The sequence below is a fragment of the Nycticebus coucang genome, chromosome 6, assembly GCF_027406575.1.
Source record: "Nycticebus coucang isolate mNycCou1 chromosome 6, mNycCou1.pri, whole genome shotgun sequence".
In the NCBI taxonomy this organism is placed as follows: Eukaryota; Metazoa; Chordata; class Mammalia; order Primates; family Lorisidae; genus Nycticebus; species Nycticebus coucang.
This window is the reverse complement of record NC_069785.1, coordinates 63,569,992-63,642,080: the sequence shown is the minus strand read 5'-3', so window position 1 is coordinate 63,642,080 and position 72,089 is coordinate 63,569,992. Positions and strand designations below refer to the sequence as shown.

General features: G+C 41.3%; 1 pseudogene; it reads left to right on the top strand.

The window, feature by feature from the left end:
• The first annotated feature begins 35,586 nt into the window (after nucleotides 1-35,586).
• On the top strand, nucleotides 35,587-36,673 carry LOC128588699 (succinate--CoA ligase [ADP-forming] subunit beta, mitochondrial-like; annotated as a pseudogene).
• The last annotated feature ends 35,416 nt before the right edge of the window (nucleotides 36,674-72,089 follow it).

The following is a 72,089-nucleotide window of genomic DNA, read 5'->3' as shown; positions in this document are numbered from 1 at the left end:
AGTTAAGAATAATCAAAAACTCAGAATGTTTATTCTTCCTTCCACTCATCAATCCATCCATCCTTTCATTATAGAATAAATACTGGGTGAGCGTGCTGTATTTTGATGTAAAGTACTGAGGTTAGAGCACAGAAAAAAATAGAAATAGCTTTTGCCTACACAAAGCTTGTCATTAGACAACAGGAAGCAGATGGAAAAGTACTCAATTATATAATACATAAGTCCATCAATTACATAAATTAAATTGTGGTAAATATTCTAGAGAAAGAATGCAGGGAGGGAATAATGAGAGAAATTTTATTTAGATAGAATGCTCAGACAAAGCCCCACTGGAGAAGCAATATATAAACAGATCTAAAGGGTAAGTAGGCTTTAGGGGTTGGGAGGAAGAAAGAGGGAGAGAAACAATGTGTGAGCAAGAGAGAGGGAGAGAGAGAAAGAAGGTAGCTTTTAGATGAATCATGATGTCCAAAGCACTTGAGATGGAAAAGATCTTAACAGGTTTCAGAAGCCGAAAAATCACCAGTCTAGCTGGTAAAATTCACAATAAAATATACCAGCTGACAAGCCCCACCAAGCTCACAGAGCTTGCAAGCAGCTTTTATTAACTCTCTTTTAAATACAAATAAACAAACAAGAATAGCAGACATTTTGGGAACATCTCTACAATAAAAGAAAACACCAAAACAAACAATGAAAAAAAAGGAGAAGGCAGAGAAATTCCACAATTGAGTGAAAATTAATATTCTTACAATCATGAAAAATGACAGGATGGATTGTCCATCAAACAAAAATAGGATGCTATGAAAAAGTAACAGAGGATAAGTAAGAATTCTTGAACATCATAATCTGACAATTAAATTTTAAAAATCAGTCAAAAAGTTAGAAGATGAAAGAGAAACAATTTCACAGATCACAGAACAGGAAACAAAAAAAAAGGATAGATAATACTCAAGAAAAGAGAACATAATTAGAAGATTGATTCAAGAAGCCCAAAATCCAATTAATTTGTTTTAATAACAATTTTCACAATTAAAAGACACATTTATCCACTTTATTTATTTTTTATTATTTTTTTTTAACTGAGTGTCCAGCACAATGACTAAAGAAAGACCTACATTGTGATACATTCCATTGAGAAATTTTAGAACCCAGAGATAGAAAGAGCTCCCTATAGGAAGCAAATAAGCATACATCAGTGGAAAGAAAGGGTACTAGGCATTGGACTTGAAACAGTAACATTGAAAATCAGAAGAAAATGGAGCACTCTTTCAAAATTCTGAGTGGCCATGATTTTTAACATCAGGGTCTGACAATTAGTTTCACAAACTTGCCACCATGTGCTTACATTGGCAGTACTATATAAACAACTCAGTAAGGTTTCATGACCTTGGTATATCAGTGCCTCACAGTTGTGTTTGTGTGCACATGTGGCAATGACTTCCTGAGTGGTGGTCATTATTGTTGTTTATTTTTGTGTGCCATTGAAAGAATTTCAGAGCTTGAACTAGAGCAATGTACAAGCATTAAATTTCTTGTTAAACTTGGCAAAAGTGGAAGTGAAATCAGGGGCATGTTAGTCCAAGTTTATGGAGATAATGCCAGGAAGCAAATGGCAGTGTACAAATGAATTAGGTTTTTCTGATGAGAGAGAAAGCATCACTGATAAGGAGAGGACAGGGTGGCCAGTTTGCAAAAATTCATTGAATTGGTGTGTTAAAATTGTCAGCTGACCAGGCAAAGCATGGCATACCAAGTAAATATTGATGGAGAAACAGTTAGGAAAATCTTCACTGAAAATCTTGGCCAACAACTCATGGCTCTTATGTCACAAAAATGCACTACCTCATATGGCACTGTCTGTGAGGAAATTTTTAGCCAGTAAACAAATAAGTGTATTGGAATACCTTCCCTATTCACCTGATCTGGCTCAAAATGACTGTTTTCTTTATGCAAAGATAAATGAAATATTGAAAGGAAGACATTTTCATGACATTTAGGCATTAAGGGTAATAGGATAACAGCCTGTGATGACCATTCCAGAAAAAGAGTTCTGAAGTTGCTTTGAAGGGTGGATGAGGCACTGACATCAGTGCATAGCTTCCAAGGGGGATAGGTCAAAGGTGACTGTGATGATATTCAGCAATGAGGTTTATATCACTTTCTCTAGGGTGAGTTTGTTTACTTAATTGTCAAACCTCATAGAATTATATTTATAGACAACTTTTTAATCAAAAGAATGATGACATAGATATATGTTCATAACTTCAAGGATTCAAATGTATATACTTTTTTCTTAGAAAGTTACTGAAGGATGTTCTTCAGCAAAATAAGTTTGTAAATCAAGAAAGAGAAAGGGTACTAGGAAATATTTACTTACCACAGGGGAATGGTGAAGGGAAGTCACAAAGGTCAGTGTGGAAGACTGGATAGAGGCAGGAGGACAGAAGCCCATGGGAATAAAGAATCCAGGGAAAGAAATGGAGCTGATAATCTGAGGGGTTTGATGTTTGGAGAATGACATCAAAAGGCCTTTAACACAATTGTTGGCCTTTTTAATTCTATGTATATACTTCTTTGACATAAAAAAATAATTTTTTGAAAACACATAAGCCAGTGGACTGGATGATAATGGAGAGAGAAAAGTAGCTAAGTCTGAGTCCTGAGAACATTCTAATTTGGAAAGTCAGATAAAAGAGATTTAAAAAAGACAGAAGACAGCGTACAGGAAGAGGGGTTGACTGCAACTGAAAAGTTGAATAGGATGAAAATTAACAGTTGTCCATTTGCTGTGGCATCCGGAAGGTCTTTGGAGACTTTGGTTTGCACATTTCCTGTGAAATCATTGTGCAGAGGAAGGGAAAGAGCACAAAAGACAAGATTGAAGTGGGAGGCTTGGGGGTTGTGGGTTGAAGTCAATGGGTAGACAGATCCATTTGTAAAGACTTGGGCTATAAACTGAAGAAATGGGGTGGTACATGGAGAGATGTGGGGCCAGTAGAAACTTTGTATTTTGTTCTGCTTTAAATATAGGAGATAATAGAGCGTGTTGGTAGATTTTTGTGGCTGATCCAGTAAGAGAGAGAGAGACCGGTAATGTGGAAAGAGGAGATAACCAAGGTAGGCAGTGTTTGATGGATAAAATCCTGGGTGTACATGAAGGCCTCGGACTTCGGTAGGTGGAAGGGCACTTTGTTCATTTTAACCAGAGCAAAGAAGGAGAAAATGGACCCTGATGAAGATTGCAGGTTTGGTGAAGGGAAGATGATTTTTCAATTTTATCCATGAAATGAGAAGTCATCATCTGAGAACACAGTACGGGAAGTAGGAGATTTCAGGAGAGAAGATATAAAATAGTCCTCGCAGGGAATAGCAAAGTAAGCCAACATGAGAAAAGGAAAGTGCCTGCTGGGCAGTTTTGGGTGTCCAGTTAAGGTGGGAGGTAATGAATTTAAAGTGAATTGGTCATCTCTCTCCCTCCTATCATTCCCTCCACACGGACCAGCTTGGGCAAAAGATCAGAGAAGAAGGTCGAGCAAGACCCCAGGCTGAGGCCTGGTCTCATGAATAAGATGGAGACAGAAAGAAGCAGAGGATTTTGCAAGTAAAAAATGATAGATAGTGAGGGAGTGCTGGAATCTAGGCTGATCCTAGAGGAAAAGGGCTGGCGGCGTCAAACAGGGGCAGGAAAGCTCCCTACCCCGGGCCTTGGCAGACTGCAGGGCAAGTGGGCGTTTGAATAGCATGGTGCAATGTTATTATTTTTGCTGGGGTGGCATTTGGGACAATAGGGTTGTATGCTTGACGAGGGAACCTGGGAGGCTTTTCTTAAGGCTGTTGTTCTAGGGCAGAGCTGAAAGTGCCAACTATGAGTTATTGTCTTCCTTCTCAGAGGCCCAAGGGAAATAGTTTACTGAAATGAGGGCTGGCTTAAAGTTGATTATGTCTCTTCCAACCCTCATACGCTCCATGCTATGAGCTGTGGATAAACTTGTGTTTCAATCCTGGGGCTGCCACTTCAGGGGCTGTGGGCAAAGCCTCATCCTCTGCTTGGATGTGAGAAACAACCCTTGTATTTAATGTTTTCCCTACAGCTCTGATGCCCATTTTGAATGAGCAAAATGTTCAGTGTCCCATTGCAGAGAAAACCAGGCATCCCTTAAACATAAATGATGGGGCTTGTTCCATGGAACAAGGCATGGCCTTGTTGAATAACTACTGCAGAGCAGAAGGGCCACAGATCAATTATTTGGATACCCATTCTTTTGGTTGACATTTCTGGTCATAACTACATGGTAACTACTAACCCCATAAGATATGACCATTAATTACTCTCTGTCTGATTTTGTAACTAGTATACTTACTCCAGTGCCAGGGGTTTTGCACCCAGAATGTTTTCCCCTGATTCAGCCCTAGTTATCACTTCTCATTCTGCAAGTCTTATTTGAACACCACCTTCTCAGAGACACCTGCCCCAACCACCCCCCATATACCCCCCATCACCCACCGTCCTAACCTCACTCACAGACACACTCTGTTATTTTGTTGCTGGCATTGAGTGCCTTTTGTAATTAATATATTTATCAGTATGTCATTTATCATCATGTCCCTTGTGTGATACCCAACAGATGGAGGACATTAAATTAATACTGAAAAGTTGAAAAACTGGAGGATTTTAGTATCTTGGGCTTGGAGATTTTTTTGCATGTGACTGCGTGATTATGTGATTAGTGTGGGTTTCTACTCCATTTGGACAATGAGCCTTTGCTTTGTGAAGCACAACCAGTACATGACAGGTACCCCAACTAGGCATTGTCTCCTTAAATGACCAAGTGAGTGAATGATCTATGTTTCACAAATAATTTTTCTAGAAAACATAAAATTGTTTGTGTAAATATTCTATACATTTTTTTTTTGAGAGTTCGTTTTGACCAAAGTGAAGATCAGTTACAATGACCTTAAAGTTGTTTTGTGGCCGTAACTATTCAATTATCTGGATTCAGAAGAGTATTTTTGGAGAGGAGTCCTGTTTTTTCCTCAGAATATTCCCTGAAGCTCTGTCACCTCAGAGTGGAGCTGAGATGGCTTTTATTTAAGTTAGGTTCTTCCTAAGCAACTCTGTCCAGTTTTCAGTTAACTCACTTGGGTCTCTATTCATCCCAATTCCCTGCTGGTTGAACTGGTCTCTAACTCATGACTACTTAGCATCTCCAGAAAAAAACAGCACGAGGAGGTGACAACAGAGAGAGAGGTTTCTTGGAGGACACCCATTTCCTTTCCTCCACATTGTCCAAAATTTAATTCTGAACGAAGCCAGAGGAACCAAATGTGAGAAGCTAGGCTATTTGTCCCAGAAGGACTGCACTGCTGAATTATACTTGGTTCCAATGCCTTGGCCTTCATTAAGGATCACAGTGAGCACAGCCCCATCAAAGCCGTCCTCCTTGGGACCACTGTTGAGAACATCCTTCATTAAAACACACGGTACCCTCTGGGATACCAGGGATACCAGCAGATATCCTTGCAGGATCTAGATGTGAAGAAAAGTTTGCTTTCAAGAAGTGTTTGGTTTTTAACTTACATAATCACTGCGAAATGTCCAGCTGGATAAATTCCTCTTTTCTTCTTGGCTGCTAGAAAGTTGGGAACCAAGTATATTTAGCCCACTGCTAGCAGGCCCTCGCTGCTATGTGCTCACAGACAGCCACCTTCCTGGCTCAACTTTCTCTGTGTCCAGATGTCTCTTTGAGGGCCCACATTTATCTCACTTTATCATTGTTCTTTGTTTTAGAAATAGGGTCTCACTCTGTCACCAGAGTGGTATCATCATAGCTCACTGCAACCTTGAACTCCTGGGCTCAAGTGATCCTGCTGGCCCAGCTTCCTTAGTAGCTGGGACACAGGTGCAGGCCACCAGGCCCAGCTCTGTGATCCACATTTAAGCTGGTGCTGTCTTATCCTATGTTAGATACTCTTGGATGTGGCATTAGATTACTTTATCGATACAAGTAGGCTATCATCAATTAAAGATTAGTAGTAATGTCTATCTTGCTGAATTGCTGTTAGAATTACTCATACAGTATGAGTAACTATATACAGAACTTAAAATTCAGAAGGTATTCAATGAATGATACTGGTACAGCTACTATTGCTGCTGCTTCTGCCATGACTGCCCCCATGCTGTGATTTCCACCTTAAATTTCCTTACCTTACTAATCAAGCGTTGCCTAAGGCTTTAAATAGACTCTGGTTAGATTATTGTTTTAGCTTCAATTCTCAGTTCTCCCACACAATTACCCTAGTGACATGTACTGGATAACAGCTGGAGAGTATTAGGGATGTCAGTCTGGTTTTAATTTCATTAAGAACTACGTGGGACTGCTTCACGGATCTGGCTCCTCACTACTTAGAAAAGAGAAGGCACCACACCTCACAATGAGGTTCTATTCATAATACAGGGAATAATGTGGAAGTGTTGGTGAGCCTTTTGCCACTCCAAGTGGGGTCAGAAAAACAGCATTGGCACCTCTTGGGCACTTGCACCTCAGGCCCCAGCTCTGCACTCCTGAATCAGTATCTGCAGTTTAACAAGAGCCCCAGGTGATTTGTATGCACTTGCCTGCTGAGAAGCACTGAAGTAGGACAAATTGTGTGACGGGCCTGCGTTAGCTGGTGGAGAAGTGTCATGATGCTGGCCCACTAGGCAGAGTTTGGATGGGATTATGGGAAGAGCATGCACACTGCACTCTGATGAGGGGTTCAGATCTGAGCTCAGCCACTGGCCTGTTGTTCCATTTGGACAATTAGCTTCACCCTTTAGAGCCTCAATTTCTTCATCTGTTAAATAGAAATAACATATGCTGTACAAGGTAGTTATGAGGATGGAATGAAACAATGCATACAGTTACAATGTTACAATGTTACAATGTATTACAACATTGTACAATGTGTAATATATCACAACATGTAATACAATGTTCAAATGCCTCACAAAGAAATTGAAAAATGTAAGTATGATGATATCAAAACAATTCCTTATGAAGCCTGGCTACAGTCTTCACCTAAAGGACATGGAGTGTTGTGGGGCATCTCTATACCACAGCATCTAGAAAGTGAACACCCGGGGACCAGGTGCCAGGGTCCTGTGGGCCCTGTCTCAGGTGGTCATCTGCCCCTTGTTTCTCCAAGCAAGTTATCCACAAACTTCTTGCTTGATTCTACCTCCAGGGCAAACCACCTGGGAAAGAGTAGCCCACCCTGAACCCTAGGAATTATGAGTCGCATTTGATAAAGAAAGAGAAATTGATTGACCCACAACTCACAGACTGAAATTCACAGACTTGGTGTGTGGACACAGCTCTTTTAACCCTCAGCTCTTTCTGCTATATGCTTTTATTAGATTATTATGGATATATTAAAGAACGTGGCATTGTAATTGGGAATTTAATAATACCAATTCAATTATACCAGTCCTGGGGTAGGATACCCTCATCTTTAAGGCCCATCCAGAGTACATAGTCCATTTGCCAACATTAGGAGCCTCTCGTTTAAATACTTCTGTAAATACAAATGATTATCTCCTTGCTTATAACCCCCTTCTATCCCATTGGCCTCAGGGCTCTAAATTGGTTTTATGGTTCTGTTCCTTGTGATCAGGGGCTGCTATCACATCAAATTGTGTTTTTCCTTAAGGACAATGACCAGTGGCTTCCTGGAGTCTACCCTATGTGATTAACTAAGTGATATTTCACCAGCATCGTCCTGGGCTAAATAGCATCAACATTTCACATCAGGACCTTGATTTACTAACCATCTGCTCAGAAGTCTGTCATCGACAGGGATGATTTCTTACTCTCTCCAGAATGCAAGACTTTGCCAAGGTTCTAGTGAGTCAAACTGTGACCTTGAACGCAAAAGGCATACAGTACCTCCCTGTTTCATTGGTTTAAACTGTCTGCCTGTAAAGGCAGGCAAGGAGCTCTTTCGGTGTTTCTTGCTGAACTCCCTACATGTTAGAGATGTGACTTCAAGGCAACTCCATTTGGGGCTCTCTGGGGAATTTCTCCTTTATTGACACTTCATGGTTAGAACGCTTGATGTAGTGATGTTTTAGTGGGAAGGAAGACAGATGCACTCAGATGCCTCTGGGAGGGAAGAAGAAAAGATTTAATGAAACGATACGGGTGTATGCTAACCCAGGAAATGCTGAAAAAGCAGGCAATGGCACAGGCATGAACCGGGATACATAGTATCTTAGATGAACTGTTTTTCTTCTCTTCTGATTATTCTTTCATAAGGATGCCTGCTCTGTTTTAACGCCCACCACCTTTAATTGCCATTTCCTTTTAACTTTATCCCACATGCTCCATCGTCACTAACAGGTCCCCCTACTCCATGCATAATCTTTGATACTTAGGACTAATTGGCAACAGCTTCATAGTCTCCAACTGGTAGAATTCCCTAAAAAGAAATCGGATTGACCCAGTTGGTTCTCACAGGGTCAGACCACCTTGGAGTTGGGTTCCCTCCCCAGTCTAGGCTGAAAATGGCTCCCCTGTTTTCTCCCTCTACTAGGGTCCATGAGTGGGGCATAAAAGGTGTAAAAAATGACACCTAGAGACGAGGACCCAGTGGGGATGTTCAGGCCAGGTTTATTGAGAAGGGAGCAGCGCACAGGTGGTGTCTGCACCTGGGGGACAGTTAAAGACTCCTTTTATATGGGGCTGAAGGGGGTGGGCAAATTCCACAAATTACTTAGAAAGTGAGGGTCTTTTGGGGGGAACTTCTCAGGGGGTGGGGCTAGCCATATCCTTTGTGTCTTTGTCTTAGTAGGAGAAGAAGGGGAGGAAGAGGGAAAGGGTTCATGTGTGGCTGCGTTAGATCCCCACACACACACACACACAGGGCAGATGCTCTCGGGAGACATCACAGGCAGGGTATGACCTTGTCACTCCAAGGCACATCCTTGTAATTCTAGTTTTTCTAGCCATTGCTTTAGTCAGAGGCAAAGTAAATTTGCACAAAATTACCTCATCCATAAATACTACCTGTTAAATTTCCCCATCCCTAGTGACCTCAGAAACACCCAAACACAGAGGAAGAATGCATGAGACAGCAAACACCCTCCATGGAAGGATAGCTCGTGTTTCACGGCATTGCCTTAGCTGAGTCAGCAGAGCACCTCAGGCCTGTGCCGCCTTGACTTCCCAACTCTCAGGTGCTCCCTTCTCCTTGTATAAAAGCTATTCTGGCTGGGTGCAGTGGTTCACACCTGTAATCCTAGCACTCTGAGAGGCCAAGCCAGGTGGATCACCTGAGTTCAGGAGTTCAAGACCAGCCTGAGCAAGAGCAACACCCATCTCTACTGCAATTAGTAAAACTAGCCAGGTATTGTGGCAGGCATCTATAGTCCCAGGTACTCAGGATGCTGAGGCAAGAGCATCACTTGAGCCCCAGGAGTTTGAGGTTGTGAACTATGATACCAGAGCACTCTATGAAGGGCAACAAAGGGAAACTCTGTCTCAAAAAAAACAAACAAACAAAACACAACACAACAAATCCGTCTATTCTGAACCTCTGACTCTGTAGACCCCAGCCCAGAATTCTAAATTACAGAGTTTTGATTTGTAATTCCTGAGCTCTGATGCTCACCTTCTTACATAATATGTTTTCCCTTTCATTTTCTCATTTTGAAAACTAACACAAGGATGAGATACTACCATGTCTGCCTTAATTATAGGCAGCTAGCACAAGGATAGTTAATAGAATGATACTCAGAAAAAGAAATTGACTCCTCTAGAAATAATGTGATGGTGATATCAACTTCATGGAATATCAAGTAGCCATACACATTAAGAAAAATTACATGTGAAGAAAAATTCTATGATAGAGTATTAAATTTAAAATATTATAGAATTGTTCTACACTATGGCTATTACTATATAAAATATGAACTGTGTGGATTAGGAGAGACAGGGACTGCATTTAAAGAGGAAAGAGTTGTTCTCGGGTATGAGACCTAGGGTATTCATGCTGCAGTATTTTTTTTTAATTCTTTGAATTTGGGTTGCTATATTATTATTCCATTTTGACAATGAAAAAGGGGAATAGGGAAGGAGTGAGATTGGTGTGAACCTAAAGAACAAGCAATCTGAAGAAGGAAGTTCTTTCTAATTAGCCAGGTGCACTGGATGGGCAAAGTGACCCCACAGCTTCCTCTCTCTCCCTTGAATAGCAACAGAAATGTTTCAAGGTGCTTTGCCAAAAGTGATCATTAACTTTTCCTGCAAGTCTGCTTTGTTTAACTAATGATTTAAAGGATGGGGCATGCTTGCCAAAAGCATGGAGGCGGGATGAAGGGGCCTGTTCGGAGGAGAGAGGGTGGAGTTGGGGCTTGGACTTAAGGAACAGAAGCATTCAGGGCATTTCTGAGCAGGAAATGCCAACAGGATAAAGCAGAAAGACCTGCCACAGTGATATTATTTGGAGTCCAAGGAATCCAGACCCAGATCACCAAGCCCCCCAGTGACTAAGGGGTAGCAGGCAGTCTGGGCTGGGAAGTCAGCTCTCTTGAGCTAATGCCTGTTCAGCCATCGGAGTTATTAAAGCAGACTTGGCCAGCTATGCTGGGTGCCAAGGACAGTCACCTCAAGCCTCATTACTGGAAGCACCTTGCACATCAGCATCCCAGCAGGCTGCTGTGGCTCCCTGCAGTGCCCTGCACTATGCCAAACAGCCATTAGCACAGGGGAAATGTGCGTGTGCTCATGCTGCTTACATACTAAATTTGGTCTCTGTCACATAGGAGGAAACTCAGACTTTCCAAGGAGGTAGCCCTTCTTCTGATGAAGGTCATGTGTCAGAATCCTAGAGAACACATTTGCATTATGAAAGATTTCAAGTAGAAGATTCTGGGCCTTGACTGTAAACTGGTACGCTGGCAATAGATGACGGAGAGTGGCTCTTGGGATGAGGATGTTAGTATATCTGAGTGAGTTCTAGTGCCCTGTGGATGCCAGAGAAGTGTGGATGAAAAGCAAGGTGATAGACAAGCAAGGATGTTGAACTAAGCGTCCAGAAATTGTATTCTCTCAGCCATTATTTTGTGCCTTCTGCAGGACCCAAGTGCCTCTACCAGCATGGGGGAATAGAATCACTCCCACCTGGAGTTACTTTAAATATTACCTGATTGACATTAAAGCACTCAATCCACCCCAGGTTCCCTAATACCCAAAATAATGAGACCCTGGGGCCCATATTTCAATCATAATCTGCATCTTGAAGTATTTCATCCTGTTCAGATTTTCATCCTAGATAGTCACATCTGATCTTCTTGCCTCCTACCATCTTTGTCTCCAACAAATGGGGAGATGAGCTTCTAAGGGAAGAAGCCTAAATTCCAAGTCTGTGCCTTCCCTCACATTCTCCTCTTGGACTTGGCTTTCTTTTAGACCTCCCTAGCGGTCTGGCCCATGTCCACTGCACCTCCCCAGCCTGCTCAGTGAGGACTAAACAATCATGTCTTAATGCTCAGTGATTTTACTCAGAGCCCTGCACTTAATCAGAGAGCCAAGAGCAGGGCCTTGCTTCTTCTCCTGCTGATTAAGAAATATTCCATTTAATTTTCACAGTTGTCTAAATTTGGAGACTGCCTAGGTTTTTAAAATATAAACAACCAAAAACTCCAAATCAAAAACAAAAAGACCCTGAAATAAGCCATAGAACATTTTGTTCCAAAGTTCATTACATGTAAAGTGAGCCATAAGAGACATGAATCTGTGTCCCATAAACAAAAATATTTTGTGGGAAAAAAAGTTTGGAAAATGTTGTATCATGCATGAACGCTCCGAGAAGTCCTATGTTAAAGAGCCCTATTTGAATTTGCCTAACCCAGTACTGACCACATTCATTTGACCAAGAATCCTTTGCTCATGAACACTCACTCGTATATACCATGGCATTGGAGTTGCATGGAACATATAGGAAAATTCTGCTTTGGAAAATTAAGGCATCAGTAATCCTCTCTCTATCTTCAGCACGCTCAAAAGCATCATCATTATTATTTAATGAATCTCCTATTGGCTACAGGTTGTGCATATTGGTGCTTAGAAAAAGACAAAACAAATCTGTATAAACAGTTTATGCGTGGGGAGCAGCTGACGGTGACACATTGAATGTGTTGCTTAAAGAAGATGTAATGGTTACCTGCAGGCATCAAATCCTAAAAAAGTAAAGTGTATAATAGTCCACTGTTATTGGTGGGTTTACTTTCTGTGATTTAAGTTAACAGCAGTCAAACGTGGTCCAAAAAGTACAAAATACATTTTGAGAGAGAGACCACATTCATATAATTTCATGTAACTTACATTCCTGTATATTGTGACCATTGTTCTATCTTATTCTTAGCTATTGCTGGTAGTCTCTGACTGTGCATAATTTATGAATTAACCCTTATGATGGATATGTATACATAGAAGAAAGCATAGTGAGGGGGGGAGACAAGATGACTGACTGAAGCCAGTTTTCCACAGAGGCTCCCATCCAAAAGGAGAGTGAAAGGACAGAAATTTAGCAAGTAACCCGGTGGATTAGAGCTGCACCAAGAGAGAAGGTTGAAGAACGCATATCAACCCCGCTGAGACGAGCTGTGACCCAAAAATACAAACAAAAGGTACAAAATCCATCACCAAGCAGACGGGGCTCCCCTCCCCCATGAGAACTGCTCAGAGTGCCCCACAAACAAATGAGCAGAGTTCAAAGGTCCTCCCACTACACTCCACAGGAGAGACCCTCTAAAAACTGGACCTACCTCCCCTACTAGGGTGCCACAGCATTCTCCTGCCAGGCACAAAACTGTATAAAACTATATATATTCTCTACCTGCAACTCTGAGCTCCCAGCACTCCCCTCCACTCTCACTCTGAGGTCTGGAGGCCTGTCTCCCAGGAATCCAGATTCTTGGGGGATTTCTCGAGGGGTATGGACAAGGCCTGGACTGCAGCTGGTCAGTGCTGATTCTGTGGCACAGGAGTGAGGAGAGGGAACCACACCAGAGCGGTGGTGACCCGAGGCACAGAGCAGCAGCTGTTTTTGGCAATAATAGGGCTCACTCCCAGATATTTCAAAGCCACACCCCCTGTCTCCCTAGGCAACCAGAGGAGGCCGGGCATCTTCTCAGGTGGCAACCACCGTGGAACAGATCTGGAACATAAATGCAGGCCCCATGAGTAAAGGGTTTGCCTGAAGCGGTACTGGCCTGGGTGGAGTACGGAGACTAGAAAATGCACGTGCAGAGCCGGGAAACTCCCAGGGCGGGGCTGACCCAGAGGACCACTTTACTGAGCCTAAGACATACCCGGCCCTCAGCGGATCGTCAGCCTTTAGAAAAAGGAAGGCAAGAGGCTAGAACGGACAGCTAACTAAATACAAACCTGCAGGAGCAAAGACAGGGCCTGAGGCACAGGATCTGGGAACTCAAAACAGCTTCTCTTCTGCAGGGGAATTTGGCAGGGACAGAAACAAATTCCTGCAAAGTTGTTCTGTTCTGTTCTGTCAGTAACATCAATCAGGGGCAGGGCTGGAACTGAGTGAACACCCTCCAGCCTCCATCAAGCACCCAAGGTTGTCAGGCCTCACCTCACCTTGCTGGATAGAGGCAGAGCGCAGCAGCATGGATGAGCAGATATAGATTTCCTTGTGATTCAGGCAGGTGCAACCCCCTGGAGTATCTGTTCACTAGAGGCAACTGGGTCACAGCCCTGCAGGGCTATCAGTGACTGTGTGTGACAGAGGTGCAACGTGGGGAAGGAGGCATCAACCTTCCCAGATGAATCTATTTGTTGGGTGGGTCCTCCTGACTTCACGGAACACCAGAGCAAGCCATATCTGAGTTGTCACCAGACAAGATCCAGTGATCTCCAGATCCTTTTAAACTCTCCCACCTGAGACAGGTGCTGACTGAGACAATTGATTTGGACCTTTTGAACTGAGCCAATCACCCGAAGACTATTCAAGTGGTGCACTGGGTATGTGGTTGTAGGAAGGTTTGATTTTCTTTTCAAATTGTTGCCTGTGGGGGGCAGGGTGACTTAATTGCTGGTATTTCTCCACAGCTGAGACTTCAACCCAGAGTAACTTTTTCACTAAGGTTGGACAGAGAACACCTGAAAACAAGACAGAGCCACTTAGCCCCACCACACCAAACAGGTCCCCAGTTTCTCAGGCCATAGCATGGTATGGGTCCTCAACAGAGCTCCAGGGGAAAAATCAAAGGGTGTAAAATAATCATGGGGCAGAATCAGCAAAAAACTCTGGTACCATGAATAGCCAGAATAGATCAACTTCCGCCCAAGGAAAGATATGGCAGATGTAACTTAAGATCCCATTCATAAACAGCTGCCCGAGATGTCAGAAATCAAATTCAGAATTTAGGCTGCAAACAAGATTAATAGAATGGAGGAAAATCTGGAATTAGAAATTCAAGGAGCAGTTCGAAAGTCAGAATTAAAAATTTCAGGAGAAATTTAAAAGTTGTCTCAAGAATTTAACAAATTTAAAGACAAAACTACCAAAGATTTTGATGCTCTGAAGCAAGAATTTGCAGCCCTCAAAGATCTGAAAAATACAGTAGAATCCCTCAGTAACAAAGTGGAGCAAGCAAAAGAAAGGATTTCTGACATTGAAGACAAAGCTTTTGAACGCTCCCAAACTCTCAAACAGGAAGAGAAATGGAGAGCAAAAACAGATCATTCTTGATCACCTTTTCTTCCCTAATTGCAGTGGCTAAAACTTCCATTACAATGTTAAAGAACAATGGAGACAATGGGCAGCCTTGTCTGGTTCCAGATCTAAGTGGAAATGATTCCAATTTAACTCCATTCAATATGATATTGGCTGTGGGTTTGCTGTAGATGGCCTCTATCAGTTTAAGAAATGTCCTTTCTATACCAATTTTCTTAAGTGTTCTAATCATGAATGGATGTTGGATGTTATCAAAAGCTTTTTCTGCATTGATTGAGAGAATCATATGGTCTTTGTTTTTTAATTTGTTTATGTGCTGTATTACATTTATAGATCCACACCTCTCACCATTAACCAAGATAGACTCTCACTGGATTAAAGATTTAAACCTAAGACATGAAACCATAAAAATACTAGAAGAGAGTGTAGGAAAAACCCTTGAAGAAATTGGGTTGGGCGAGTTTTTTATGAGAAGGACCCCCCGGGCAATTGAAGCTGCTTCAAAAATACACTATTGGGACTTGATCAAACTAAAAAACCTCTGCACAGCCAAGAACACAGTAAGTAAAGCAAGCAAACAGCCTCAGAATGGGAGAATATATTTACAGGTTATGTCTCCAACAAAGGTTTAATAACCAGAATCCACAGAGAACTCAAACGCATTAGCAAGAAAAGAACAAGGGATCCCATTGCAGGCTGGGCAAGGGACTTGAAGAGAAACTTCTCTGAAGAAGACAGGCGCATGGCCTTCAGACATATGAAAAAATGTTCATCATCTTTAATCATCAGAGAAATGCAAATCAAAACTACTTTGAGATATCATCTAACTCCAGTGAGACTAGCCTATATCAAAAATCCCAAGACCAGAGATGTTGGCGTGGATGTGGAGAAAAGGGAACACTTTTGCACTGCTGGTAGGAATGCAAATTAATACATTCCTTTTGGAAAGAGATATGGAGAACACTTAGAGATCTAAAAATAGATCTGCCATTCAATCCTGTAATCTCCCTACTGGACATATACCCAGAAGACCAAAAATCACATCATTAACAAAGATATTTGTACCAGAATGTTTATTGCAGCCCTATTCATAATTGCTAAGTCATGGAAGAAGCCCAAGTGCCCATCGATCCACGAATGGATTAATAAATTGTGGTATATGTACACCATGGAATATTATGCAGCCTTAAAGAAAGATGGAGACTTTACCTCTTTCATGTTTACATGGATGGAGCTGGAACATATTTTTCTTAGTAAAGTGTCTCAAGAATGGAAGAAAAAGTACCCAATGTACTCACCCTTATTATGAAACTAATGTAGGACCTTCACATGAAAGCTATATCCCAGTTATAACCTAAGAATAGGGAGAAAGGGGAAAGGGAGGGGAGGGAGGGGGAAGGAGGGGGATTAATGGGATTACACCTGCGGTGCATCTTACAAGGGTATATGTGAATCCTAGTAAATGTGGAATGTAAAGGTCTTAGCAAAATAACTAAGAAAATGCTACAAAAGCTATGTTAACTAATGTGATGAAAATGTGTCAAACGATCTATGAACCAAGTGTATGGTGCCCCATGATCATACTTTGTACACAGCTATGGTTTAATAAAAAAAAAATAAAACAGATCATTCTCTCAGAGAGCTCTGGGATAATTTGAAGAAGGCTAATATCTACCTCATTGGAATCACTGAAAGTGATGAAGTGGCTTCACAAGGCACAAAGGCCCTTCTCCATGAAATTATGAAAGAGAATTTTTCAGACCTGCCAAGAGATTCTCAAATTCAGATAGCAGACAGTTTCAGAAACCCAGCATGACTCACTCCGAATAAGACATCCCCCAGGCATATCATAATTAACTTCACTAAAGTTAATATGAAGGAGAAAATTCTGAAAGCAGCGAGACGTAAGAAATCCATTACCTACAAAGAGAAGAATATTAGAATGACTGCAGATCTCTCTGCTGAAACTTTTCAAGCCAGAAGAGGGTGGTCATTGGCTTTTAATCTCCTAAAGCAAAATAGGAGATTTTCAACCCCGGATCCTGTATCCAGCTAAACTGAGTTTCATTTATGATGGAGAAATTAAATACTTTAATGACATTCATATGTTGAAGAAATTTGCCATAACCAAACTAGCTCTTCATGATATTCCCAGACCTATCCTCCATAATGACCAGCCCAATGCTCTACCACAAAAGTAAACTCACTCAGAAACTTTTGATCAAACTCCGACGTCCACAGTGGTGAAAGGATTAAAAATGTCCACTGGACTTTTGAAAAACTAGATACCCCAAATTTTACCAGACTTATCAATATTCTCCATTAATGTGAACAGCTTAAACTGTCCTCTAAAGAGGCACAGGTTAGCTGACTGGATACAAAAACTCAGGCCAGATATTTGCTGCATACAACAGTCACATCTTACCTTAAAAGATAAATATAGACTCAGGGTGAAAGGATGGTCATCCATATTTCAGGCAAATGGTAGGCAGAAAAAAGCAAGTGTTGCAATTCTATTTGCAGACACAATAGGCTTTACACCAACAAATGTAAGGAAGAATAAAAATGTTTATGCACCCAACCAGAATGCACCTCAATTTATAAGAGAAACTCTAACAGACATGGGCAACTTGATTTCCTCCAGCTCCATAATAGTTGGAGATTTCAACACTCCTTTGGCAGTGTTGGATCGATCCTCCAAGAAGCAGCTGAGCAAAGAAATTTTAGATTTAAACCTAACCATCTAACATTTGGAGTTAGCAGACATCTACAGAACATTTCATCCCAACAAAACTAAATATACATACTTCTCATAAGCACACGGAACTTACTCCAAAACCGATCACATCTTAGGTCACAAGTCTAACCTCAGTAAATTTAAATTAATAGAAATTATTCCTTGCATCTTCTCAGACCACCATGGAATAAAAGTTGAACTCAGTAACAACAAGAATCTGCATACTCATACAAAAACATGGAAGTTAAATAACCTTATGCTGAATGAAAGCTTGGTCAGAGATAAAATTAAGAAGGAACTTGCCAAATTTTTGGAACAAAATGACAATGAGGACACGAATTATCAGAACCTCTGGGATACTGCAATGGCAGTCCTAAGAGGGAAATTTGTAGCACTTCAAGCCTTCCTCAAGAGAATGAAAAGAGAGGAAGTTAACAACTAAATGGCACATCTCAAGCAACTGGAAAAGGAAGAACATTCCAACCCCAAACCCAGTAGAAGAAAAGAAATAACCAAAATTAGAGTAGAATTAATTGAAATTGAAAACAAAAGAATTATACAACAGATCAATAAATTAAAAAGTTGTTTTTTAAAAAGGTCAATAAAATAGATAAAACTGTGGCTAACCTAACTAGGAAAAAGAGAGTAAAATCTCTAATCTCATCAATCAGAAATGACAAAGATGAAATAACAACAGACTCCTCATAAATTAAAAAAATCCTTAATGAATTTTACAAGAAACTTTATTCTCAGAAATATGAAAATCTGAAGGAAATTGACCAATACCTGGAAGCACGTCACCTTCCAAGACTTACCCAGAATCAAGTGGAAATGTTGAACAGGCCCATATCATGTTCTGAAATAGCATCAACCATACGAAATCTCCCTAAAAAGAAAAGCCCAGGACCAGATGTCTTCACATCAGAATTCTACCAAACCTTTAAAGAGGAATTAGTACCTATATTACTCAACCTGTTCCAAAAGGTAGAAAAAGAAGGAAGACTACCCAACACGTTCTATGAAGCAAACATCACCCTGATCCCCAAACCAGGAAAATACCCAACAAGGAAAGAAAATTATAGACCAATATCACTAATGAATATAGATACAAAAATATTCAACAAGATCCTAACAAACAGAATCCAGCAACACATCAAACAAATTATACATCATGTCCTAGTTGGTTTTATCCCAGTCTCAAGGCTGGTTCAATATATGTAAATCTATAAGTATAATTCAGCCCATAAACAAATTTAAAAACAAAGACCATATGAGTCTCTCAATTGATGCAGAAAAAGCTTTTGATAATATCCAGCATCCTTTCATGATCAGAACACTTAAGAAAATTGGTATCGAAGGGACATTTCTTAAATTGATAGAGGCCATCTCTAGCAAACCCACAGCCAGTATCGTATTGAATGGAGTTAAATTGAAATAAGTACCACTCAGATTAGGAACCAGACAAGGCTGCCCAGGGTCTCTACTGCTCTTTAACATTGTAATGGAAGTTTTAGCCATCACGATTAGGGAAGAAAAGGCGATCAGGGGTATCCATATAGAGTCAAAAGTGATCAAACTTTCGCTCTTTGAAGATGATATGACTGTATATCTGGAAAACACCAGGGATTCTACTACAAAACTCTTAGAAGTGATCAAGGAATACAGCAGCATTTCAGTTTACAAAATCAACATTCATAAATTGGTAGCCTTTATATACACCAATGATAGTCAAGCTGAAAAAATAGTTAAGGACTCTATTCCATTCACAGTAGTGCCAAAGAAGATGAAATATTTGTGAATTTATCTAATAAAGGATGTGAAAGATCTCTACAGAGAGAACTATGAAACTCTAAGAAAAGAAATAGCTGAAAATGTTAACAGATGGAAAAACATACCACGCTCATGGCTGGGAAGAATCAACATTGTTAAAATGTCCATACTACCCAAAGCAATATACAATTTTAATGCAATCCCTATTAAAGCTCCACTGTCATACTTTAAAGATCTTGCAAAAATAATACTTCATTTTATGGAATCAGAAAAAAACTCGATAATAATAAAAACAAATAAAAACAAAGCAGGAGGAATCATGCTACCAGACCTCAGACTATACTATAAATCAATAGTGATCAAAACAGCATGGTACTGGCACAAAAACAGAGAAGTAGATGTCTAGAACAGAATACATAACCAAGAGATGAATCCAGCTACTTATCATTATTTGATCTTTGACAAGCCAATTAAAAACATTCAGTGGGGAAAAGATTCCCTATTTAACAAATGGTGCTGGGTTAACTGGCTGGCAACCTATAGAAGACTTAAACTGGACCCACAACTTTCACCATTACCTAAGATAGACTCTCACTGGATTAAAGATTTAAACTTAAGACATGAAACTATAAAAACACTAGAAGGGAGTACAGGGAAAACCCTTGAAGAAATCGGTCTGGATGAGTATTTTATGAGGAGGATCCCCTGGGCAGTTGAAGCAGCTTCAAGAATACACTACAGAGACCTGATCAAACTAAAAAGCTTCTGCACAGCCAAGAACACAGTAAGTAAAGCAAGCAAACAGTCCTCAGAAAGATATTTACAGGTTATATCTCCAACAAAGTTTTAATAACCAGAATCCACAGAGAACTCAAACGTATAAGCAAGAAAAAAACAAGTGATCATATTGCAGGCTGGGCAAGGGACTTGAAGAGAAACTTCTCTGAAGAAGACAGGCGCATGGCCTACAGACATATGAAAAAATGTTCATCATCTTTAATCATCAGAGAAATTCAAATCAAAACTACTTTGAGATATCATCTAACTCCAGTAAGATTAGCCCATATCACAAAATCCCAAGACCAGAGATGTTGACGTGGATGTGGAGAAAAGGGAACACTTCTACACTGCTGGTGGGAATGCAAATTAATACATTCCTTTTGTAAAGATGTTTGGAGAACACTTAGAGATCTAAAAATAGATCTGCTATTCAAACCTATAATTCTTCTACTAGGTATATCCCCACAAGACCAAAAATCACATTATAACAAAGCTATTTGTACCAGAATGTTTATTGCAGCTCAATTCATAATTACTAAGTCATGGGAAATCCCAAGTGCCCATCGATCCATGAATGGATTAATAAATTGTGGTATATGTACACCATGGAATATAATGCAGCCTTAAAGAAAGATGGAGACTTTACCTCTTCCATGTTTACATGGATGGAGCTGGAACATATTCTTCTTAGTAAAGTATCTCAAGAATGGAAGAAAAAGTATCCAATGTACTCAGCCCTACTATGAAACTAATTTATGGCTTTCACATGAAAGCTATAACCCAGTTATAACCTAAGAAAAGGGGGAAGGGGGAGGTGGAGGGGAGGGAGGGGGGAGGATGGGCAGAGAGAGGATGATTGGTGGGATTACACCTGCAGTGTATCTTACAAGTGTACATGTGAAACTTAGTAAATGTAGAATATAAATGTCTTAACACAATAACTAAGAAAATGCCAGGAAGGCTATGTTAACCAGTGTGATGAAAATGTGTCAAACAGTCTATAAAACCAGTGTATGGTGCCCCATGATCGCATTAATGTACACAGCTGTGATTTAATAGTAATAATAAAGAAGAAGAAGAAAGCATAGTATCTAAAGGGTTCAGTACTATCTATCGTTTCAGGCATCCCCAGGGGGTCTTGGAATCTCTCCCCCATGGATAAGAGTGGACTACTGTATTAGATACTTTGGTAAAATGGCCAGAGTCAAAAAGAGAAGACCTTTAAGGGCTTATACTCAAATTGGAAGAAAAAAAGTATCATATCCCATACAAAATTATTTGAAAATAACCATAAGGAAATCTATTAATACCTGAAAAATAGTAAAATATGGGAATATCTAAGAAAAGACTCGTCAGAGTAAAGTGGAACTGATACCAGAAATAACCTGGAGACAACTACAGGGATAATTAGCAACAGAACTGTGATAGCTGAAAAGCACTTGGGGGAGGCATGAAGGACTTAGTAGACTTGAGAAAACTAATTCTACACTTGCTAAGAAAATTGCTAAAAACCCATCTTATTTCACAGAATCCCCCCAAGACTCAGGAATTGTTCAGAGCAGTTACTTCAGGAAATAGGGTAAAGAAATGTTGAGTTGAAAGTCCTAGGAGCATTTGACTCTCCATGTCTCCTTTCTTATTCCCCCAAGCCCAGTAACTTTCTTTATTCACCCTCAATAATAGAATAAAAAGGGTAAAACAGAGTCTTTGGTTCAGAGGAGGCTGGCACCGTTGAGGGTGGGGGAGGACCATACTGAAACTGAGGTAGTTAATAAAACATAGACACTGTCAATGCTGAGAACTTCAGTTCCCATAAACTAGCCCTTGTCTTTTTTTTCCAAAACAATGGCAAGGCAGTCAGGCATGCATCGCTGGAAAGGTCTGTTCTTGGGATCTGAACTGCCTAAAAGGCAATATCAAAACATGAAACAGCAAGGTGACCACTAAGATACAAGTTATCAGGGAAAGCCTCTAAAATGAAAGTTAAAGACTAAAATAAAAGAAATAGATTAGAAGATATTTCAACCATGAAACAAGAACAGTGTCCTATAGAAAGGATCTCTCAGGGAACAAAAATCATCACCTCTTGAAAATTACAATGAAATAGAAGGAAAAAGACAATTTATAGGAGTTGTCAAAGAGAAGTGAAGAAAAATTCTTAGAAAGATGGACAAAGAAGAAAGGAACAAACAGGAAAATTAGCCATTCCAAGAGGCACAAGGCATGAAAATTCTAGGATGGAAGACTAGTCAATACGCATCAAAAGAAACAAGAAAGTTTTCCAGAAATGAATCCAAATTTCCAGTTTGCAAAAGCTTACTATTAAGTGCCCAGAAAGTGATAGACTTTATGCAAAGAACATCGTTCTGAAATGCCAGAACACTGCTCAAAGAGAAAAACATTTTTTCAAGAGGAAAACAAAAACAAAAACAGATCACATAGGAAGGACCAGGAATTAAAGTATCTTTGGATTTCTAAGAATTAACATCAGAAAATACAAGGCAATTGAGTAACCTTTCCTTCAAAGCTCTGAAGGAATATTGTTTCCAATGTAGAATTTTTTAATCAGCCAAATTTGCCTTTGGAGAGGAGTATAATAAATATTTTCAGTTATGCAATATCTCAAAACATTTCCCCACCCTAAGCTAGTAGAAAACACGGGAGATTATAGGGAACTTAAACAGGAAAAGGAACAAGGAGAATTCCCAAGATGGTCATGAAGGAAAATCTCAGAATGCCCAATATCTACTTAATAGAGATAGTAGCCAGTCTCCTTCAGAGCAGGTTAGAAGTTTGTCTCATGGAAACTTTTTCAGGAGATAAAATTGGTAAATTTGGCTAGAATACCTAATTGCATCTAAATGTCCCCATGGATTTTTAGATAATTGGTAAATAGTTCAGTTTGGGATTGAATTAATGATAAAACATATCAAACTAATCAAAGAAACAAAACAAAAATAGAACTACCATCCTTAAGCAAAAGCAAAGAAAATTCAGGAAGGAAAAACTGTCTCCATTTTTAATAGCATTTACATGTTCTGTATAATCAGATCTAACCCACATTATAATACGACTCTGAGGGAAGGTGGCAAGATGAGCAAAGGATATGTGTGTATAGGAGCAAAAGAAAGAGGTTGAGTCCTTGTCCTTTATTGTGGGAAATTAATACTTATTACTAAAACTGAAGAACCAAGAACAGTTCAGGCTTATTTTCTGAAAGCTAAAGGTTTTTGCCCCTGAAGCGAGAAAAATGGCTGGGGGGCGGGGGGGTGCACCAAGAAGCAAAGGAAGCTTTTTTTCCCCCCTTTTGGTAACAAACCTTAGAAAAACAATTTTACCCTCTTTTTTTTTATTATTAAATCATAGCTGTGTACATTAATGCGATCATGGGGTACCATACACTGGTTTTATAGACTGTTTAACATATTTTCATCACATTGGTTAACATAGCCTTCCTGGCATTATCTTAGTTATTGTGTTAAGATATTTATATTCTACATTTACTCTTCAAAGTGTGTGTATTTACAATTGTGATTTAGAACAAAAAAACCCAAAAGTTAAGAAAACTAGCAAATAAAAAACAAGGAAACATTTTACAACCTGTTTTATAAGGTTATTGCAAACTTGATATATATGCAAATGAATTTATAGAGCAACTGCCGTTATGAATACACATTGGAAAACTTACATAAAATATTAGCACATTTAATTTACTAGTATTTTTTAAAATGCCATCTGCCATCCAAATATATTTGATCCCATAAATTAAAGAATAAATAAGCATAAAAAATGTAACACATTAAATTAAAAAAATTAAAGAAAAAACTTTGACTCTTTTAATAGATTTAGAAAAATTATTTTATAAAACTCAAAATTTTTCAGGAAACAGACCATTAGCAAACTAAATTTCAGAGACACTTTTCTTAATCTGAGCGTGTCTATTTAAAACCAACTCATAGCATATATTAAATCTAATGAGAAACTTTAGGAGCAATTCTATTAATTCTAGAAACATAACAACAATACCCACCATCACCACTTCTAAGATTCTAGCCATTGCATTAAGAGGAAAAAAAAGTATAAGAACTGGAGAGGAAGAGATAACAACAAATCATTAAGACTATTTGTACTAAAATCAACAAGTATGTGTATCTTTGCTCTGGAGAAAATCCAAAATTTTACTGAGCAGATAAAAGATTGTCTGAATTAATAAGAAGTTATACCATGTTCATTGGTTAGAAAACAGTATCATACATGTTTATGTCAGTTTTCACCAAATTAATCTGTCAATGCAACAGTTCATTGTTTTTTTTTTTATTGTTAATACCTAGCTGTGTACATTAGTGCAATCAAGGTGTACAATGTGCTGGTTTCATATACAATCTGAAATATTCTCATCAAACTGTTCAACATAGCCTTCATGGCTGAATTTGTTGAATTCTTGAGATAGATTTTGGGTTACTGCTTGGAATTCTAATTTGATCTTATTTGCTATCCAGATTCTGAATTTGATTTCTGACATCTCAGCTATTTGTTTGTGCATGGGATCTTGTGCTGTGTCTACCCAATTGATCCTTGGGGGAGTTGATCTACTCTGACTATTCATATTGCCAGAGTTTTTCTGTTGATTTTGCCTCATGATTGTTTTTCAGAGTTGGGGAGGTGTCTCTCCAAGATTAGACCCCAGCAGGATCATTCTGTTGTTGCTGGATCTTTGTAGGGAGTGACCCGGTGTAGTTCTCTGGGGCTGCCTCAGCCAAGCAGTTCTGGTTGTGGAAGCAGCTCCAGAGAGTGACACACCCAGATCCAGCAACAGGGTGGGAGGTGGTGCGCATGGTTCTGGGAGTGCTTGGTGCCCAGTGACTTTGGCACAGAAAGCCCAAGGCTCCAGCAGTCTCTGGCCAGGAGAAGGGCTCTGCGCAGAGGCAGGGAGGGCTCCGGAGGGCACGTGGCTACCAGAGTCCCTGGTCAGACGAGCGGGCCAGTGTGGAGGCATGGAGGGTACAGGAGGGAGGATGCAGGGTTGCGTGGCTCCTGCAGTTCCTGGTCAGGGCATGCGGAGGCCTGGCAGTTGCGGGTTGTGGGTCGGGGCTCACCGCGCAGCTCTTATGGAGGTCTGGGCGGCTCCAAGCCCAGGAGTTTGAGGTTACTATGAGCTGTGACGCCACAGCACTCTACCCAGGCCAACAGCCTGAGGCTCCAGTATGCCAAAACCCGTCTCACTCTGCCCCTGAGGGTTAAGGCTATAAGGCAGCTCAGTCCCCGCCTTTAGGTTGCTCAGTCACTAGGTTACTAGCTCTCCCCCGATCTTTGCTCTGGGACCCTGAGGGCAGAGCTTGCCAGGGCAGTTCTCTCACAATGGCACCCTGTGGCCCATAGCCGTACCCTATTAGCTACATCTGGCTCAGCGGCTCAGTCTGGGGCCCTAGACTATGCCCAAAGTTCTCCGCACTCCTGCTCAAGCTCTTCCCAAGGCAGTTCAACTGAGTGCCAAAGGCAAAAACACCGAAACAGTTCACAGGTATGGCCTTTCTGGTTTGCAGTCTCACTGCTACTTGTACTTAGGCTGCCGGTGGAATTAGGTCGATTGAACACACGTAACCACTTGCCAGTTTTCCACTGTTTTTGTCCTCCTCTTGGGGTCCAGAAGTCTCTTGCTGACTCCTTGTATCCTCAAAGGGATGATTATAGGCAAATCCCACCAGCCAGAGATGCCTGGAGTCTTATCTCCCCAGACTCACCATGCCCTGTTGCAGGGAAGCTGTTACTCGGCTGCCATCTTGGATTGTCCAATGCAACAGTTCTTGATCAAAATCCAAGGGAAGTTTCTTATAAGCTCATCCTAAAGTTTGTGTGGATGAGAAAAAGGCCCAAAATAGCAATACAATTTTTTGGGGGAAAGGACAGTGTTGTTTGGGTGCAGTTCTTGCCCTGTCAGATATGAAGGCGCTTTGTAAAGATATGCTAAATAAAACAGTGCATCAACAGGCATAGACAAAGGCAAATAGACCCAGGGAACAAGTAGAGTCCAGAAATAGAGCTATCAAAAATGGAAAATTGAGCTGGGCAGAGGGGCTCACAGCTGTAATTCCAGCTATGTGAGAGGCTAAGGTGGAAAGATCACTTGAGGCCAGGAATTCAAGACCAGCCCAACAAGACCAAGACCAAGGCCAAGGCAACATGGCAAGACCTTGTCTCTAAAAAAATTTTTTTAATTAAAAAATGGAAAATTGATACATAACACAAATGGCATTACAAATCCGGAAGAACAAATGTATTGTTAAAAAATAGGATGTGGGAAGAAATGGCTATCTATATAGAAAAAGACAAAATTGGATTCCTATGTCACACCATTTATAAATAAATTCCAGGTGGATTAAAGACTTAACTGTGAGAAACAAAACTTTGTCATCTATAAAAAGATATACGAGAACATAATTATGACCTGGGATAAGGAAAGATTATGTAAATAAGACACAAATGCACAATCCACCAAGGGAAAGACGTGGTGTGACTACGCAAAAAATTTATAGTTCTGTTCAATAACAGACCAAATAAAAAAAAATGAAGAAAACAAATTTTAGGCGGGGAGACACTATTTACAATGCATACAGCTTGCAAAGTACTGGTGTTCAGAACCTAGAACAATGAAGTAAGCAACCCAGTAACCCAGTGGGGAAAAAGGAAAATAACAGACATTCCAGAAAAGAGTAGTCGCCAATAAAAAATAAGTGAACATAACAACGTTAAGCCCTACTAGTAACCAGAGCGATACAAAACAAGACTAGCGGATACCACATCATCCCAACCCAACTGGCAAACATTAAGGAACCTGACAGCATCAAATGTCAGCAACGACATAGAAATGGGGACTCTCAAGAACTGTTAGTGATGGTGAAAATGGGTGCTATCCCTTTAGAGGGCAACTTGAAAATATCTAGAAAGATTGAAAATGTGTGTGCTTTCTAGCCCAGGTCTTCCACTTTCAGTATGAACCCTAGGGAAATACCAAATGTACACAAAGAGCCATGCAGAAAATGTACATTCCAGCCTGGTTGGTAAGAGCAAAATATTTAAATATGACCTTAGCCAACAATGCCCGCGATGCCCTTTGGATGGCAAGATTAATGTCGTGACATCCTGTGTGGCTGCATTAGCTGACTCCAGTGTAGCGGCTCTGGAGTTTTAGAGTCAGCCATTTCACCTCCAGTATCACGTGAGTTACGCATACTTAAAAAAAAAAAAAATCCTCCTATTCCATTTCACAGTTCCGTGCCTGTTATCAAAAGACAAAGTCATATTATCATTTACAGCAGAGGTCAGACAACTTAGTAGTGACTGGTTCAAAGTTGAATTTCAACCAATTTAAAAGAATGCAAGTGCAGTCTTTTTGGATATGAGCAAGCAAAGATGGACAAGGGTGTTAATAAAATATGTGTGAATGGTTAAAAAGTGTCTTTTGATTTTGTTTTAACTGAGTGAAAGCTACCAGTTCCACAAGTGAAAATGTGGGTGGGAAGATCAATACAAGCAGACTCCCCTCGTGATCTCTGGGTTTGCTGAGCCTCCCAGGTGACATATCTCCTTTGAACACTTAGTGCTTTTGGCAAGAGCCACCACTTGGACCAGGCAGCTGTTCCAGAGCCTCTGAACATCTGTCCAAATTGTGGCACAAAACCTTCCTGTCCCAAATTGACCTCATTACTCATTTATAAACATACAAATGGATGATGGGGGAAAAAATCATTCTCGTGCTCCACCAGAGAATGCTCACTGCACTCCCCATCAACTCTGCCACTGGCCTGCATTTCTGGGGAGACCCAGAGAGCTCCTCAGAGGCAGCCTGAGCAAGCATCAGTTCCCAGTGTGGACAGGACAAGCCTGGAAGCAAAGAACAGCCTTTGTCCTTTCCATTCAGAGATGATTCACATGTGTAACATGAACACATTGCCCCAAGAGCACGTTCTTTTATGCTTATTTCCTGTTTCCTCTTTTAATGAGCAGCCCAGGTTTCCCTGTGATGCTGTGGGCTTTGTGAGCCCCAAAATGGTTTCTAGGGAGCTTCCAGTAGCATTAGCTGGTTCAGTAAAGCATTTGGACACCTGCCCAGTTTCCACTTCACCTTCAGATGAGGAGGAACCCATTCGAAAGCCCTGATCAGACTCTGTGTTTCCTGTACATTTATATAAAAGCCAAGGGCAGGCTGACAAGAGTGAAATTTGTCTATTCAATTTTCAGCTAAAATCCAAGCAACAGAAACTTACAATTACTCACTGTTAAGCATGAGCTCCCTTTTTGTGCAAAGGATGCGTTGTAGTGGAGCTATTTTTTTCCCTTTAAGACAAAACTGATCCATCCATTAACACATATTAAAACATTTAAAGATGACCTATGGCACCAATCATAATAAGCATTCAGTGGTGTAGACAGCTTGCATTTGAACCATCTCTCCCCCACTTCCTAGCTGTGTGGTCTTGGGCAATTTACAAAACCCCTCTAAGCCCTGGTTTCCTCATCCGCACATTATTATCTGTTGATAATACTAGGAGCTACCTCATAGAGCTGTCGATACGTTGCACGGTACTTAGAACAATGCCAAGTACATGGCAAACGTTCAATAAATGTTGGCTACTATGATTACCTAGCATTTTGCTACCCATTTGAGGATAAAAGAAGTTATACTGCACTGCTGCTTCCCTCAAAGGTATTTAATTGAAAGAGACAAGTAGTATTTATATGAGATAATTAGTGCTCAAAACATTTCCTTCATCAGCAGCATATACTGAGGTAAACTCCTAAACAGAATTCTTGCCAACTATTAATGGGTCTGAACCTGCCTTCAGGCCACACAGTTCTCAAAGAGTTAACAGGGTGACAAGACCCGAGAGCAATGGAAAGATGATGAAAGCCTATCGCAGAAGACAGAACTTGAACTAGGTCTTGAAGGTTCAGCAAAATATAGACAGGTAGAAGAGAGACACGGCAAGACTGTTTTAGAAGAACCATGTGAGAAAGGAGACAGATGGCAGATGCACGGCGTGGCAGGGAACAGTAAGGCAACCCTTAAAAACGGGATCCGGGTACCTCGCACTCTTTGCAGCATCACTTCTGGACCGTGCACCTGCAGTGACTCTATTCTTTGCTCTTCCAACCAACTACCGAATGTCCCAGTTTCTGGCTACTTCTCCCCCATCTATTTATGGCTTTTCTTGGACCAAAGAGATTTGACACTTCCCCCTCCTAAGGACAATAGGGATCTTGGCTTAGCTGAGCATCCTCTGAGTGTTCTTATAAACATCTCTCCCACCTCAATGCTGTCCCTGGTATCCATTTCCCAGGATGGTGCTCTTGGATTTGGCCCAAATGAACATACAGGACATAGACACAGGTTAATCAGTCACTTCACCATCAGCTTTAGTCGATGCATGTTTTTATATGAAACCTATCTAAAATCCTTGCCATCCTTCCTTTACTTGGAGATATGGTTGAGTTATTGCTTAGAATCAGCTTTATATTCTCTTACAGAATTATTTGTAGCATTGTTTTATAACCTCACGAAATCCCCAGATAAATCCCTAGATAAAGAAATTATCAGAGAGAAAACATCCCCCCTTCAATAACAAAATAGCCAAACAAAAATAATCTAGACTTCCTTCAAAGATTTCCCGCCATTTATTTTCAGTTTAAAAATTTCATGTCAGCTCGGCACCTGTAGCTCAGTGGCTAGGGCGCCAGCCATATACACTGGAGGTGGTGGGTTTAAATCCAGCCCGGACCTGCCAAACAACAATGACAACGACAATCAAAAAATAGCCAGGCATGGTGGTGAATGCCTGTAGTCCCAGCTACTTGGGAGGCTGAGGCAAGAGAATCGCTTAAGCCTAAGAGTTTGAGGTTACTGTGAGCTGTGACGTCATAGCACTCTACACAGGGTGACAGAGTGAGACTCTGTCTCAAAATTAATTAAATAAATAAAATAAAAATTCCATGTCGTTTATATATCTTAAGAAACATGCAAGGACAGGAAATGGTACAACAAATGAGGGCAAGACTCCTGTCAGTAACTCCCTGAAAAAACAGGCAGAAGGTTTGCTTTGTGGTAAAACGGAGATTCTTCATCTCTAAATGGGGCTTTTCAGCACCTGCCTATCATCACTCAGTAGTGGTTTCCAGTCAAGTAACAAATCCTGGGCCTTGTCACTCTGAGTAAACTTGCTCTCTAGCAACATCAGGTGGCCTGCATTTCCAGATCTTATTCTCCCTGGAGCAGTTCCTTCCAGACTGGGCTAAGCTTCCAACCTCCTGAGTTGTGCATTGGAGGAAGAGAAGAAACTCTCTGTTCTTTACCCCCAACAAGAAACTCTTTAAAGCAGTTCTCCTTTTCCCTCTAAAATGCCAGATTCTGGTAACAGGCCTTTGAATCAGGACAAAAATTATTCTGCCCAAGTGTATAGCAATCCCTCCTTCTTGGGATTCCAGTGGCCTATGATGGATTGGTAACTGGCCCAGAAAGGAGACACAGTCAAGCCAACAGTAACACTGAAGATATTTTTGCCTTTCTGTATTTTAGACCAAGGAGTTTTATATGCAAGGTGAAGCAAAAACACAAACATGGTTCACATGTCCCAGTCAAGCAGCCAGAACATGAGAAGTAATTCTGAAGTGGTCAGAGCAGCCCAACAGCACTAGACTAGAAACTCTTCCCATCCAGGACCTTTTCTCAGGATTTTAGTAGCTACAGAGACCTAAGCCTGCCATAGCTAAGTATTTAATAAGCAAACAGAATCATACATTGATGGCTCAGAGCCTCTGAAAAGAACCAAACAGATGAGTAAGAGACTGAAGACTCAGGAGGGTTAATGGGGATATGATTATGTTTGCTTAGTCCCTAGGGGAGAAGACCTGTAGAGTTCATGAACTTTAGTGTGTTCTATACAGGAGGAAACCCAAAGGTCTATGGTACAAGGTATTTTCACGATACTCTGGCACTGACTTGAATCACACGTGCTGATGGGCCACTGTGTGTGATCCCATCAAATGCTACTGAATAGGCCTAGCAGACTGCTGGGATCTGTCCTTGGCATGGCTCTGTCTTCTACTTGTTTCTATGTATTGATTTTATGGGAGAAATTACATAGGCAAATTTGAAGTCTCAAAGTTCCCAAGGGTCTCTTTGACTGAAGACTGGTCAAAAAAGAAAGGAATCAACTTCAGTGCTTTCCTGTAAAAAGTCCAATTAGAACCAAAGGGCAAAAGATGCAGAAAGGAAATTTCAATACCAGAATAAGTTTTCTTCCAGCGTAACCTGATGATATTCAAAGGAATCTTGACAGCCAAATTTCCAAGAGTTTTATCATCAAGGGAACCTTTGTCCTTTGTTTCGCACCTCTTTTCCTTAGCTCAGTGGCTAGCATGCAGAAGGTCCTGGTGAAATCATAAAATATTAGCTCTGCTAAAGCTCTTTGACATCATCTAACCCAGCCATAGCACTAATTTATGAGGCAAAAAAAGACTGAGTGACTTGCTCAGTGTCTCGTACTACAAAATGGCAGGGTGGGTACTAGAGTCCAGGCTTTTAAATGCCATCACTCCACCTTTCTGGACAGGAAACCACTTTACATTTACAATCATAACAATACTCTTGGGTGTTAGATATTCTGCACACTAAGTGGTTTCTCAATCTCTTTCTACAACTTCCCTGAAACAAATGGTTGTTTTAGGACAGTGGTGAATTGGATTCTCCTTTTCACCTCCAGTTTTGCCATTGCCCCACCGTGTCCTCCACAGCAGGGGTTGGCATGGCAGGACATGGGAAAGGTGTAGAGGGGCATCATTGCCTCCAAAGCCTTGAGAACCTCATCTAAACAGGACTTCAGTAACTCAGTTGTATGTATGTGTGGGGGGGTGTCATTTCCCAGGCTCCCCTCTTTTGTTTGACCTAAGTACATGGAAGAAGTTCAGCCTCCCATCAGTTATGCTCCCAGCATTGGATCTTGTGTTTGGTGCTGGAGGCAGCAAAAAGACATGAGATGCTGGTGCCACCCATTGTGCCATGGGAGGGATGAGACAACTGACGTCTGCTTTCATAACACAGGCATAATGGGACAGACAACAGGCTGGGGAAGCACCAAAGAGGAAAGACCCCATCTCTTGGGATGTAATCAAAAAAGTCTTCTTGGTCCTTGAAGAATGAGTAAGATTTTGGGATATGGGATTAAAGACCACTCCAGGCACAAGGAACTGAGTGGGCTAAGGCAGAGAGGCTGGAAAGATCTCATCTATACATAAAATACTAAACCAATCTGTCAGAATTGTAGGATTTGGGAAGAAAATAGGCAAGCATGGGTAAGTCATTGGTGCTGAGTTACTGGGACTCTGATGTAGTTAGGGAGCTGAAAGAGTTGAGGAGGCGTGAATAGTTGCTAAGTACAGAGGTGACTGGGCAATGCCGTGGCGATGTTGGGCAGCTACATCCTGAAGGTCACTCATAGCGGACATAGTGGTTCCTTTGGCCGTTCTCTGGCCTCCCCATTCCAATATTTGTATGCTTTGCTCACTCTGGGGACTTTGTTCAGATGCCCACTTTGGACTGCAAGGAGGCACTTTAACAAAATGAGCAGAGTGCTGAAAATGGTGGGGATCTTCAGCCGATGCTTGACAGTGTGGAGATCAGGAGGCTCCTCTCCCTTGCCTCCAGCTGGCACAAACTCTGAGGTGTAACTTACTTCCAGAGCTCCCTGCGGGATCAGGCTGGGCTGGGATTTTGTGTGAAAGTTCATCTCTGCAACGCATGTTCCCTTTACCTGTCCCGTTCCCTGTACTTACCAGTTTCTTTCAGAAGCGGGACAGGGATGTGCCGCGCTGTTGTGGCACACACTGGCTTCAACCACTGGTCTGCACTTGTCTGTTTCCCCCACTCCAGCCTTATCTTCCATTGCTACCATACACTGACCATCAATTTCCCACTCATCCCTCATGGAGTAGGTATGAATCTGTGACCACTAAGACCTTTATAGTTCTTGAAATCAACAAAGCACCACCCTCCTCCTTGCCTTTCTATTGGTATTGGCCGTCTTTCATCCCTGCCTTGTGTGTCTGGCTCACCCCAACTCATCCTTGTACCCTGTCAGTGCCACCTTCTCTGTGAATCAGTCCTTGCCCAGGGACGGCCAGCACTCCCTTTTTGCCACTACTATACCTTGCATACAAATACTGGAATGGGGACCCCAGAGAATGGCCAAGGAAACCTACAGGGGGCACTGGACAGAGCATTGACAGTGTCCACTATGCTGACCTTCATAATGTAGCTGCTCAACATGGCCACGGAAATGCCCAGTGCTGCGACAGCTGGCTGGCTTTATACACTCCATGCAGCAGTGGCAGCTGCAGCCCCTGGGACACTGTTAGAAACACAAAACATCAGGCCCTCTCCCAGACCCACTGAAAAAAGAACTCGGGAGTCGGTGGCAGGAATCTTTGTTTTAACAAGACCTCCAGGTGATTCTGATGGAGGCTCAAATTAAATAACCACTGCTCTAGGCACTGGGGAGAAAGAAAAAGTTGAAGAGCGTTTTAATGGGACAGAGAGCTACATTAATTTACTGGGCTAAAATGGAGGGAACAAAAAGACATTGACTTCTCTCTACAAAAATGCTAGCTCAGTCCTCCAGAAATGCTCAGCCAGAGCCATCCAGGGTCCTGTCTAAGTCTTTCCGATCGAGTCCTCCCGTTTCATCAGGTAAGTAATCTTGTAGAAACAGCACCTCATTACCCTCCATCAAATGGGCAGTGAGGAAGCACTTTTCATTTGAGAGCTAGATGACTGGAAAGATTCATTCGGAGCAATCACTGTAGATGGCAGTGATTTAAGCTAAATTCAGTTCTGGAAGACAGCTGAGCTGTGGGACAACTTGGGTAAAGTTTAGGCTAAAGTATCAGCAGGAATGTTGAACACCTGAAATGGCAGGAATTCAATTCATTCAGGAATCCTCTTTCAAATCAATTTTTATATTGAAGAAAATGGAAGTCTGCACCTGCTCCTGAGTTGAGGGTGAAGTGTGATAGTCCACAACCCAGTGGACTGAAAAAGCAGTCAAGGGCCACTGTCACCTTCCCCCCAAAAAGCACTAATGAAAGAAAATAGAAAAATCAGTACAGAAGCCAAATGATTCATAAAAATCAATGTAAATGGCATGAGATAAGCTGAAAGAGTAAATTAAAAAAAAAAAAAAATCCAATGGATGAAGGACTGAGTGAGCTCCAGAGACTAGAAGTCCCAAGTCACCCTGGGGGCACCAAGACCACGGATGGAAGAGAGCCCCCCTGATGGCACAGGCCCTGTGCACGTGCCTTTTGGGCACATCGTGGCCAATGACAAATGGCACAGGTCACAGCTGGCGGAGAAGATGCAAGGGAGAATGAAGCTCATTTTTGAGGATGGCCTGATACCAGATTTTTACCTGGCAAACAGATCCTGCATTCTTTATGTCACTGAAGCTGATTTGGTGGCTGGAAATGGGTACAGAAAGAGACTTGTTTGGGTTAGAAATTAATCCCCAAGGGATTGTAGTAGTAGAAAAAACCTGAATGAGTGAACAGTATTTCCCAGCCTTACAGAAGTTCACTGTTCTGGACCTCGGGATGGTGTTGTTTCTAGTGTCCAGCCAGGTGGAAGCAACCTGCCTCATTGTCCAGTTAGTAAGTATGGATTCCTAACCCTTCGCAACAGATATGACCTCACGCAGACTCTCAGCTGCCTTTGCTGTAGTTGCAGCTCATCAATCCAATGTGTCATTCCCTGTGTTGGTTTATAAAAACCTTTTGGAGGAATTGAAGTTCAGAAGCTGCTTCCATGCCAGCTCAGCTTGCCAGCTGAGCTTCCACTCCAGGCAAGTGTATCACAAAGTGAACAAGTTGGAGACCCAATGTGAGGCTCTTAGACTGTGATCATCCCTTTTGCTGATTTAAATGTCAACTAGCAGTTATTTACCTCATCTCCACATGTCATCAGGACTTGTATGTGCAAGTTTATGTTTATTTTGAGACAGAGGGTGACTTTGTTGCCCCGGCATCATCACAGCTCACAGCAACCTCGAACTCTTGGGCTCAAACAGTCCTCTTGCCTCAGCCTCCTGAGTAGCAGGACCACAATGCTGGGCTAGTTTTTCCATTTTGAGTAGAGAATGAGGTCTTACTGTTGCTCAGGCTGGTCTCGAACTCCTGAGCTCCAGCAATCCACTGGCCTCAGCCTTCCAGATTGCAAGCATGAGCCACCAAGGCTGGCCTAACGTGAGGGGATCATTAATACCTGCATTGCTGATGAATGTACTGTGGGAAAGAGAACAACTAATTTGGACTAAGTCATATAGCAGGTGCTGGGAAGTTCCAGATTATTTAATAATCATGGACTCCAGGCGGTGCCTATGTCTCAAAGGAGTAGGGCACTGACCCATATGCCGGAGGTGGCGGGTTTAAACTCAGCCCTGGCCAGAAACTGAAAAAAAAAAAAAAAAAAAAAAAAAATCATGGACTCCAAGTACAGCAACAACAGCAAAGGAATCTCTTACCACGTTAGCATGGGATTGTTGCAAGAAGCTGGCATTGCTATTCCCAGAAGATATGTGGCAACAGATTAAGCTTATGCAATTGCCAAAAATTAGATTCGAAACATGTTGTGATAAAAGCACAGGTTTTAACTAGTGGTAGAGGAAAAGGAACGTTTGAAAATGGCTTCAAATGGGGAGTGAAGATAGTTTTCTCTCCAGAAGAAGCAAAAGCTGTTTCCTCACAGATGACTGGGAAATAGTTATTTGCCACGCAAACAGGAGAAAGAGGCAGAATATGCAATCAAGTATTGGTCTGTGAGTGAAGATATCCCAGGAAGTAATGCTACTTTACACTAATGATGGAAAGTTCATTTCCAGGTCCTGCACTGATAGGAAGTTCTCAAGGTGGTATCATCATTGAAGATGTCGACCCATTAAAGAACCTATTGATATCATAGAAGGCATCAAGAAGGAACCGGTTCTCCAGCTTGCACAGAAGATGGGATTTCTACCTACTTTTCTGGAATCTGCGGCATAAAACATGGTCTGGCCTTACAGCCTTTTTCTGAAGTGTGATGCAACCATGATAGAAATAAATCTGTTGGTAGAAGATTCAGATGGAGCTATGCTGTGTATGGATGCACGGATCAGTTTTGATTCTAATTCAGTCTGTTGCCAAAAGAAAATCTGTGATCTATGGGACTGGACATAGGGAGATGAAAGGGATAGGCTGGGTATTGTGGCTCATGCCTGTAGTCTCAGCACTCGGGAAGGCCTAGGTCGGTGGATTGCCTGAACTCAGGAGTTTGAGACCAGCTGAGGAAGACCGGGACCCCATCTGTACTAAAAGCAAAGTTTAGGCAAACAACTGTTTCCCAATCATCTGTAAGGCAGGAGGATTGCTTGAGCCCAAGAGTTTGAAGTTTCTTTGAGCTATGATGATGCCATGGCACTCTACTCAAGGCAACAGAGTGACTCTCTGTATCAAAAAAGAAAGAAAGAAAATATAGGCTGTCTAGTAAATGTTGCTGGTCTGGTTATGGCCACAATGGATATAATAAAACTTCATGGACGCCAAAAAAAATCCAGGGAAGGCATCTGACAATTCTAAATGAAAATAAATATCTTTAAACAAGATTCTGTATAACCTTGAATCATTGTATTGAGCAGGATTTGACCATAAAATCCATGATTAAAATCCAGAGATGTATCCTTGACCAGGGATGTGTTGTAACAGAACAAAAAAGGTCAAAGGAACAATTTGAGGATCATTGCATTGAATGAGCACTCGGGGATGATGGCTGGACAGGCTGGGAAGATGGTTTGGTGGAGGTGTGGGAAGCTTCCCCTCTCACCGTGACACGAACTGCCCACACTCCTGACCTGGCAGCGGAGCAGCCGTGGAAGCTGGCGGAGCACATAGTCAATAGGCAATTACAGTAATTGAATCTTGGAGGAAGTGACACAAGTGTAAATAGCCTGCTCCCGATTTGCCTGTGATTAACGTGACAACAACTTGGATGTGATTCCCTCCATGGGAGCAGGGCAACCTCGTCACTTGGAGTAAAATTCATACAGGAGCCTTCTGCTCTATTCAAATGCCCAAACTCTAAGCATTGGCTGGAGAAGAAACCTGGGAAGAAAATAGGTGGGTGCCCCTAGAAATGAGAGAAGTATGTGTTAAAAGCACCAAACATTTGCAAAAGTCCTCGTACACACTAAGTCACTCAATCCTTTCTGAAGCAGATGTTAGCATGAGCTCTATTTTATAAGCACTTTTTGACAAGGGCCCAGCCTTAGACTGGTCGTTTTCAGAACTTAGATCCTGAGCTCTTCCGACCACAAAAGTAAGACAATTAGCAGGGGCTTTAGGAGAGGCAAAGAGGTACCTGAGTGTCTAATCAAAGGAGGTTAATTAACAGCATGCAAGTTCCAACCTTGGTCACTACACCCAGCCACCAAGTGATGCCACCCTCATCGCTATCCCTGTGTTTTCATCAGGGTGCTCAGTGATGTGTGGCTCTCTGGACCTTAGTTGCTCATGTGACCTCAGAAGGGAAAAAGACACCCCCTTCATTTTGGAATTTGAAAGGCAACAGACTAAGAGACACGGAGATCTGGGGTGTGGTTTGAAAAACAAGGCTTGGTAGAATAAGTTAGAATGGGAGCCATGCAGGACAAATGTGACTGAAGGTCATTCCTCACTTCCTAGTGGGGTCAGGGGCTGGGAATTCCCTGGATTTTGCTCTAAGTAAAGTTAATTTTAAATTAGACAAAAAAGGGGGGTAATAATTATAGTCCTCAGAGGACAAGATCAGGTGCATTGGAACCAGAATTGCACATCAAAAATAGGTGAGAGGATGAAAAGCAGAGGGAGAGAAAATGGCATGGGAGGCAGGAGTCTCTCTCCCTCCGCCCCTGCTTCCCCTCTCCTCCCCCCCCACCTCCTCCTCCCTCCTCCTCCCCCCACCTCCTCCTCCCCCCTCCTCTGGTTATGGCCACCCCTCTCCTCACCCCTCTTCTTCCCCCCTCCTCCTTTTCTCTCTCTCCCTCCCCGCTTCACTTTTAAGAAATGGAGTCTTGCTTTGTTGCCCAGGCTAGACTGAAGTATGGTGGCATCATCATAGTTCACTACAACAACAAAGTCCTGGGCTCAAGTGATCCTCAGCCTCTCAGAAAGTCACATTTTCTGGACAGAGGCTGAGGTACCAGAGAGAAGGGCCAGGCATCATCAGACTGTGGGGGCAAGAGGGACAGAGGTGGGCCCTGGCTCCAGGGGAGAGGAAGTAGGTGGCAGCCTTGGGCTGTCAATTCAACCTGCCTGGGGGAGAGAGGGAGCCTGTGATGCCACACTATTGGAGCTCACTCTTAGAGGTCCTTCTGGTACATAAATCCTCACCCCACAAGGCTGAAGGCGAGCAGAGGGTGAGGACCACTCTTCACCTGTGAGCAATTGGATCCAGGGAGAAATAGCCCAGTGGGGTTTCCAAAGCAAATGCTGTCAGATGCATTAGGAGGAGATGGGAGGCCGACACTGAGTCCAGGGTGGCCTGAGCACACTAGTTATAGTTCACTTCGCTTCTTCCCTAGACCATTGTTCCCTTGAGAAAGCAGCTATCAGATAACCTGGAAGGACAGAAGTATTTATTTTTCTTTTTGCTGGGAGAAGGGGTAATGGGAAAGGGGGAGGTTCTCTAACAAGCCATTTGTGGTACAGACCAAGAGGCCAAGGAGAGCTCAGGAGACAGCCAGGAGCTGCGTGCAGGGAGGAGGGTGCTCCGGGCTGGAGGGCCTTGATGTACAAACACCGTGGGCAAGTGTGGGGGCAGAGAGAAGATATTCTGCCTCCTTAAACATAAGAGAAATTAAAGTTGGGAGCAAGAGAGATTAGACATCCAATGACATGGGGGACACCGGGGCATCTGGACGGAGGATAAAAGGACGTATCCCAGAGACCAAACAGGGGCAATGGGTGAACAGGAGGAATGCGGAGGGCAGAATCAGTGGATGGTGCAATGTGACACCCATTCCTTTTCTGTGCCATCTGCAGATCTGCAGACTCTAGCCAGGGGTTCTCAAACTTTTTAAACGGGGGGCCAGTTCACTGTCCCTCAGACCGTTGGAGGACCGGACTATAGTTAAAAAAAAAAAAAAAAACTATGAACAAATTCCTATGCACACTGCACATATCTTATTTTGAAGTAAAGAAACAAAACAGGAACAAATACAATCACACTGCCTCATGTGGCCCGCGGGCTGTAGTTTGAGGACGCCTGTGAGACGCTAACTGACATGTCTCCCCAGTGAATTACTGTTGGGGGTGGCGGAGGTCAAAGAAAGAAGCTACGTCCTGCTATTTGCATGGACACGGAAACCTGACAATTTGGGAAAAGCCACCCTCTGGGTCACACGTGGACCATCTCATTTAATGGTTTCAGTAACTTTGTGGAATAGATGCTGTTATCATCACTTAGAAAGTGATGACGCTGGGCAGCACCTGTGGCTCAGTGGGTAGGGCCCCAGCCCCATATACCAAGAGTGGCAGGTTCAAACCCAGCCCTGGCCAAACTGCAACAACTAAATAAAATAAAATAAAAAAAGAAAGTGATGAAGCTAAACCTTCAGGAGGGCTAATAATTTGCCAAAGAAGCTGAACCAAGCTTGCCCCTAAATCTTAACAGGCAAGATTGGAGTGCTAAAACTCACTTCACCTCCATATTATTACTATGTAACAGTTCCCAAAGTGTGGCTCCTGGGCCCGCAGCATCAGCATCACTGAGGTGCAGACTCTCGGTCCCCATCCCAGACCTTCTAAACCAGAAACTCCAGGGTGTGGCCCAGCATCTGTGCTTTCACAGGCCTTCCAGATCATTCTGATACACAATTTTGAGGTTCATTGATTTGCACTTTTCTGCCACTCAGGAAGTCTGCACGACCCTTCAGGCTTGGTGGGTCCCTGGCTCCCTTGTCATCCCTTTGCCAGCAGATGACATACCACTTGACAGCTTGAGGTGCCTGAGTGAGCAAAACCCACAGAGACCCAGGATTCAGTCACACGGCTGTGAGATGAGACACAACCCAAACCGCAGAGGAACTGAAGGTGGGGAGCAAGTTGACGCGGTGATAGCGAGTTTGAAATTCAAGGCAACACGTAAAAAATATGGAGACTTCACGTCTTTTATATTAACCTGGAGGGAGGTGAAATACTTTCTTCTTGGTAAAGTATCATGAGAATGGAAAAGCAAATATCCAATGTATTCATGACTAATATGAAGCCAGTGAATGAACTAACACACGCCCACATGAGAAAGAAACTCAATTTGAGTTGGGGGGAGAAGGATGGGTGTGCACCCACCTAATGGGCTCCATGTAAGGGTATATGGCACACCTCATGGGTGTGGGACACAACTACCCCAGGGACTCAACCTATCAATACCAACATGGTAACCCAATCATTGGTACCCTCATATTAACCTGAAATTGAAAAAATAATAAAATATTCCTTAAAAGGAATTAAAGACAACAATGTTTAAACTTTAGCTGGTTCCAGTATCACCCTGCCTCCTAGACATCTCAGCGGTGTCTAACATTAAACTCTTTGTTATGTCATGTCTATGGAAAATGGAGGAAGCAGGTCTGCTGGATTTTTCATATACCACGTGCATAACTACTTATATATGGCTCAGGAAACCTGAACTATGGGGTGAGCTGTGGGAAAGCAGGTGGTGTGATAGGAGAATCTCTTGGCTTTTGAGCTCCAAACTCAGGTCTTCACTCTGTAGACTTATGCAAGTCACATAACCCATTTGGGAAAGTGCAGATAATAATAACACCCATGGCATGGAGTGTGTCGTGAGAATGAAAGAGAGGAGGCAATGCTTTGAAAATGTGACATTGTGTGTTATTATTTGAATTCTACTCTCCAACCCCTGGCCTTCAAAGTCTCCAAGTATATGCCTTGTTCCTTCAGACACACACACTCCAGAACAATGTTTTTCAACCTTTTTTATCTCACGGCACACTTGAACCTATAGTTAAAATTCCATGGCACACTTAAATTATGTTGATCAAAAAAGAAGAGTGAAACAAAAGAATATACTTACTGGGCTTTGAATTTTTCTCAAAAATGATTTAATTAGTGATCTTTAAAATTTTTTGCAGCATACTAAGATCCTTTCATGGCACACCAGTTGAAAATCACTGGTCTAGGGTCAGCAATTGACAGCTGGGGTTCATCTGATCAACGAATCCTTAGATTCTCTTAACTCTCTCAGCTGACCAGGGTCCTGCCTAGAACATGTTAAACAGGGATAAGCTAGGAGGGAGAGGGGATGTTTTTGTCTTGGGAGACTTTTAGCCCATTTTTTTGCAGAGGGGTTACATTGGTTTTGGGGTCAGAACAGCAGCATCTAAAAATCACGGTGCTCATTCTTCCCACCACCCACCCCTTTGATTTACAGATGAGGAAACAGAGCCCACAAAGGGAAGCGGCCTGCCCAAGTAGCCTATTTCTTTATTTGTAATTTGTGAACCAAGGTGTCTTCCACTAAGTAATGGGCCCCAGTGGGAGGCATTGAGAGAGTAGCAGCTGCCAAATGGCAGGGGGAGATACCCTTGAAGGAGACACTGGTATGATGAAGAGCACCTGCCCTGGGCGGTAACATCAGCCCCACTCCTGTCTTGGGTGTGGGTGCAGGTGCAGGTGCAGGCCAGTCCTCTGCGGCATGATATGGGACCTCAACCTAGACTTGCTCTGGGCCAACAGCTCTTTCTAATTGTATCATAAAACCCAAGAGACTGCAAGTTGACATGGAGGCTGGGATGGGGGGTGGGGTGCGTGGGTGGGATATTCAGGGAAAAAAAAGAAAAATTTTAATACAGTGGGTTATAATGTACCTATATTCTCTGAAATGAAGCATGGTGGTAGAAAGAATGCTAGCCTTAAGAAAAACGAAGATAGTCTGAAATTAAACATTCATCATCATCATCATAACTAGCATTTATTGGGTCCTTACTAAGCACCAGGTATTATGCTGAGTACTTTCATGGGCTATTTTATTTCTATCCTTCAAAGAGTTCCATGAAATAGGTACAAATATTATCCTCACTTTAAAGATGAGAACACTGACGTTTAGTTAGGTAGGGGAGGCTCACGTTGGTGATTTGCCCAAGGTCAAGTGGGCTTAAGAAGAACCCAAATAGGAACCACACAGTCAGACCCGAGAGCTAGAAACCGCTTTTCTTTCTTTGCTATGCTTTCCACAGAGGCCACTCCTTGCAAGCTTCGTGACTTGGACCAAATTAGTTCACCTCTCTGAATGTCATCTAAAAACACCAAAATAGTAGTAGTCCAGAAGGCCTCACAGGGTTTTCACAAGGATCGAAAAAGAACATAAAAATCACTTTGTTAACTTACTAGACACAAAACTAATTACTATAAAAAGAATAAAGGATACATTTATTGTAGGGCTAATTAAAACAAGGATAAAGGAACAAGACTCGTACCAGAAGGCCTAAGGTAAAGTGAGTTACTGCAACTGTTCCATGAACCAATTAACTTGGAACTTCCCATAAGTCAAGTCAAAAAGGGAAGATACCTTTATAGCTCTCACTGGCTCATCAAGGGAGAAATGACGCATTATCAGGAAAGGCCAGCTTTTTCTGCACTGCATTCTAGGGATAATTTGTTTCATAAAGAATATTAAACAACAAACAGAAGTTACCTGTGATGATGGTTAGACAACAATTCCTGGAAAGTGTTTTGCATGATCTTTTTTATAAAAACTGAGGGCTTTCTTATCATTCTAGGAAGGTGTTTTGATAAGTTAAAATAATACAGTCAATGTATGTGTAGCTTTCTGCTACCTTAATAGAGAAATAGAATCTATTTGAAGAAGAGTTTATATTTGCTCTCAGCAACATGGAAGGATTTTAAATATAGAGCCTTTTCCTTTGGGAATATGGTCCAAAATTTCTCTAAAACTATTCCTCCTTATGCCTCCCTATATGCAAATAGGGAAGGACTTCTACAAGAGGGTTGCCTTCTATAAGAGAGGTGTACATCAGGCCATGTGCCGAGGAAAGAGTTTGTTCAATGAAGGCAACCAGAACATCAGCAGAAGGGCAGCCAAGAGGGACAGCCTCTGCTCGGCGAGGCAGATGGGATTACAAGGAGGCAGCGTGGCTGCCCTGGGGCACCCAAGAGGCCACCAGGCAGAAGAGGACATGGACTTGATTTCTGTAGGCCCAAGGAGAAGAAAAAGATGAACAAATGGAAACTACTCATAGATCAACCGATTTTATCACAGCGTAGCCATTGTCCTGCCAGAGATGACCCTCTTGGATGACCTTCTGAAAAGTTCACTTGGGGTCTGTTTTTTAAGGCTATGACTTCTCTGGGCATTGGAGGTGAAATGGAAAAGAGAACACTAAGAAAGGAAGGAAGCTGACACACTTTCCTCCCCTTTCACCTCCATCGTGAGACTTTGGAATACAACATAACACAGTGTTGGGGGCATGAGCTTCACCCCTGAATTTCCCTGGTTCAAATCCAGCCACTTTACTTATGGAGGATGATGGGTATACTTGCCTCTGGGGGTTGGTACTTGTTCTTTATATCCCAGCCTTCCCTCAGGCCCATTTTCACCCCTCCCCACTCTGCTCAGTACCCAAGAGCCTGAGGTGTGTGATCGGCTGGATCTTGGGCCCTTCAACTCCCCCTGGGCCTCAACCAACCCAGAGGGTCAGGGCATGTGTCACCTCCCAACACCTTTGCACACTCCATCCTGATAGCTTAATTTTGGAAGTGGGTTCTGTCTCTAGAGCCACAGCTCCTGTAGGGAGGCTGCTTCCCTTCCACAACCACAGTTTACCCCTCTAGCTAATTCGGAGAACAATGACCCTGCTTCTCTTTCCCATTGTTGTGAGGAGTGGCAATGATTCCCATTGTCAGTAGTCTATGGGGCTGGGCCATTCCTACACAGTGACAAGATAAATAACTTCATCATTAAATTCTCTTCAACTATACGAAAAATACTGAATACGCTATTCATTTTATTGCAAGGACCCTGATTCACACAAAGTTGTAAGGAAGTTAATGTGCTTATATGACATCTGATACACAGTCCGAGCTTCATAAATGTTAAAGACTATTATGACCAACAGCAGCCGTCCTGGTGGAGAAAGTGGTTGCGTTAGCCCCAAGGAAGCAATTAAGATTCCTCTTTTCTCTACTGTCTGAATCTTAGGGGGTAAGACACTCTGCCTGATGGGCCATTGAGTTCTCTTGTGGGAGCCCCCTGGCTGAAGACAATCATTTAACTTGAAGGGACTAAAAAAAGCAGTTGCTGATCCTGAAGGGAGAAGGAAGTTCAGCTCCGAGTGGGAAACCAGGGAAGAGTGAGCACCCACCCTGACCTTGAGTCAGTGAGTGGCCTGAGGCCTCGCAAGTGTGGAAGCCAGAGTGGGGGAGAAAGTTGCCATAAGGGAGACCCCAGGAGCAGTGTGGCCGAGAGGAGCCATGACAGCCCCAGGAGAGAAAGTTTTCTCTGGGCAGCTGTCCCTATGTTGTGGGATGAGATTTGCCAGCCATTTGTTTCAACACCAGTGTGAACCCAGCCACGATGCCTTCATTCACTTGTCAGTAGACCCTGAATGGACAGAAATGAGCTTAAGTGCCTGCACTTTTGAAAACAAACTTGGGCAGTGCGGGAGCATCATAATACTCCAAGTGGGAGACCCAGGGGAGAGAATTCTGCCTTATGTTTGGGGAAGAATTCCTAACAGTAGGCATTGGCCCAAGAAAAACTGCTGCTTTGGAGATGTGTCCCATCACTATGAGTGCACCCAAGTACATAAGGCCCACCATTCAGAAGGCTGCATCAGCTAGGTCTGGGAGGAAACAGATCGCAGTCAAAATGGGTAATCAGTGCAGAATTGAATAAAGAGACCAAGGTGCCTGCAGGCTGGGGGAGGCAGTGACGTGCCACAGCCAGCTCACAAAGGCTCACGGAAGTTCACAACAGTCGATTGTGTGTGACCCTTCCCAGCTCCACCTTGAGTGACATCATGTTGGTGGACTGGAGCCGGCCATGATAGGAGCACTTACATCTTAGATGTGGGCAAGCACTATGAATCCGACTTTGGTTTTGGTTTTGAGGTTTCTGGAGGGCTGGTTTACCAGCACATCACTTCAAGAAGCATCCCAGTCTAGGATCGGTTACCACTCTGAGGCTTGAAGGAACTAGAGGAGACAGAATTACCAGACCTTGCAGGCAAAGAGCCACGTGAGCAAGGTCTCCTGACGGGAGCTGAGGCCTTGGGCAGAGAGATGAACACAGCCCATGGCCACCCCACAGGGAAGGAACCAGGGAAATACCTGCCAAACTTCACTCAGCTCCCATGCAGGGCTCATCACTGTCCAAACACAATGAGAAGCAAAAGTCCATGAAGCTGGCAGATAAAGTCCACACAAGTCAGCCCACTGGGCCTGGTGGGTGAGCGCTGGACAGCAAATCCAGACTGTAAATAGTAGCTGTGCAGCTCCCATGCTAGAGGAAATTTACACATTCCTAGCAAGTTTAAACCTCAAATACACACAATAAAAATTTTTTTTTTAATGTTGTTAAAAATTATTTTAGCCAGGCATGGTGGATCATACCTACAATCCTAGCACTCTGGGAGGGTCCCTTGAGCTCAGGAATTCCAGACCAGCTGACAGAACACCCTGTCTCTATTGAAAAATAGAAAAATTAGCCAAGCATTCTGGCTAATGCCTATAGTCCCAGCTACTTGGGAGGCTAAGGCAGGAGGATCACTTGAGCCAGGAGTTTGAGGTTGCTGTGAGCCCAGGCTGATGCCACAGCACTCTAGCTTAAGAACAGGCTGAGAGTCTGTCTCAAAAAAAAAAAAAAAAAAAAAGATAGAAGGCAGCACCTGTGGCTCAAAGGAGTAGGGCATCGGCCCCTTATACCAGAGGTGGTGGGTTCAATCCCAGCCCCAGCCAAAAAAAAAAAAGAGCTTGGCTCTGAGGACTTTGAACCCTTGCTATCCAAGAGTCTTTCTTTTTCTTCTTCTTTTTTTTTTTTGAGACAGAATCTCACTTTGTCACACTCAGTAGAGTGCCATGGCGTTATAGCCCACAGCAACCTCAAACTCTTGGGCTTAAGTGATTCTCTTGCCTCAGCCTCCAAAGTAGCTGGGACTATAGGTGCCCACCACAGCGCCTGGCTATTTTTAGAGATGGGGGGTCTCACTCTGGCTCAGGCTGGTCTCAAACCAGTAAGATCAGGTGATCTGCCTACCTTGGCCTCCCAGAGTGCTAGGATCACAGGCGCGAGCCACTGTGCTGGCCTAGTCTTGATCAGAGAGCAGATTTTCTAAGGTCAGATGGTTCCAGCAGGTGCTTAGATGTTTGAGGTGAAGGGCAGGATATGTGGCAGGCCCAGAGGGGATCCAGTTAGTAATTAGCTTGCCTCAGAAATGGCCCAGCCCAGCCCAGCTGAGCCCAGCATTTATGTTAGAATTTGACTAAGGACCCCCCTCATCTCTGAAAACTCAGAATTGTGCCCTGGGAATTTATAATGAATCTCTTTTCTTTGGCTTCTGCTGTTTAGCGCATTTCATACTGGAAGAGAAACATAAACATTTCTATGCCACATCTAATACAATTATAAGGTCATTACTCATTCTGTAGCACAAAACAGCTGTTCTAAAGATCCTTATTGGAATTTAACAGAGTTTTATTTGTTTGGGGCAAAAAAAGTAATCTTTTAAATTATGATTTAATGAGACTGTTAAATGTTCATCACCAAGTGCTTATTTGTTAAAGCTGCATGGAGCTTGGCTGTTTGGGTTCACAAGAGGTTAACTGAATTTTTCTCCTTACATCAGCCCTACACACATGTACAGGCACACACACACATTCACACACAGGAGCACACAGGAACAAATGCATACTTTTTTTATCTAAACCCTATTTTCTCCCAAATTATGACCTAGTCTTTTAAAGAAAAACTTCATAAATCTAAATAGATCCAAACTGTACATTATTGTGGCTGTGTTGGTTTTTGTGTCCCATTCATGAGAAGTATATGTAAAGATACCTTGGCTTCTAAAAATCTTCTTCCCAGCATCTTTGAAGAGGGATATTTGCATTGCAATTCATCAAATAAGAAAATATCTATAACCAGGTCCAATATTTGGAGTTCTGCCTATTCTGTATGGGTTGTTGGGAGTTTTATATTATTTCTTGCTGGGGTAAAATATATCCTGTACAGCCTGATTTTCTGAGATGAGGGTTGGGAGTGGAGAGGAAGGAAGGATTTTGCCTGATGACCTACCGGTGATCTAATACAGATGTATTATTTTGTCAGGCTGCAGTACTGTAGCAGTTAATCCACCAACATTTATAATAATTGCTGTACCCTGCAGAAGCCGTACTGTGGCACAATGTATCCCTGGAATTCATAAGTAGGTTGTTTAAATGCAAAATAATTATTAAGCACTCATTCTTGGAATTCATCCTGAGATAAGTAGCCCTTAAGAAAATGTCTAATACAAAATGGCATTTGGGTTTTAGAATATATAACCTTTTGTATTAATGGTATCCCAAGGTGTTTTACATAGTAATTGGATGGTAGTGTGGTAAGTATTTCAGTAAGTGAAATGGCTCTTGGGACTAAAGTAGAGGTTTAGCTATTCTCGGATTTCAAGTTGGATTTCATTGACTGTGGGGAGGTGGGGTGGAATGCCAGGCTGTTTAAATGTAGCTCAAGGCCTTCTTGAAACTTCATTGAAAACATCAGGAAGCAGAAGTGGTCTTAGAGGTAAAAAGGAACATAACTCCTTTGTGACAGATAAGGAACCCAGGTGCAAAGGTGAGTTAGAGGGCCACATAGGCCTGGAAACCAGGTCTCTAACTCAGAGGACCTGACATATGATATTATTAATAGTTCAGGGTTCACATTGCAGCTCGACTAGGTCTTAGCTGGGGAACTCGGGGCAGGTGACTTAATATTGCTAAGCTTCCATGTTCTCTTCTGCATAATGAGAAATAATAATCTCTGCTAGGGCCAGGGGAGAGGTAAGCAAAATTATAAGCACAGTTCCTGGACCGTAGTAGGTGCTTCATAAATGGTGGTTATTATAAGTCCATGTTGCCATAAATCTTGCCCGTCTGAACATTTTTAGTATAGATTTGCATCACTTATTGTATTAATGTTGTTATGTTTTACAATTACAAGTTATAATTTGGCAAATATGACTCATCTGGCTTTCCATGTCCAATTCTCAACACTCCAACAGCACATCAAGAAACAAATCAAAATGCAATTAGATGCTGACTAGATGCTAAATAGAAAGTTGGTAATTTATTGCCTCATAGAAGATCATATTGTGAAAGTGAATTGATCTCATGTCAGTAATGGAAGGGTTGAGACTGGGTTTCTGTCAAGTATGAAGAAGATTAATGTGGATGCTAATTTGACATGTTTGGTGGAAGACTGTCTTGAATTACGACCGATGAGTGTTAAAAAGTGCAACTGCACAGCAAAAGGCCGAGAGAGAAATTTTGCCTGGTATATCTGAAGAGATACTATTACATATTCTTGTATATTAAAAAATGTAGAGATATATTTATATACAGACCTCTACCACTCAATTCAAATAATGTAGAAGTCCACATTTAACCTCTCCAAAATATTAAGAATAATTATTAACTTTACCAAAGGATTCACAAACAGAGGGTTCTTTGAAATGAATCTCCCTAGTGTAAGTAAAGGATAATTTGACTCATTTTAAAATTAATTTACAAGTAAAATTTTCAGGAACACATCTGCTAGGTAAAGCAAATTCTGCTAGTATCCTGCAATGAAAGTGACAGTGATATGCTCAGTTTTTATAATGGATAAAATTATGTGAGCAGAGAACATAATTATATATTTTAGAAAGAGCATAGAAGTATATATATTTACAAACCTGGGCTTTAAAAATCCCGTTTTAAATGTCTAAATCAGTTTATAAACTATTCAGTGTTTACATATTTCTCCAGGTTGGCCATCTTTCAGACCCAGGTGAGTCATTCCATAAATATTGTAGGAAACCTACTACTTTGGAGGATTTTAGAGAAGTTAGCAAGTATTTGTAACTTTGGTGACCTCATTTAATCCTTTGACAACTTTTAGGGACTATTGTATCATTCTTCCCCAGCACACCAAGGAGAACATTAAAGCTCAGAAAATGAAGCAATTTATACAAGTTCAGAAAGCTGGAATTCTGGGCTGGCCTCCTAACGAGTTCTTAAAACAAACCTCTCCCCATCCTCCCACTGCTGGGTTCAGTGCAGCAGCCTTTCTGACCTCTATGCACAGCCTCCGCTTCCTGCCCCAGCCTTGAGCCCTACTCCATCTGTACTTCACAAATCTGACCACATCACTCTCTGCTCAGAACCTTCTGTGGCTCTCATTAGCCATGGGTTAAGTTCATGGGGACACTGTAAGGTGTATTCAAGATCCCCTTATCCACAGCTCTGGTTTCCGTGCCTCCCTGCTTTGCAGGTTTTAATTCCAGCCACACGGTCTGATGACAGATCTCTACAAATGCTGGTGTGTCACCTCCACGTATCTTCCCATGCTATCTCTTCTCTCTAAAATGCCCTTCCTCCCTCTTTGCCAGGCTCATTCCGACTCACTCTTTAAGTTTTGGGCATCACACTTCCAAGGACCCTTCCCACCCTCCTACACGTCCCACCTCCCCTCAGCAAGCTTTGCCATATCTCCCCGGGACGTTTGTGTAACACTCCATTGTCGCATTTATGTGTTCTGTCACAGGAACGAAATTGGCTGGACATGTCCCTGGTCAGTGGCCCCTCAATGTCAAAGACGCTGTTATGCAACTTCGCCTCCCCAGGACCTAGCTCAGGGCCTGGTCCACCTTTGGTGCTCCATAAATATTTGCTAAGTAGTTAAACGCATATGTGAATAAGTAATAAAACACGGTCCAGGACTCTTAAATTTAAGTCTAATTGTCTTTTCAATATGCCAAAGATAACTAATAAAAGGTGGCAAAGCCCTCAGGCCTCCCCAAGCTGAGCTCATGGTGCTCACAGACCCAGTGGGCATGGGTCATGCAGGACTAGCAAAGGATAGCCCCAGGGGGAGCTTCAGCAAGTGCCCTGGGATTCTCCACAGCACCACTCCCTCCGAATCCTCTAGGGAAGAGTATCCTGCCTCTCTGAGCTTTGGGAGGATCCCAGCAATCCTTGGTATCTGTTGGCTTGTAACTGCATCGTCCCAGTCTCTGCCTCTGTCAACACATGGTCTTCTTCTGAGTCTTCACTTACCCTTCTTACAAGGACACCAGTCGTCAGATTTTAAGGCCTACCATAGGCTAGTATGGTCTCATCTTACCTGATCACATTTACAAAGGCACTCTTTCTAAATAAACTCACATTCTTAGGTTCCAACACATGAATTTTGGGGGATATCACTCAGTCTAGTAAGGGCGCTATCACCCAATCCTTTCTATAGATGGTGCAAATTACAAAGTGGCCACCAGGACCCTCCTTTACCCTTTTTTTCAAGCCCAGGTTGGAGTATCTGCAAAATTTAGCTAGACTGGATATCTTCCCTTGAGCACCTAGTTTTGCCATCACCAGGATCCCAGTAACCAATGCCAGATCTTGGTAGCAATCACCTCTTTTCTGACCTCTAGTCAGCTTCCTACCCCTGCCGTTTGGATCATGCTCTGAATGACAGTGATCTTACTCTGGAATTTGGCCTAATCATACCTTGCATGCGGCCAATGTTCCTGTTGCAGACTGGCCCCCATATTTGCAGCAACCTGCTAACCCATATCACCCCACATCTGTGCCTCCCTAACCCTGCCCTGGCCCCCAGGTCTGACCCCTGGCACTGCCCAAGCCTGCAGCTCCATCTGGATTCCCCATCCTGGCTGCCCCTGGGCTGGCCCATCTCACCTCTCACAAAGCCTTGATTCTAACAAAGAAACATCATTTTCCTAAAGTCATTTTTCCCTTCCTGAGGCCCCCTAGGGCTGTTGTAGCTCTCATTTATAAACTGAAATAGTCCAGATGACAGGTTCCAAATTTGCTAACACTTTCACATCATAACCTCTTAGAAGGGAAAATATTCTTGGTCGTCTTCCTCTCTAAGATGTTTTCTGTTGATCAGTCTGCACGCTTCCCTCTAGGGCACCTCTTTAAAATACCTATAAAGGCAAAGGCAGAGTATTCAGCTATATTTGTACAATCATTGCTGGCATGCTATACAGGAGACAGATGTGAATTTCATCTTTCATTAGCACAGTACCTATAGACTTTTAAAAATGGACCTGCTCATGAATGTGAGGTATGAAATCCATCTGAATATACTCTTCACCTTAAGAAAAAAAGCAGCAAATTTCACACCAGTAACTTCCTCCTGTATCAGGCAATGGGGTGAGATGAGGTTTTGACAAAAATGGTAGGTATTACATAACACTCCCATCTTCTTACAGATGCGTGCGCAGCTTTAAAATAGAAACGGGAAAGCGGTACATTGTGTGCAGGAGCAAACTATTTGAGGGAGGATAACAACATTTGCCCACAAATACGAAATTAACAAATAAGGAGGGGAGGGAATAGATGCCCTGTGGGGCGTCTCAGTGTGGTCTGGGAGAAAGGATGGTGGATAACCACAATTTAGGAGAGTTTCAAAGGTTGCAGAAAGATTTCCATCACTTTAAGGGGCCACATTGCCTTTGAGTCAGGAAAATCTGAACCTTTGCCCAGAAGCAGGGTCTAGGTAGTCACTTTGTAAATTTTGTCATCTATACAAAGTATTAGGTGATACCACCTTTACTGGGTTCAATGGTGTCCCCTAAAAGTTTTTGTCCACCTGGAACCTCAGAATGTGGCCTTATTTGTAAATGGGGTCCTTGTGGTTGTGCTCAGTTTATGAACGGTCATACAGGGTTAGGGTAGGCCTTAAATCCCATAAGAAGGCATGCAGTGATGGAGGCAGAGATGGGAGCAATGTAGCTACAAACCAAGGAACACCAAGGGTTCCAGCAGCCACCAGAATCTGCAAAGGACAGGATGGATTCTTTCCCAGGGCCTGCAGAGGCAGGGTGGCCCTGCTGAGGTTGTCTCAGACTTCTGGCCTCCAGAACAGTGAGACAGTCAATTTCTGCTGTTTTAAGCCACTGGGTTTATGTTCATTTGTTACAGCAGCCACAGGAATCTAATACACCACACAATCCATTTTCACAGCTGGGGAAAACAGACTGAGTCTTGCTACTGCTCCGCATGGAGATGCTGCCTTGAGTCTCCTAAGTGCCTTCTCTGAATATCCCATCTTCAGGCTCTGGTTCATATTCTGTACATTGCCATTTCTCCTTACTTAGTTCCAAGTACAGTTCCCTCAAGGCCTCAGCCCTCATGAATCTCAGAATAACTATTCTGGGGTGTCCTGCTTCTCCTTTAATCATTAAGACCCATTCTCTGGGCCCACGACTATCAGCTTTGCACTCTCTCCAGAGCCTCTGCTCCCGCCTTTCCTCTGTACACCACCTGCTCCCCCGGCCCAGGGAAGGCTCTGCATCCGAGGAGATGCTCACTGAATTTGTGTTGAATGTATGTTTCATGCCCAGTGTGTCAATAGCTCAACAAAAATTGCACAGCTTCTTAGTAAATGCAGAATGTAAATGTCTTAACACAATAACTAAGAAAATGCCAGGAAGGCTATGTTAACCAGTGTGATGAAATGTGTCAAACGGTTTATAAAACCAGTGTATGGTGCCCCATGATCACATTAATGTACACAGCTATGATTTAATAATAAAAAGGCAAAAAAAAAATTGCACAGCTTTTCGCGTTGCCTCTGGGGCTTGCTCCGCTGCTGGGACTCAGACCCAGATGATGCTGTGACACACATTGGATGTAGAAGGCAGTTGACACCGTTGGAAGAGAAGCCATGGTAGAGACCTACAACGGAGATCCCAAGCCTTTGCTACTGACTAGGGTTTGTTTGTTTGTTTTAAGGGATTAGGGATGATTGAGGGCAAGTTACTCTCACTCTCATCAGTAATTCTTAATTGTGGGCTCATGTCTTCTTTCAGACAGTTGGCCCTGTGTCCACAGACTGCTCAGGCAGGGGGAGGACCAGGACATGCTGCTGAAACTCCAGATCTTTTTCTGTGAAATCATGGTGGGGAGGGGGACACATCACCAGGCATCAAACCTCCGGAGCTGATGGATGAGTAAGGGGCCTGCCATGTGTGTTCCCTGTCCTGTGCATCTCTGACCAACTGCCCCACATTCCTGATGCAACCTGGGGCATACCCTGTCCTCCAGCCACACCTGTGCAGAGGTCAGCTGTCCCTCAGCATGCCTGGAGCCCTCTGCGGGACGCCCACCTCTCTCAGGGGTAGCCCAATTCCAGTGTCACTCCCCACCTTCACCCAAGAACTGGATCAAAGAGTCTTATTCTTCAGTCGAGAGCCTGCTGCTTTCTATCAGATACTTCTTAACATTTCCTCTAGTCCATTGAGATTTTCCTCCTTATTTTCCAGTGTTGCTATTCCTCCTCCTCTTCCTGATGCTCCTTCTCCTTCTGGAAATTTTTTTTTTCTTTTCATTACTAATGGAAAAGTAAATTTATTTCAGGTTAATGTGAGGGTACAAACAACCAGGTCAAAATTTTGATTTTGTTAGGTAGAGTCTCTCTTCTGGTTATGTCCCACACTCAAAAGGTGTGCCAACCCCCCACACCAGGCTCTTTCAGTGAGAGTAACCCTCCTCCCCTCCCCCTCCCTCTTTACCCTTCCACCAGCTTGAATTGAAATGAATTTTTCTCCCATATGGACATGTATTAGATCATCTACTGGCTTCATAGTAGTATTGAGTACATTGGATACTTGCTTTTCCATTCTTGTGATACTTTACTAAAAAGATGTATTTCAACTCCACCCAGGATATTGCAAAAGTTGTGAAGTCACCATCTTTGTGTATGGCTGAATAGTATTCCATGGTATGCTCATACCACAATTGGTTAATCCATCCCTGAGTTGATAAGCATTTAGGTTGCTTCCATGTCTCTGCAATTATAAATTGGGCTACGATAAATAGTGCAAATGTCCTTATGATAAAATAATTTGTTTTCTTCTAAATAGATAGGTCAAGAAGAAGATAGATGCCTAGTAGTGGGATTGTGGAGACTGCAAACTAAGGCAGTCTCTTTGGAATGAAGTATGAAGAATCCTCAAATTTTTTTTCTTTAATTTCTAAGAATTTAGGTCATGAGGCCATGATGTATATTCAGTCTACCATCTTGAAAGTCCTAGGAAAATTAAACTTCCTTAAATCTTGTTATCTTTATCCTCCAAATTAGAAAAACAATAGTACTCATCCAATAAACTTTCTATGTGTATTTAAATGATATAACGCACAAAGGTGCTCAGTAAAATGCCCTGTACACAGAAGGGGTCTGGTCTCTGGTGAGTCACCTGACTCCCTTAAGCCTGAGGCTCCTCTTCTATAACATGGGGGTCATTATAATGACTTCTTATCCTGACACCAGCCAATGCTTTGTCTTGAAAAATGCATGCTGCAGTGACAGTGGATCATTTGCAGTTCCCCAAGCAGTTCATTCATTTCCATGCTTTTGTGCTTTTATTGAATTATTCTCTTTGCCTGTAATAGTCACACTGTGCCTATATTTCTCTGCCTAGGGAGGCACGACTCATCATCAAGCTAACTCAAATCTCACATTCTCTAGGAAACCTTCTTAATTCAGGCACAGGTTATTCAGTCATTCAATCAAGAAATATTTATGGAGCATCACGCCAGGCTAGAGGCTGGGAATCTAGCGGTGAATAAGGTAGACAAGATCTCTGCTCTCATGGAGCTTTTTCAATTTTTTTTTCAGTAGACTTTATTTTTTAGAGCAGTTTTAGATTCACAGAAAAATTGTACAGAAGGTACAGAGATATTTCATGTACTCCCTGCCCACACACATGCACAGCCTCCCCCATCTCAAGATCCCCCAGCAGAGTGGTCCATTTGTTACAGTGGATGACCCTACAGAAACACATCATAATCACCCAGAGTCTGGAGTCCACGTAAGGGTTCACTGTTGGTGTTGTGAACACATGTTGGTGTTATATCACATCATAATCACCCAGAGTCCAGAGTCCATGTAAGGGTTCACTCTGGGTATTGTGTATTCTAGAGGTTTGCAGAAATGATGACATGCACCCACTATTACAGTATCATACATCTTTTACTGAACAAAAAATCATCTGTGACCTACTGATTCATCCCTTCCTGACCCTTATTTTCTGGCATCCATTCATCTTTTTACTGTGTCTATCATGTTGCCATTTCCAGAATGTCATCTAGTTGGAATCATACAGCATGTTACCCTTTCAGGTAGGTTTTGTTCACTTAGTAAATATGCATTTAAGTTTCATTCACGTCTTTTCATGGCTTCATAGCTCATTTCTCTTTATCACTTAGTAATACTCCCTTGTTTGATGTCGTAGTTTATTTTTTTAATTAAATCATAACTGTGTATATTAATGCATTTATAGGGTACAATATGCTGATTTTATATACAATCTGAAATGTTTAAATCAAACTAGTTCACATAACCTTCACTTGACTTACTTCTTTGTTGTGATAAGACATTTATACTCTTAATAGTTTTGACATGTACCCTTGCATTTTGCACAATAGGTGAAGTCTAGTTTATCCACTCACCTACTGAAGTCTGTCCTGGTTGCTTCTAATTGTCCTGGTTGGCAGTTATGAATGAAGCTGCATAGAAATCCACGTGCAAGTTTTTATGTAGGCAAAGTTTTCAACTCCAAGGAGTGCCACTGCTGCTTCACATGGTAAGATTATTTTTAGTTTTGTAACAAACAGCGAAACTATCCTCCAAAGCAGCTATACCTTTTTACATTCCCACTAGTAAATAATGAGAGTTCCTGTTGCTCCACGTCCTCAACAGCATTTGGTGGTGTCAGTGATCTGGATTTGGGCCATTCTAGGAAGATGTACAGTGTTATCTTCTTGTTCTTTTAATTTGCATTTGCCTCACGACATGATGTGGAACATCTTCTCATTGGTGCTCATGTTTTAAGCCTGGCAACTCAGTCTCTCCTCTCTGCATCCCTAAACCACTGAGCACAACCCTCTCCAGAGGTGCCTTGAGTCACTGTGTTGTTGCTATCTCCTGCAGGCTGGGAGGCATTGAAGCAAGTGCCTTCCAATTTTATCTTTTTATTTCCTACAGCACTTGGCACACAGTAGGGGCTTGATAAATGTATGTGAAATGCTTGGACATTGAAAGATTATCTGAAAACATAAGCAGTACACTGAGTTAGAGAATTCATTGCTATGGGCAAGAGTAAAGATATATGTCGCAGCATTTGTGAAGTATTATAATAAGCAACAGGCATATTATGTCAGTGTCCAGATCAAGTGTTGCTCTCAAAGTTGCAACTTGACTTTTGGCCAGAGCCCTCTTGGAAGTTTCCTCATTCTGCAAGTGCAGCTCTTTCCCCTGCTTGACAGGGGAATGTATTGAACACTCCCAGATGGGCCTTTCCTCAAGCAGGGCCAGTTGGGGCCCAAATGAATCAAGTTGAAGGAGCAGAGTCAGCAGTGAGAGAAAGACTTAACTGCAGGGTCAAAATCCATCTGAAAACAGGCACGATGGAAGACAGTTCTTCTGGGATATGGTATAAAGAAAAGGGACATTCCATCACATGCTGATGCATACCTTCTCACTGTGGGACCAGGTAATCCTCTCGTGATTTATTCAGTATCTGCCATCCAAGATATGTCCCAAGGAATGAGTGCAAAGCCCAAGCACTCAGTGTCAGAAGACTCAGATGCCAGCCCTAGTACTACCCCCAGATGTCTCAAGGGAATTGGGACCGCTGAGCTCTCTGTGCCTCAGTTTCCAAATAAAATGAATGTGTCAGGAGTTTGAGACCAGCTTGAGCAAGAGCGAGATCCCATCTCTACTAAAAATAGAAAAATTAGCCGAGCATTGTAGAGGGTGCCTGAGGTCCCAGCTGCTCAGGAGGCTGAGGCAAGAGGATTGCTTAAGCCCAGGAGTTTGAGGTTGCTGTGAGCTATGATGCTATGGCACTCTACCCAGGGCAACAGAGTGAGAATCTTATCTAAAAAAAAAAAAGAAAGAAAGAAAGAAAAATCAAGGGGACTCCAAATAAAATGAGTATGGTGAAAACTTCCTCCTGGTCTGTTGTGATGAAGAATTATGGTCATTAACACAAAGTACCTTGCAGAGCTATAAAACACTCTTTGAAAGCCAAATGTTAATATCTCCCTCTTAGAAACAAGCTCTTCAAGTGACCCCTTGCGTAATCAGCTACCTTTCTTTTTCTCTGTCTCTACTGTGTCGCCTAAAAATCATGGGAAAAGAACAGAGAATGCACACTTGAGAACAGCAGCCTCCCAGAAAGGAAAGAAACAGAGGAAGAAAAGATGAAGGAAGCAACACAAAAGCACTGAGCCCAGAGTCACACCTGGTTCATTAAGGTGCTTTTTATTATTCAAAGTGCATTTGTTCCCTATTTTAGTCCCACAATAACCAGTCTAGTCTCTCCAAATAGAAGAAACACTCCTCTCATTCAAATGATGAGCAAACTGAGGCCAAGAAAAGAAAAGTAACTTGTTTGAAGTTTATGCAACTTCAGAGTAGGACCAAAACTAAAACAAATGTTTCCTAAATGTAATATTAGCATGGAGACTTACCCAACACAGTGCACCATGCTCAGATCAGGGAAGAGTGAGTTCACCTTGGTACTGCAGTCCCAGAAACTAAAAAGATCCCAGGAGAGGCTGGCTATACCGTGGCTCATGCCTATAATCCCAGCACTGTGGGAGGACAAGGCAGGAGGTTCCTTTGAGCTCAGTAGTTCAAGACCAGCCTAAACAAGAGCAAGACTCTTGATGTCCATCTCTACCAAAATAGAAAAATTAGCTGGGTGTTGTGGAGGGTGCCTGTAGTCTCACCTACTCGGGAGGCTAAGGCAGGAGAATCATTTGAGCCCAGGAGTTTGAGGTTGCTGTGAACTATAATGACACATAGGCTGGGACAACAGAATGGGACAATACTTTAGGCTGGGACAACAGAATGAGACTCTGCCCCCAAAACAAACTAAAAAATAAAAAAATAAAAAATCCCAGGAGACAAGACCTGAGCCTCTTGAGTCTTCATATACTATTGTGAAAGCTAGCCAGTGTCCAGAGAAAATGCACACACCTCATTCATAATTTTACATGCAAGTGTAAGCACCTGCTTGATCTGGGGTTAAGAGTCCCTCTTCAAGGGTGTCCTAAGGGGCACATTTTGAGTGAACAAAGAATGACTTGCTGTTTAGGGAATAATGGATACACAAAGGAGTCATTCTGGGCTTTTTTTTTCTCCCAAGTAATACTGCAACTAACTCATGTTTCAAAAAAGAACTGCGTATGGAAACACAAAAATAAAAGACTTCATTCTAAGAAGCCTGTTCCGAGGACTGCCGAAAACTTTAAAGATACAAAGACAATTTTTAAAAGGCATCAAAGTAGACCTAACATATTATTAATTTTAGGAATTGCTGCTGTTACTGCTATTATTACCTTTTTTTAAAAAGTCTTTAATTTTAATAAAATTGATTGTATGTTAAAATTCAATAACACTTATTAAATTCAGTTTTATTAATTTTTATTAAATTTAACTTTATTCATTTTTATTTAATGTTAGTAACATTTTTATTTAATTTTAGTAACATTAATTTTCACTTAATTTTAGTAACATTAATTTTTATTTAATTTTAGTAAAATCATTTTTATTAAATTAATTTTTTTATTAGATCATAACTGTGTACATTACTGCATTTATGGGGTACAATGTGCTGACTCTATATACAATCTAGAATGTTCACATCAAACATATCATTCACCTCACTTATTCAATTGTGTTTAGACATTTATACTCTACTGTTAATATATTTGTATTATTACCTTTATTATTATTACCATTTCTGCAAATTTAGTCACTCTTTCTCCTTGAGTTTAAGATTTTACCTTAGATACTAGATAGAGATGCTGATGCAACATGCTGAGATTTTTCAAAACTTTTTGCTCAAAAATGAGTTAGTTGGTTGTTTAAAAGTCAGCTACTGACAGGAATAGTTTAGTCTCCTATTTGTAAATTGAAATCATGATGAGTTTAGAGTGGGTTACAGTCACGGCTTTTTCTACAACGGATGCAAATTCCCACAGCCATTCCTCTGAGCCTTGAGTCCAGACATTCCTGAATCATTTTTTATGTAACTCCTCAATGTAAAAATCCCTTTAAAAAATGAAGAAAAAAGACTGAGCAAAATCTTGGTTCAGTGGTGTTTGAACTTCATAATCAAAGATATGTTTGGTTTATTCAGTGTGAGGTCTCTTTACTGTTATAAATTCTTTAAAAACTGGATATTTTAAAAAGTCTTCTCCAAAGTCAGCTCGTCCACTCAGGTCTGATGTCGCAGCCCCTCCAGGCTCTCTTCAGAGTTTCAGTCTTTACACCATTTTTACCCAGAAGTGCCCTTGCAATTCTATACTTTCACCCGAAAGTGCCCTTGGAATCCCTGATTCAGAATATCTGAAGCTGAAATCTCTTTTCCCCTTGACACTTCTCTTCCTCCAATTCTATCATTACCCACTCATGTCTGCAGGCAAAAAACCTCTAAGTCACCTGGGATGCCCCTTCCCACACCCACCCCCACTCATGTCAGCCCGTCACCAGGTCTAAATTGCCCATCTTCCTACCATCTCTCAAGTGTCCCCTCCATCCTCACAGTGGCCTTCTTATCTCTCATCTGCCTAGCAAAGTGCCTAGCACACAGGAGGATACCGGTAATTGTCAACTAGTATTATCATAGCGAGATGCAGTTTTCTTTCTTCCTGATTTATTTTTATCCAAATTCTTGTCTTTTTTCCCTTAAGGCCAAATGCAGAAGTCAAATTTCCTTTGACATTTTCTCCTGTCCTCACAATTCAAAGTATAACCTTTCTGTTCTTCCAAAAATCAAAAATAGACATACTGTATGATCTAGCAACTCACTTCTATTTATTCAAAAGAATTAAATTAGGATTTGAAAGAGGTAGTTCCACCCCCATGTTCATTGCAAAGGCATTCACCAAATCAAGAGGTGACAACAACCTAAATGTCCAGGGACAGACAAGGGGATAAGAAAATGTGATATAGATATGAGATGGAACATTATTCAGCCTGTAAAAAGGAAATCTTGCAATATGCAACAACACGGACAAACCTTGAGGGCGTTATGCTAGCTAGATGAAAGAAGGCACAGAAGACAAATACTGCATGTCGCCACTTACAGGAGGAATATAAAATGGTCAAATACAGTACACAGTAGCATAAAGTAGAATGGTGAGTACCACGGGTGAGGGGCTAGGGGAAAAAGGGAGTTATTATTCAAAGGTTGAAAAGTTTCAGTTTTGCAAGATGATTAAGTTTTAGATATCTGCTGTACAACATTGTGCCTATAGTAAATGATACTGTATTGCACATTTCAATGTTTTTTCTAAAAAGAAAAATATAAAAGTATACATTGCCCTCATCTCTACTTTCTTTAGGATACGCTCCATTTTCTAACTTACATTGATTTGTTTCCACGTATTACTTCTACTACCAAATTATAAATTCCTTCTGAGAGCAGAATTTGTTCATCTAATTGAAAGTAATTGAAGGCCCACCACATTCCCGCATGACGCTAATCACAAGATTGATTTGATAACTCTTTCCCTTTTCTAGCTTCCCTGACACCTTGGCCAGTAAGACATAGCTGGTACTTAATAAATATTTCCATCATAAATAGATAATTATACCCATTTTATTTATGATTCAGTGAGGATATACACCATCATTCTTCTCTAAAATTGGGAGAATGTAAGAATGTTTAAGCCCCATTATAGTACCATTAGCAACCTCAGAGTATTTTAAAACAAAATATAAAAATCCTATCATCCTAAGAGCATCCATATATTTTTATGCTTTAAAATTTTTTATGTGACAACATTTCCAGTTTTTATTAAATTTTAAAACAGGGACAGATTTATGGAATACTATTTATTAATACAGAGAAATGTAGAGCACCTTGGATGGATTTCAAGTGCATTATGCTGAGTGAAAAAGCCAATCTCAACAGGTAGCGTTCCGCTATTCCATTTATATAACGTTCTCAAAATAACAAATTTATAGAGACAGAGAACATATTAGTGGTTGCCAGGGCTTAGAGACCTTAGTGAGGGGGAAGGTGAATGTAACTCTGAAGGGGTAGTCTTTATGGTGATGGACTAGTTCTGTGTCTTGATTTTGGTGGTAAATCTTCCATGCAATGAAATGACAGAACCACACACACATAGAAATGTTAATTTCCTGGTTTTGACATGGGCTATAGTGACCTAAGGTGTAATAACCATTGGGGGGAACTGGGTGATGGGTACACAGGACCCCTATGTACAGTCTGCAACTTGAAGTGACTCTATAATTATTTAAAAATTAAAAGTTTAAAAAGTTATAAATTTTAACTTAAAAAGTGGTCTCAGCTCTTCTGAGAGATTAATGGGAATCACCAAGTTCCCCCAGAAACTCAGAAGAACTAGTTCATTGGAAGTACAGGCAACTTCCTGGGAGACTCCCTTGTCACTGCTCACCAGAGCTGCTCTTGTTATCACATAACCTCATTCTATCCCGTCACCACTTTCCTGTAGAATGCATCTGCTTCCTTCTATGCATTCTCTTAATCCTGAACTTTCAGCCTTCTTTATACTTTCGGTATGTCTCTTTTCAAGAGCATTTGTATTTATTCTTAATGCAATTTGAGAATCTGTCCACGTGAAGATGTGAGTTTAATCCATTTACACAGTAATCAGTTGGGCTTCAACCAGAGCAACCAAACAGTAGGAGAGACATAGAAAGAGATTTATTGCAAGGAATTGGATCACACAATCGTGGAGCTGGCTAGGGAAGTCTAAAATTGTAAGCAGACTGTCAGAAAGGGCTGGGTGGGTGGACTCTCGGGGATGTGCCAAAGCCGTAGTCCACGGACTAAATATTTTTTTTACCTTCAAAGAAGACTCAGCTCTCCTTTCAACTGACTGGACCAGACCTCCCCATTATCTCGGATAATCTCCATCATTCAATTGATTACGGACTTTACCCACATCTACAGAATTCTTTCACAGCCATATCTAGATTAGGGTTTGAATAAATGGGGGCTCTAGACTATTGAAGTTGATAAAGACAAATGATGTCACAAATAATATATCGTTATGCCCTGACTTATGATGACTCGATTTGTGCTTTTTGCATTCATTAGAAACCATATCTTGAGCACCATACAACCATTCTGTTTTTCACTTTCAGTAGAGCATTCTATAAGTTACATGAGATTTTCCAAACCTTACTGTAAAATAGGCTTGGTATTAGGCCATCTTGCCCCACTGTAGGCCAGTGCACATGCTCTAAGCACAATTAGTCTAAGAGTAGATGAAGGTATGATGTTGGGTAGGTTAGGTGCATTAAATGCATTTTCAGTTTACAATGGGTTTATTGAGACATAACTCCACTGTAAGTCCAGGGGCATCTCTATTTAGATTAATCCCTATATCTTACTTGAATTTGTTATTTACTATGACATTTAGGTGCTGCTCCCCCTGGCCTCCTCCTCCTCCTCTTTCTCAATTTCCTGCCTTCTGATGAACTAAGAGTTTCTCAATTACCTTTTAGCTATTTACTCATTTGCAAGTTATAAATTTCTTTTTTATTCTTTATGTGATTGCCCTTAACATTTTTAAGATGCATAACTAACTTTGTGTTTTCCTATCAAAGTCTAAAGTTAATCAACGTCTTTATTCACCTAAACGAGATAAGAAAAAGAGAACATGCTAATCCATCTGAACTCCCCCGGACAACTCATGTTTTGTAAAGATTTACTTCTAAATTCTTACATTAGTTATTTTTTTCACTGTCCCCCCTTTGATTTATGAACATTCTTACAAAGATTGTTACCATCGCCACTTGGATTCTAGATTCTATTTCCTTCATCAGACAATCCTTTCAATGTTTAGTAAATGCTCTTTGTATGTCTTAAAATATCTGCATTTCATCTTCATTCTTGAGTAGTAATTTAGGTACAAGTGGGATTCTGGATTGGCTGTTGTAGTTTTGCAACAGCCGTGGCACTCAGAAGTCATTTTTTCCTTTTCTTCCAGATGGTCTTCTGGCTAATGAGAAGTCTGCTGTCAATCTGAACATTGTTCTTCAAAGGTTATCTGCCCTATCTCTTCTGGTGGTTTTAAAGATGGCTTCTTTATATTTGATATATTGCAGTTTCTCTATCTCTCCCACCCCCTTCTCTCTCCCTCTCTCCTTTTTCTCCAGTTTGGAACTTAGTGTGTGTGTGTGAACTTGTGTCCTAGCAGGAAATTCTCCACCACCGTATCTGCTTGTTACTCCTCCCCATAACTTCCCTCCCCTTCTGGAACTCTGTGGACACACACGTTGGAGTTATTTAGTCTATTCTTCACATCCCTCCTTGCCTCCTTCTTATAAATCTTTAGAGGTCTCTAAGTTACATTCTTAGATTCATCTTCCCATTTATTAAATTTTGCTTTGACATATTCTGTTGAGGTTTACAATCAGGAAAGCATTATTTTTTCCTTTCTAGAATATATGCTTATTTTCAAGTCTGCTTACTCTGTTTTTATAACGTCTTCTAACATTATGAGATCAGTTGATTCTTTTATCTCTTTGAACATTTTTAAACACACTCATTTTGAAGTCCTTTAGAAACTGCTCTATTTTCTTTGGTTTCTCGACTGTGAATTCTTTCATTTGTTGTGTCTGCTGGGTCTCTCTTCTGGGGGTGGATTTTCTGATGTGCTTCATCTCTTTTTTACTGTGAGCTTATTTTCAACAGTTGTCATCATGCTAGTTTCTCAGTAGTGCCGGGACTGGGGAGATGATCTCATCTAACAAAGCCCTTCAAATTTACCAGTTCTGAACCATTTAAAAATTGCTCTGTAATAATACATTTCAGACACACAAAAGGTATAAATAATAGTGTAATATATACCTATGTAGTGATTATCCAGCTTGAGAAATAAAATATTACAAATACCTTTGAAGCTTCCATGTATCTCTTTTCCATGGCAATTACCTAGCCCCCCTCATCTCTAGAAATAAATGCTGTGCTGAATTTGGTGAGTTTGGGCTCCATTCCTCCCCAAGTGACATGAAATAGTGCTTCATATATTTTTTTAATTTTATTAAATGCTATCACCTGATATCCCTTTGCTGCTTTCACTTTTTAAAAATAAAAATTTTTATTTAGCCCTGTTGATACACAGATCTTTAGTTCACTGATTTTCAATTCTATATTATATTTCATGGCACGAATATCCTATTATTTAGTCACTCAATCTTCTATTTATACACATTTCAATTTCTCCTCATTTTTTGCAGTTACCAAAAACACTGCTATCAGCTCTCTCGTACATACCAACTTGTACTTATGTGCAAAAAATTTTCCAGCACAGATATCTAGGAAAGGAATTGTCGGCTAATAGGAAATCTGTGTTGTAAATTTAAAAGATTTGTCTTCAAAGTTAAAAATAATTTATCCTAACACCAGGTATAAGTATAATTTTACGTCATCCTTCATCTTTATCAAATCTTGGAATTATCAGCATTTTAATATTTTCCATTCTGATGGGCTTGAAAGCATATGTCCTTGAGATTGCCATTTATGTTTTGTGTCCTAGTCCCCAGTAAGAGGTACCACCTTTTTATGCTTTTATTTTTGCCATTGAGTTTCTCTCTCTTATTCTTGTTGCTCATCAAATTCTTTTCCTTCTTGATTTATAGGACATTTTACAATGAGCAAAATGCAAACTAATTTCTAGTAGTACGCACCAAAAATGTTTTCTCCCACCTGAAATTTATCTTTCACTTTTTGTATCGGTGACTTTCAATTAATGGAAAATGTCCCCTTAATAAAGTCAAAGTTCTCATTCTATTACTTTAATACTCAAGCTTATTTGCATTGGTAAGAAACTGTTACATACTTGGGATCAAAAATTATCTTTTTCCTTTTAAATTATTCTTTATAATTGTTACTAACATATAATGTTTGTACATGTTTACAGGGTATATGTGATATGTTGCTATAGGCACAGAATGTGCAGTGACCAAGTTAGGGTATTTGTAGGATCCATCACTTCAGGCGTTTATCATTTTTATGTGTTGGGAACATTTCAAATCCTCTCTTTAGCTATTTTGAAATCTATGATAAATTGTTGTTACCAATAGTCCCTCCACTCTTCTGTCAAATATTGGGACATATCCCTTATATCTAACTGTGTGTTTATACCAATTAACTAACCTCTTTTCCTTTCCCCCACATCCACACATCCTTCCCAGCCTCTGGTATCTGCATGTATCATTCTGCTCTTTACCTCCCTGAAATCAGTATTTTTTGCTCTTATGTCTGAGTAAAAACATCAAAATTTGTCTTTCTGTACCTGTTTTATTTTGCCTAACATAGTGACCTCCAGTTCCACCCAGGCTGCAAATAACATGATTTCATTCTTTTTGTGGCTGAATAGTATTCCGTTGTGTATACCCATATTTTCTTTATCCATTTGTCTGTTGAACACTCAGGTAGCTTCCATACTTTTGCTATTGTAAACAGGGCTGCAACAAACATGGGAGTGCAGGTAGTCCTTTGATATACTGATTTCTTTTCCTTTGGATAATTACCCTGTGGTAAGATTGCTGGATCATATGGTAGTTCTAATTTTAGTTTTTGGAGAAATCGCCATACTATTTTCCGTAATGACTTTACTAATTTATGTTCTCCCTAACCATGTTCGAAGGTTCCCTTTTCTATGTATTTTTACCAGCATTTGTTATTTTTTGTCTTTTTAATATTAGCCATTCTAGCTAAGGGAAAATGATATTGTGGTTTTGATTTGCACCTCTCTGATGATTAGTGATGGTGAGCGTTTTTTGATTTACCTGTTGTCTGTTTCTTTTTTTTTTTTTCTTTTTATTGTTGGGGATTCATTGAGGGTACAATAAGCCAGGTTACACTGATTGCATTTGTTAGGTAAAGTCCCTCTTGCCTGTTGTCTGTTTCTATGTCTTCTTTTGCGAAATGTCTGTGACTATTCTTTGCCTACCTTTAATGGGATTTTTTTTTAATATTTAGTTGTTTGAAATCCTTATAGATTCTAGATATTAGATGCATGTTGGAGGAATAGGTTGTGAATATTTTCTCCCATGCAACAATTTGTACTTTTGCTGTATTCTTTATTTAGTGTGCTCTGCAGAGCATTTTAGATAAACATAGTGCCTTTTGTGGATTTTTGTTTGGTTTTCTGTGTTTTTCAAGACTTAGACATAAAATCTTTGCCTAGACCAATGTTCGGAACCATTTTATTCTAGTAGTTTAATAGCTTCTGATCTTACATTTAAGTTTTAATTCATGTTGGGTTTTGTCTATAGTAAGAGATAGGAATCCGATATCCTTTTTCTGCATATTAATATCCAATTTTCCCAGCACTATTTATTGAAAAGACTGTCCTGGGGTGGTGCCTGTGGCTCAAGGAGTAGGGCACTGGCCCCATATACTGCAGATGGCAGGTTCAGACCCAGCCCTGGCCAAAAACTTCAAAGAAAAAAAAAAAAGAACTTCAAAAAAAAAAAAAAAGTCTTTGTCAAAAGTCAGTTGGGTATAAATACGTGGATTTATTTCTGAGTTTTATATTCTGCTTCATTGATCTATGTGTTTGTTTTTATACCAATACCATGCTGATTTGGTTACTATAGCCTTGGAATATAAAATGAGTCAGGTAACATGATGCCTTGAGTTTTGTTCATTTTTTTCAGGGTTACTTTGGTTCTTTGGGCTCTTTTTTAGTTCTATACAAATTTTTGGATTGTTTTCCTTATTTCTGTGAAAAATGACATTGATATTATGTTGAAATTGCATTGATCTATACATTGTCTTGGGCAGTGCGGTCATTTTGCAGTAATTTTAATGATATTAATTCTTCCAATCCAGGAACATGAGATGTCCTTCAATTTGTATTCTCTCCAATTTATTTAAAACTGGAGTTTTTTATCGCTGTACTTTTTTTCGTAGAGATCTTTCACCACCTTAGTTAAATGTTCTCCTACGCAGTTTAGAGTGGGGGGTTGTAGCTATTGTAAATGGGCTGCCTTCTTGACTTTGTTCTCAGTTAGTTCATTACTAGTGTATGGAATTGCTATTGTTGGTTGTGCATACCATGACTTTACTAAATTCATTTATCAGATCTAGGAGATTTTTGGTAAAATCTTTAAGTTTTCCTAGATATACAATCATAGCATCTACAAAAGGGGACAGTGTGACTTCGTCTTTTCCAATTTGGATGCTTTGTATTTTTTTCCCTTGCCTGATTGCTCTGGCTAAGACGTCTAGTACTATGCTATATATGAGTAGTGAAAGTGAGCATCCTGGTCTTGTTCCAGTTCTCAGAGGGAAGGATTTCAGCTTTTCCCTCGTTTTTCATCTTTTCATCACTCAGTATTATGTTAGCTGTGAATCTGTCATAGTAGTTATGTGCCTTTGTTACATTAAGGTGTGTTGCTTCTATGCCAAGTTTGTTTATCAGGCAGGATTGTTAAAAACTATTTATCAAATGCTTAACTGCTTCTATTGTGACCATATGGTTTTTGTTCTTCATTCTCTTGATGGGGGATATGACACTTATTGATTTGCAGATGTTGAACCATCCTTGCATCCTGGGATAAGTCCTCCATCGATACCCGTGCATCTAACGTAACAGTCACTCTGTACAATTTTTTGGATTTGCTTTTATAGGGTAAGCTTTTTCCTGCAGACATTTCTATGGTATTGGCTGAGCAAGGTACTTTGGTTTTGATTCTGGGTGCAAACAGCAGTATAGTCTGTTTATGATTTCACTGGCTGTGAACACCATCAGCAGTGTCTGTAATGTCCTCAGTGGCTAAGGGTGTGGTTCTTAGTAGAGGCTGTGGTCAGATTTTGCTGGGGACTGGAACACCAGGTGGGCCAGTATTGGGCTCTTGTAATGGCACTAGAGGATGAAATGTGCTTTTCTTTGACCCTAAGGCAGCATACACAGGCACCAAGGTTAGTAGGTTCAGGCAGGGTGATTCTTGGGCCACCAGGCAGCTTGCTCCAGTACCAGGAGTGATAGCAGTAAGCCAAGTAGGGCAGGTTCTCAGGTCCCTGGGTAGTGGGTGTAGCACAAACAATGGCAACAGCAGTGGTAGGACAACCCTCCACTTCCCAGTGGTCCACTTTGTTGGCTGTGAAAAGCTGAGCAAGCCAGTTCCCAGGCCTATGAGTGCACATGCAGGTGGGTGCCAGCAGTGGTGGTATTGGCAGATTGGCTGGGCCTGATCTTAGCCCCAGGGAAGAGGTACTCAGGTGCTAACAGTGGTGGACCAGGCTGGGAGTCCCCAGGCTGCTGGACAGCGAGTTCGGGCACTGGTGGGAGCAGAGATGTGCCAGGCAGACCTGTCCTCAGGCCCCCCAATGGTTCTTGTAAATACTGGCTATGGAAGACAGGGCTGGGGTTCTCACTGGGTCCTTGGTAGAATACTCATGTGGAGGTGGCAGAGGTTACACCGTAGCCTTGTCACTAAGGGAGTTGCTCTCATTGGCTGTTACTCAAGGCAGGAGGCTGGGAAGTATGGAGGCTGGGAAGTGTGTGCTTCAGTCCTAAGTGGTGGCTGCAGGCCGAGTAACCTGTTCTCATGGCTCTTATAAACACATGGTGGCTCCACTGCAGAGGGTAGCAGGGTGGCTGCTAATGCCTCACCCTTGGGCCCCAGTAGTGAGACCCCATAGTAGTGCTAGTTGAGGGACAGAGATGCAGAGCCCGTTGGACCCCAGGACAGGATGTAGCTCTTAAAATGTGACCTTGCTGTAGCTGCTGAGGACTCAGAGGATGTGTGGATCACAGAATGAGTTCCCTGTCTAGAGCAATGCTGTCATGCGGTCTCTGGGGACTCTCTGTTTGTCTCGGGGCCCCTAAGGGTCAAGGAGCTCTAAGATTGCAGGAGTGGGAATGTGGACCACTGGTGGTCTCTCACCTACACTTTCCCTGCACTGGAGAACCTCTCCAGCCTCCCAACTGATCCTTTTCTTTCTTTGCTTTAGGTATTTCCTGTCACTTTTCTATTGAACACTATTCAGTGTTCTCTCTTGGATTGTCTACTTGAAGTGTGCTTATCTACCCACTATTATAGCCTCTAGTTGGCTACCTTGAAGCCCTTTCCTCATCTTATTATTTTTTAATATAAAAGTTTTGCTATTTAAATTTAGTACTTAAACCCACCTGGAGTTTATTTTGAGTATGGTGTGAGATGGAAATTTGATTTTATTTTTACTTTTTCATATGAATAATTAATTGTACCAGTAACTTTTATTAAATTTTCTTTTTCTAATTGCTCTATAGTTCTGCTCCTTCCTTCCTTCCTTCTTCCCTTCCTCCCTCTCTCTCCCCCTTTCTTTTCTTTCTTTCTTGAGACAGAGTCTTATTCTGTCACCCTGGGTAGAGTGCAGTCACAGTCAAGTTCATATTCTATATAGGTCTGCTTCTTTCTTTTATGCTGTCCCATTGGTTTATCTGTTTTTCATGCCAATTTCATATCATTTTATTTGCTATGCTTTATGAATAGATGCAATATTTGATAAAATAAACCTCCTTCAATATCTTCTTCCTTTAAGTTGCTTTGGCTTTTTGTAGCACGTTGTTCTTCCACATAAATCTTAAAACCAGCTTGTCAAGTTTAACCCAGAATTTCTCAACCTTTATCAGAATTGCATTGAAATATTAGTGTAAATTATGCAGAACTTACACCTTTATGATATTGAGTCTTCTAAATTCTTGATACTCAAAGATATTTTGAGGACATCAGCTGGGAGCTTGTTAGAAAGGCAAAAACATCTACCCCATGCCTACTCAATCAAAATCTGCATTTGGACAAGATCTCAGGTGTTTCATTTGCATGTTAAAGTTTGAGAAGCCCTGGTATAAGCCATAAATATGGAAGACATGTCCAGTTATTTAGATCTTTGTAAATCTCTCCATAAATGCCATGTACCTCTTCTCTTTTGGGGTGAGAGATTTGCTAGATACTTTTTATGGATTCAAACCCACCAGCTCAGGTGTGTATGGTTAGCGCCTTAGCCACTTGAGCCACAGGCGCTGAGCCTGCCTTTAGGTTTTATTTAGATTTACTAAATATTCTTTTTAACTAATATGGCAATCTCTTTGTTTAACCTCTGAATTTAAGCCAGTATAGTTATAGCGTATATATGTAGACTTATTTACTCTATTAAATGGTTTTATTTACTTTTTTTCCATTTTTTATATCTTTTTTTTCTTTAGTTAATCAAATTTTGGGAGGATTTATGTCTCATTTTTCCTCTAATGGTTAAGAAATTGTCTGTTTTTAATCTTCTAATGATTCTTTTAAAATTATAGCAATATAGCATTTTAATTTTGGTTTCTAGGAAGGGGTATCTTCAAGTAAGGTGAAAGTCAGGGCCTTGTGCCCTTTGTGTGATTTGGCCCCCACCATATAGCACCCAGCACCTAGCCTGGGATTGTACTTCTTTCTGGGACAAATGCCCCATCATTCACTGTCCTGAAAGACTAGGTGCCATCATGCTATTTCTCAGGCTACTGGTTTTGGTTTCTCAGGACACTCACCAGTTGCCTACTTCCCCAGCTGCCTGAGTTCTACAAGATTTCCTTTCTTGTCAGGTATTACATTCACTGTCACAGGGCATCTGGCAGTTCCTGGTAGCCCAGGCCTTTCTATCTTCTACTTCTCATGACTTTAATTTGTAGTTTCATCCTCATTTCTCACATCTGGACATTTTTATTTCTTGCTTTTATACTTAGATACGTATTATTTTTTAATTTTCAGACATTCTATCCATACTTAATCTTGTTTGGAGTGGGAAGGTGCTAACAATACACTCATCTAAATTTGTGCTATATAGCGAGAAAATCTGTAGAATTTGGAAAGTTTGTTCTTTCAGCTTGGACGATCCTTACATCCAAATTCCTTTGCCATTACAGAGGTACTTCTACTGTGGTATATGGAAGGTCTTGTATGGCGTAATTAAAAAACCTGGCCCAAAGGTAAGTGGACTACTTCATAATGTGTCTGGAAATTTGCATCGTAGTTCCAGCTCCATCACTACTACAAAGTTGTAACTTAGAGTGGTCATTAAGTCACTCTGCTAGACATAAATTTCCTCCCTCATTTAATGTAACTAGTAACGCCTCTATCTATTTCAAGAATTCCCTTGAAAAAAAAAATAAATAAATAAATAAAGAATTCCCTTGAATATTAAGTGGAAAATCAAATGTTCCAATTATATGAGCGAAAGTCCTTAAACTTTTTAAAGTACGTATAGATAGGTAATTATTACAATTGTTGTCATTATTAATGACTCATTGTCTACATCCATAGAGGAAAAGAATGGAAGCTTCTGGGAGGTAATAACTACATTTCATTACCATACAGCTTCAAGCATAGTGCCCTGAATGAAACAGATAGTCAAAAATTAGGTATGGTAGATGTACAGCAAAGAATTCATAGCAAAATGTATAGGTTAGTTTTTTTTTATTTGGGTTAGAAAGTTAATGCACTTAGCTTTAGACCCCATGCCATAATTTGAAGTATTTGGTCAAGAAATATTGTCATGGTATTGCTCCCATGAGTAGAATTCAAGCAATTCAAACATATTTGCAGTTATTGGTAGACACTTAAGCTTTTAATAATGGGTAAAAGAAAAAATTTACTCAAAATGAATAATTGCCCTTGATAGCTGAAGAGTAGTAAGGCCTTAAATAATGCATTAACTAATGTTGA